Source organism: Humulus lupulus, chromosome 1 (assembly GCF_963169125.1).
Source record: "Humulus lupulus chromosome 1, drHumLupu1.1, whole genome shotgun sequence".
Lineage (NCBI taxonomy): Eukaryota > Viridiplantae > Streptophyta > Magnoliopsida > Rosales > Cannabaceae > Humulus > Humulus lupulus.
Window position 1 is genome coordinate 19,683,060 of NC_084793.1, and position 72,089 is coordinate 19,755,148.

At 33.3% G+C, this 72,089-nt stretch overlaps 2 protein-coding genes, 2 non-coding genes and 1 pseudogene across 4 annotated transcripts; 2 read left to right on the forward strand and 3 right to left on the reverse strand.

Annotated features, from left to right (window-relative positions):
- The window catches only part of LOC133792362 (putative receptor protein kinase ZmPK1), a 2,951-nt pseudogene extending 1,344 nt beyond the window's left edge, over window positions 1-1,607 (forward strand).
- Window positions 1,608-10,362: 8,755 nt separating this feature from the next.
- TRNAE-CUC (transfer RNA glutamic acid (anticodon CUC)) lies at window positions 10,363-10,435 on the reverse strand. The gene has a single exon. It is a non-coding gene; the product is annotated as a tRNA-Glu (tRNA).
- Window positions 10,436-30,141: 19,706 nt separating this feature from the next.
- LOC133788498 (endo-1,4-beta-xylanase 5) lies at window positions 30,142-36,535 on the forward strand. The gene is made up of 8 exons (XM_062225999.1): window positions 30,142-30,529; window positions 30,629-30,663; window positions 30,756-30,906; window positions 34,558-34,730; window positions 34,799-34,900; window positions 35,050-35,196; window positions 35,272-35,910; window positions 36,001-36,535. The coding sequence occupies exons 1-8, from the start codon at window positions 30,460-30,462 to the stop codon at window positions 36,334-36,336; spliced, it is 1,653 nt and encodes a 550-aa protein (XP_062081983.1). The 5' UTR covers window positions 30,142-30,459; the 3' UTR covers window positions 36,337-36,535.
- Window positions 31,033-31,105, reverse strand: TRNAE-CUC (transfer RNA glutamic acid (anticodon CUC)). Its single transcript has one exon. It is a non-coding gene; the product is annotated as a tRNA-Glu (tRNA).
- A 1,453-nt stretch (window positions 36,536-37,988) lies between the features above and the next one.
- LOC133788504 (thaumatin-like protein 1) lies at window positions 37,989-40,319 on the reverse strand. Its single transcript, XM_062226013.1, has 3 exons — window positions 39,937-40,319; window positions 39,156-39,825; window positions 37,989-38,545 (listed from the first exon to the last, which is right to left on the reverse strand). The coding sequence occupies exons 1-3, from the start codon at window positions 40,004-40,006 to the stop codon at window positions 38,263-38,265; spliced, it is 1,023 nt and encodes a 340-aa protein (XP_062081997.1). The 5' UTR covers window positions 40,007-40,319; the 3' UTR covers window positions 37,989-38,262.
- Window positions 40,320-72,089: the final 31,770 nt, after the last annotated feature.

Consider the following 72,089-nt stretch of genomic DNA (forward strand, 5'->3'; position numbering starts at 1 on the left):
AGTTTAGATACAAGAGAATACCTTATCACTGCAACTGGATTAAGAAGATTTGGAGTGAGTTTGGCTCCTTAATATAAAAAAATGTTTTTTGTTTTTAAAACTTGAAAATTATTTTCTAAAAATAAGTAGTAGTGTTTGGCATTGTTTTCATAAAATAATTTTTAAAAACAAAGTTACAAAAAAACAAAAAAATTTGAGAACAACATAAAGTTTTTTTAGTTGTTCTCAATTTTTTTTTTGTCAATTGTTTTTCTCACATAATATTTTTAATTATTATTATCTCATATCACTTTCTCTCTCATTAACTTATCTTTCCTCACTTTTATTCTCCTTACTTTCTCTAACGTCATTTTCTCTCTCCTTACTTTCTCTCTCATCACTTATTATGTCATTATTTTCTCTCTCATTACTTTTTTTTTTTGCATCAATTTTTCTCTTCTCAATTTTTATTCCTCAAAATTTCTCTTTACTTTCTCTCTCCTTATTTTTCATCACTTTTTCTTTCACATTATTTTATCTTATTATTTATTACAAATTTTTAAAAGATTTTTCTCTTTATTAATTTTTTATTTAAGATTTTTTTAAAAATAAAAAAAAATATTTTTAGAAAACATTAACTAAACACATGTTGTTTTTGAAAACTACAAAAACTACTTTCTGTTCTCATTTCTGAAAATACAATTTTGAAAACAAAAAACAAAAATCAATACCAAACCGGCTCAGTTTTTCGGAGCTTAAAAAGGCAACTCAGATCTTTTCCAAAGAGATTGGAAGAGGTTCAGGTGGAATTGTTTTCAAAGGTGTCCTATCAGATTCTCGAGTGGCAGCCATAAAACAACTTTTAAAGAAGCTTGCCAAGAAGAAGTTGAATTTCTGGCAGAAGTCAATCTTATTGGGAGAGTTAACCTCATGAACTTGATAGAGATGTGGGGCTACTGCATAGAAGGAAAACACAGGCTTCTAGTGTATGAATACTTAGAACATGGTTCCCTCTTACAAAATTTGTCCAGAAATAAAGTTCTTGACTGGAAAGAAAGGTTTGAAATTGCTTTGGGGACAGCCAAAGGCCTTGCTTATTTGCATGATGAGTGCTTAGAGTGGGCTCTACATTGTGAAGTAAAGCCTCATAACATACTATTGGGATATGATTTTACACAAAAGGTTGCAGATTTTGGGCTATCTAAGTTACAAATTAGAGGAGAGCTAAAAAGTCACAACTTCTCAAGAATTAGAGGAATAAGAGGTTGCATGGCTCCAGAGTGGGTTACGAACCAACCTATTACATCCAAAGTGGACGTCTACAACTATGGAGTTGTAGTAGTGTTGGAGATTTTAACTGGAAAGAGTTCAATGATGTTGGTTTGAAGGATACTGATGAGGAGACTAGATCAGGACTAGTTAAGTGAGTGAGAGAAAAGGTTTATGATGAGAGTTCTGAAAGAGCAACATGCCTTGAAAACATCATGGACCCAGTGATGGAAGGTGAGAACGATTCAGAGAAAATGAAAATTCTATTGGAAGTAGCTCTGAAATGCGTGGAGGAAGAGAAAGGTGTAAGACCAATCATGAGCCAAGTAGTTAAGCTGCTTCAAGGTCATGAATCATAAAGGTGAAAAAAATGCTTTTTTTAGTTTTACCCTTGTAGGTTTACTATCATTGTCGTCATTTGATCTAGTTTTTGTGATGGAGTTTAGTTTGGTGTGTGTGTTTTATTTCTGGGATTAGCTAGTTACCTATGACAACCTAAAGTGGTCAAACATATGTATTACAATCAATAAGATATGGACACTTTGTTATGGTACCAATATACATGATCATTTAATTGCTTTTTTGCCCTTTTGAGACAAAAATAAACTATAAGCCGAATGCTCTATAAGAACTTTGGCTAATAAAGAAGGTATTTTTTGTTCTTTCTCAGGTATCAAAATTCAAAGAATAAATAGTATTCCTCGAACTATAACCATTATCAAATCATGTCCCTAAATGATTCGTGATATTAAAAATTATTCTTAAATTATGCATGTTACATGAGACTTCTATTAGATTCCGTCCAATATGGTTAACAAAATTATGATGTGACACTTTAAACGTTGATGTGGTATTTTCACGTCATTGTCAACTATGTAATTCAAAATAAAAAATTAATTTAAAATTTGAAAAATCTATTTTGTATTTAAAAGATAAAAAATAAGTAAATTCAAAATTTTAAAAATAAAAAAATTAATTTAAAAATAATAAAATCTATTTTTCTTTTCTTTTCTTTATGTTCGCGACTTCTCTTCTTCAATCCTTTCGTCTTCAATTCTTCTCTCCATTTTCTTCGACTCCTTCTCTTTTCTGGGTTAAGCGAAAGTTGGGATCTCAAATCCTCAATGTGCGAGGGACACTGCATTTGGGTCAGGTTCGTCGTCATGGGCTTCGAAAAACACCAGATCTGAAGCGAGGTTCGTTGTAGTCCAAGGGTTGTTGAAACAGCGATCTCGTCATTGTCGAGGCTAGCGTCGTCTTCATCAAATCTACGCGGGGAACAACACCAGCTGGGCGTGAGACGGCGACTGGACTAATGAGTGCCCAGGAGGTCAATGGCTTGCATGCATGGTTTTTCGACGATTCAATGCAAAGTCATCAATAACTTGCAAGTGTGGGTTTCCAAAGGTTGAGCGTGGGTTGCAGTAAATCTGAGCTTTACTTTATATATACAAGTTTTGTTCACACTTTGTAACAAATCTGAGTTTTGTTGCATAAAATAATTGAGATTTACTTGTAAATTTGTTAAATTTTTTGAAAATATGAGTTTTGTTCACACTTAGAAACATATTTAAGTTTTGTATTCTATGTATTATTGGTGTGTGATGATGTAAATTTGAAAAAAAAAATTATTGAAGATCTCGAAAACTGAAATTTTAGTATTTTATTAATTTGATATTTTTAGTCTTAGCAGCAAGAGAATAATTAATTTGGAGTTGAGCAACTTCCGGAGAATAACAAGATGAAAAAAGTAAAAAAAAAAATTAGTCATCATTATTATAAATATTATATATGTGGATGTCTATAATAATGAAGAATCACTAGGTTACTCAAAATAAAATATTAGCATTAATTATTGATTGTATTCAGAATAGTTATCCGATTTCTTTAGAATATATTTATCTATATAAATAGGGTTCATTTCCCCATTGAAACGAGACACAAGATTTCACTCTTCTTTTGCATTACTATTTATTTATCTCTTTTTCTGCTTTTATATTAGTTTATTCTCAATAGTTTCATAACATGCTATTAGCACGAGTCTCTAACCAAGTTTTCTTCATGGAAAATCTCACAAAACTCGACTTTGTGCCACTTGATATTTCTAGAAGAAATTACTTATCATGGATTCTTGATGCTGAAATCCACTTGGATGCCAAGGGTCTTGGAGACACCATCAAAGATAAAAACGAAGTATCAAGTCAAAATAAGGCCAATGCTATGATTTTTCTTCGCCACCATCTCCATGAGGGGTTAAAATCTGAATATCTCACAATAAGAGATCATCTTTGTAATGCTCCAAATTTCCTAATAAGGTTTAGGACCTTGATTAGGAGGCCGGGAGGGCCATAATTGCTTTATTATGTTATTAAATGATAATATGCATGTTTAGGTCACTACTACAAAAACATCTTTTTAGGACACTTTTTTAGGACACTCACATATATGCGAGTCCTAAAAACAACTTCTGGACTTTTTAGGACTCGCGTTGCGAGTCCTAAAAAGTTTGATTTTGGTTTTAAAAAAAACACCTCCTGGACTTTTTAGGACTCGTGTTGCGAGTCCTAAAAAAGTTTGATTTTGGGTTTTAAAAAAACACCTCCTGGACTTTTTAGGACTTGCATTGCGAGTCCTTAAAGAATCTTTTTAGGACTCGCAACGAACTTATATGTCTCCTAAAAATTTGAATTTTAAAAAATCACAAATTCCATCCAATCTCCTGGACTTTTTAGGACTCGCGTTGAGAGTCCTTAAAGAATATCTTTGCGAGCCCTAAAAACTAATGCGTGTCCTAAAAAAATTAAAGTTTTATAAATAACTAAATTAAAAAAAAAAACCCACACTTATCAGCCCCATCTTCTTTCTCTCTCCTCTCTCTCTCTCCTTCCCTCTCTCTCGCCTGAAAGTTTGCCGAGCCCGACCGCCGCCTTCCCCGCCGCCACCTGCAACACGCGCCGGCCAGGGAGCTTCGGAGGCCACTGAAGCTTCGACCCTCGCGAGTTCGAGCCCTCACACGCCTCCTAAGATGGACAACAGAGAAGATCTCGGTGTTGGGTTTTCCCAAAGTTTCCGACGAGATTCCGACCACCTTGGGTCGTTGTGAGTCGAGCCACCACCACCATTGTACTCAACACTTTCATGCGAGCAAAACCCAACCAAGGATCGGGTTAGAAGTCGCCGGATTTCATTTTTGGTGTTCGTCGGAATCTATGGAGTCCGAAACTTTTTACCTCAAATCCGACCACCACATTCCATTCCACGAAGAACCACCACCACCACGACGTTCCCCGAGCCTTAGGCTTCGAAAGCCAATCATTGTTTTCACGAACCACCGTCGCCGGTGGTGGCGCCGCCGCTGTTGCCGGAGCTTCGGCGGGAGTTTTGGCCACCTATTCATTTTTTAAAAATTAATAATAAAACTTTTTAGGACTCGTAACGCGAGTCCTATAAAACCCCAGTTTTTAAGGGCTTTCAAATAGAGGATTCGCGCCCCGCGAGTCATAAAAACTTTTTTAGGACTCGCAATGCTAGTCTTAAAAACCCTTTTTTGTAGTAGTGGGTGTATTAAATATGCATGTGAACCCATTTCTGAGTAATTTGGTGATTTTCATATTTTGGCCATTTCGAGCATATTTGGAATATATGTGATATGTGTGTAACGCCCCAAACTCCAGGGACCGTTACGGTGTGCCTTATAAACAGTGTTAAACTCACTAATCGAGTTATTTGGCCAAATCGTGTATCTAAGTATGATTAGCGGTTTAGGGATTAAATTTTTTGGTTAAGATATAACGTTTCACTAGAACATTTACTGTATACATTGGGATCCCAAAAATATAATTTAAAGGTCTATTACAAGAAAATATTTACAACCAACCGATCTAAGCAGCAAAACAGGGTTTAACCCTAGTTCCTCTTCAAACCCTCGGCCGTGGCGGTCGAGCAGCTGCATATGTACACATCGTCACATAAGTTCTCCAACTCAAGGATGGTCTAGCTTTCTTTTGCCTTTACCTGCACCACGTAGCACCCGTGAGCCGACGCCCAGCAAGAAAACTCAATATGCTCATGATCAATTATAACATGTCATCAAATCATAAGGCACACGCCTAGCAGGTATAGCCCTAGTCAAGCAGGCAAATGAATTCACGTATTGTTGAGTATAACACATCAACCAATGATCATAATAATCATCTAGGGCTTTTAGCCCTAAATAGAAGAGTGACAGTTGTAATAGTCACTAAGGTGAGTTTATTCTCAATAGCCATGTTACGATAGGGTCACCGGGGCTTTATAGATAAGTGAACCTTTCACTAGCTTAAGCAGGATAGGTGCATGATGACTAGTCACCAACATAACCTTCCTCATGACTCTAGAGTCATAACTATGGAACTCTGTTCCCTAGCCATGTGACAAGCAGTCACCTAGGCCTTAGGCCCTGGCTCTGAGTAACTAGCTTAGACTAGTCAAGCGCTTATAAGATTCATTGACCTTAGGGTCGGTCCAGCATTAATGCCTTAGAGTCATTCAATGCTGATATCGATTAGATCTAATCTTTTAATCGACTCTGCGTTCATGACGCTATGCCGTTCTCAGCTGATAGGTCTGTGATACTCGACCAGTGTCGACCCTGACTAGTCAGTGCCATACACAAGTAAGCAATGCCACCAAACATATATCATATGTCAAATATCTGAATACAGGTCATTCAGCATGCTTACTCAATAATTACTAACACAATTAGGATCATGCATAAACACAGAGGCTCAAGCTCTAAACAATCTCATATTCAATATACATAACATGTCCTAATCACATGTTTCTCGTGCATTACATTTAAACATCAAACATGCATCAAGAATAACCATGCATGTCACATATACACAGGGTGCAATTTTCTTACCTCAGGCTCGAGCAAGAACTAGTAAAAGAACGACCCTTAAGAACGATCAATCATTTGATCCTTTAGCGGTCACCTAGTCATAACCAAATATGGAATCCCATCAATAAAATAAATCATAAAAAAGTTTATAATGTAAAACCACACTCCTGGGATCCATCCCACACTCTCGGGACTCTTAATCTACCCAAACGGGGTAAAGGAACCAACCCCCGAGCCTTAAAGTCACCCCGAGCCCTAAAATAGGTTTGCTGGAAAATTCACTAGCGCTGGGGCACTACCTAGTGGCGCTGGGGCGCTGCCCCAAAGTCAGAGAAGCCCAGAATCTACCCTGCCTAGCGCTGGGGCGCCATCAGCAAACCAGATAAAAATTCTGGTCTTCTCCCCTGCGATTTCCCTTGAAAACCAAACCTCCAAACCAATCCCAAACATCACCCAAACATCCAATTCAATCCCTAAACTTCATCTACAACACACCTTCATCAAAACCCAAGCAATCTTACACAAAAAATTCCATTAATTCCTAACTAACACATCAAAATCCTCAACTGAAACTTATTAGAAAAACAAGGTATAAACCAAAGATTTTCATGGCTGAATTCCTTACCTCAAGCTTGACTTAGATCCCCTTCAATGATTGAACCAAGGTCCTAAGCCCTCAAGCCTTGCTCTCCTAGCTTGAACCCTCAAATTGGCTCTCAAAAATCAAAAGCAAGAAGGAGAGAAGAACATGTACGGGAGAGAAAGAGATGAGGATGATGATGCTCTGTTTTTTTTTTACAATTCCACATCCTTCTAAATGATACATAGCATTTGCCAAATGACCATATTGCCCCTAGGTCAATTAAAGGCTTCTAAAGACTCACAAGGGTAAAATCGTCATTTCCCGCCAATCTCGTTAATTATAATTAACACCCTCCAATTCCCGCTATTATAATTAACACCCTCCAAGTTGGAGATCTTAGGTAGCGATGTGTACATATGCGGCTAATTGACTGCCACGGCCGAGGGTTGAAAGAGGAACTAGGGTTAAACCCTGTTTTGCCGCTTAGATCGACTGGTTGTAAATATTTTCTTGTAATAGACCTTTAAATTAAAATTTTGGGATCCCAACGTATATAATAAACGTTATAATGAAACGTTATATCTTAACCAAAAAAATTAATCCCTAACTGCTAATCATACTTAGTTACACGATTTTGGCCAAATGACTCGATTAGAGTTTAGTACTGTTTATAAGGCACACTGTAACGGTCCCTGGAGTTTAGGGCGTTACACTCTTACTCTCTAACAAAATTTGAAATAAGGATATGACCACCAAAAAACTGTCATTCTGCCAAATGCTCAATATGAATGATTGCACTTGAGGTTGCAAGATTTTAAATCAGCAAGTGAGTATAACTCTGCAATGTTTAAAATTACTTCTAAATTAAAATTGTGCGGAGTAAATAATCAGTATGGTCCTAATGAAGAGGTTGATAATTTCGAGGGAGATATTGACATAAACAATCACAAATCTCTTTAAGAGATTCAGGTACATGCAAATATTAAAAATAATGAGATCTCAATTAACTATGTCAATACAGGAAAAGAATGGGACCGACTTGAAGTAGTTGTCGACAATATTTTTGCTTATAATGTAGTGCTAGAAATTGTAAATGAAAATGAGGATTTTGAACCTAATTATGTTAAAAAGTGTCAAAATAGAAAAGATTAGCCAAATTGGAAAGAAAAAATTCAATTAAAATTGAATTCACTTGCTAAACGCAAAGTATTTGGACCTGTAGTCCAAACACCTGAAAGTGTAAAACCTGTTGGATACAAATGGGTGTTTGTGCGAAAAAGAAATGAGAAAAATGAAGTCGTAAGATACAAAGCACGACTTGTAGCACAAGACTTTTCTCAAAGACCAGGTATTGATTATGAATACATATTCTCATGTGATGGATGCAATTACATTGAGATATTTGATTAGCCTGACTATTCATGAAAATCTTGATATGCATTTAATGGATGTAGTCACAACCTATTTGTATGGATCACTAGATAGTGATATTTACATGAGAGTTCCTGAAGGATTCAAGATGCCTGATGCATATAATTCAAGTCATTGTGAAATGTACTCAATTAAACTACAAAGATCATTGTATGGACTAAAACAATCTGGGCGCATTTGGTACAATCGACTTAGTGAATATTTGTTAGAAGAAGGTTACCAAAATGATCCTATTTGCCCCTGTGTTTTCATAAAAAGATCATATTCTAAGTTTGTTATCATAGTTGTATATGTTGATGACTTAAATATTATTGGAACTCTTGAAAAACTTTCAGAAGCTGTAAAATATCTAAAGAAAGAGTTCGAGATGAAAGATCTTGGAAAAACAAAATTTTGTATTGGTTTACAAATAGAGAATTTAAAGGGTGGAATTTTTATTCATCAATCAACATATGTCGGAAAAATTTTGAAACAATTTTATATGGACAAATCACACCCATTGAGTAGTTCAATGGTGGTTAGATCACTTGATGTGAAAAAGGATCCCTTCCGACCCAAAGAGGAACATGAAGAGCTCCTTGGTCCTGAAGTGTCATATCTTAGTGCAATAGGAGCCTTAATGTATTTTGCTAACTGCACAATACCTGATATAGCATTTTATGTAAATTTGTTAGCAAGATATAGCTCTGCTCCAACGTATAGACATTGGAAAGGGATTAAGCATGTACTACGCTATCTTCAGGGTACTATTGATAAAGGGTTATTCTATTCAAATAAATGTGGGTCACAACTAGTTGGTTATGCAGACGCAGGATATTTATTTGATCCACATAAAGCTAGATCTCAAACATGTTATTTGTTCACATGTGGTGACACTGCAATATCTTGGCGTTCAACAAAGCAAACTCTAGCAGCTACTTCTTCAAATCATGCTGAAATACTTGTAATTTATGAGGCAAGTCGAGAATGTGTATGGTTAAGATCAATAACACAACATATCCGGGGAACATGTGGGTTAACACCCAATAAAGAAGTACCAACAGTTCTCTATGAAAATAATGTTGCATGTATCGCTCAACTAAAAAGAGTGTACATTAAAGGAGATAGAACCAAACACATTTCACCGAAATTCTTTTTCACACATGACCTTCAAAAGAGTGGCGATATTGATGTTCATCAAATGCGATCAAGTGACAATCTTGCTGACTTATTTACAAAGTCATTACCAACATCAACGTTTGAAAAGGTGGTACATAAGATCAAAATGCGTTGATTAAAGGATCTTCAAGAGCGTCAAAATGAGGGGGAGTAAATACACACTGCACTTTTTTTCCCTTGGCCGAGTTTTTGTCCCACTGGTTTTTTCTAGCAAGGTTTTTAATGAGGCAGTTTTCATGGACATCCAAATGGGAGTGTTATAAATATTATATATATAGATGTCTATAATAATGAAGAATCAGTAGGTTACTCAAAGTAAAATATATGCATTAATTTTTAATTGTATTTAGAATAATTATCCGATTTTCTTAAGGCATATTTATCTATATAAATATGTGTCATTCCCCATTGAAATGAGAAACAAAATTTCACTCTTCTTTTGCATTATTGTTTATTTACCTCTTTCTTCGTTTTTATATTAGTTTATTGTCAATAGTTTCATAATAATCATATTTTTTTATAAACTTTATCTTTTTAATATTTGATATTTTGTTTGATTTTAAAATTAAAGAACTTTTCTTTTAATCTTTTCTTTGTTGACCAATGATTTTTTTAATTTTTAAATTAATTTCTTTTCCAAAAAAAATTATTTGTGTAAAAATTGATTTTTCATTTTTTAAAATTTTGAATTACATAGTTGAGAATGACGTAGCAATGACAGACTAACACTTACATAGTTTTGAGTGAATTTTTAATATTACAAATCATTTAGAGACAGAATTTGAATTAGGTGTACTTGGGAGGCAAAAATATTTTGTATTCAAATTCAAATTATCAAATGATTTATAGCTTAATGCAAGATTGCTTTAATCAAGGGTTCCAAGTAGGAAAAAAAAAAAAGAAGAGAATCCCTCAATTGAGGCCACCTTTTATCTGAACAGAGAATGCACTGAAAAAATTTATTGATATATTCTGTTATCAGCAAACAATAATGATACATACATGGAACATACTAACAAACTGTAAAATTGTATTCCTAAAAAATAAATCATTTTAATCATTCCGTTGCCGGGACTTGAACCCGGGTCTCTCGGGTGAGAGCCGAGTATCCTGACCAACTAGACTACAACGGATTTTTGTTTATTGTGTTAGATATTTTAATATACATAATTTATTAATCGTAGACAATGCGTTATTGGTACTTATTATTCTCTTGTAATTGATGCCTATAAATAGAAGTCTTCATAGGATATTATCTAGATTCACACTAAACTTTACTTTCTCTTTCTCCTTCTCCTTCTCCATAATGTGTCTTTCATTTAAAAGCAATGAAATGACTCCACGTCACATGCAAATTCAGAAGCCTTCCAGAAAGTATATAATGATCCAAACTGTAAGACTGTTCTCATCACCATAACAAAGGAAGAGTCTTGCTCTTTTAAGCAAGTACACAAATTAATCTCAAGTTTAACTTAAACATTAACTACATCATCCTGCTTAGGGATTTCCACCTGAATAAATTTTCTATCACACACACGTACAACCATAGGATATCCCTGAGGCTAAGCCTAGCTATTTTAAGCTCAACTCAATCGATCTCATGTACGGATTTAAGTGGTGGTGTGGCATTTACTCTATATTTGGTAGAGAAGAAATAAAGTGAAGGAGAAGGAAAAAAAATTAGATGTTGGTGGGAAAGAAAAGTAGGGAGAAGAATGAGTGGGACCATAAAAAATCTCTCTCCAAAATGAAGGAAAAAGTTTTGTAAAAACACACCTGTGAGAAATTACAAAAACAAAATTATAAAATAGTTTATACATTAATAATGTAATGATAATGTAATGAATTTAATAAATCAATTTTCTTTCTTTCCAAAACATCTATGAAAGAAATATGTTTTCTCTTATTTCTTTCTAATTTTCTATTTCTCCTATATTTTCTTTCCTTCACACCAAATATACGGTTGATGTAAACTATTTTCTGGCTTCATACGAGGTTCATCTATAATATGCTTTGATGTACCAAACACCAATATTTGTCTTTAACTCCCATTCAACCTATACATATATACTAGTACTAGTACTAGTACGAGTACTCCTTACAAAACTCTTTTCTTTCTTTGAAAGGTGTAATCTTTACAAAGCTAAATTAAGCAAAATTAGGTGGCCATTCCAAATTTCCAATTAGTTTTAAATATCATAATGAATAAAATAAAGGAAATGGAAACCACAACAGCTAAAACTTTAATAAACTACAAAACTAATAAGCTATCATATCATTTATATAAGACATGGTGTAATGGCCTTCCTCTTATCTCTAGATCCAGAATTTCCTTTCTAGCCTCCCTTCTCGCAGCATTTTCCTTCCAAATTTGTTCCTATATGCATACCAATGTCTCTGCATATGTGGTAACTCTCATAGTAGTTAATTTGACGACTCTAGCAATCATTGCCTTCAACCCTCTCATGAATCGTTGAATCATGAGGGTCTCAGTAGGCACCATATCATTTGCAAACTTTGTCAGTCGATCAAATTTCATTGTATATTCAGTCACTGTGGAGTTTCCCTGAGTTAAAGCTACGAACCCATCCACCTTTGCTTCCAAAATTGTGGCGATGTAGTATTTCTTATTGAAAAATTCTATGAATTCGGCCCAGGTCATGGCAGTCACATCTCTAGTTTGCTTTACAATATCCCACCAGATTCGCGCATCTTTCTTCAGCAAATGTGACGCGCATGACACCTTGTCCTCAGCATTCAGATGCATGTGCTCCAAAGTGGACTCTACCGTCCTGAGCCACTCCTCTACTTCAATAGGGTTGGCATTCCCTTCAAAGTTGGGCGGATGTTGCTTCCTAAATCTTTCGTATACTGGCTCAAATTCTGGTATGAAGGGTCCCACCAAGTGTCTTCCCTGCCCAATAGGCACTTGCTGCGGTGGTACTTGTACCAGAGGTTGTCCTCTTCCACCTCGAGCTACTTCCTACTTCCTCATCTCTTAGCCTTAGTTGTTCCCGCATCCTAGCTATCTCTATTGAGATTAGTTAAATACAATGGTTAAGATGTTTACACGTTGAGGTGCAAAATATTTAACGGTTTTCACTTAAGGAGAAGTGAAAACATGAGATTGTGTAGAAGGCATCTAAAAGTGACTTTTATGGGACTAAAGTGATACAATGAGGTATCCAAACATTCCCAAAAATTTGGTAGCATTTGGAGAAATTTTAGGACCATTGGAGGGGTCCAAAGTCAAAGGGGGTGGCGATGCGTCGCCCCCTAAGTGGCGTAGTATCACCAAAATGCGAAGGGCTTCAAAAGCCCTAGCAGGCGATGCAAGCGACGCATCGCCTGGGCAGTCTTTTAGGGTCATACAGTTATGTAAAATGCTCCAAATGATGTGTTTTAAATGTTCTAATCTTATTGGTTAGACTAATGACTTTGCCTACACTATAAATATGAGTTATTAGAGTTGTAAAACCTTGATCACACTTTCCAACTCTCTCTCTCTCTCTAGCTCTCAAAGACCAAAGTTTTCTCCAAGAAACTCATCACACACTACTATAATTTGGACATCAGTCATCGGACATGAGAGGTCGGTTCTCCTTAAACCGACTTAACACATGTTCATAAGTCGGTTTACACAGAACCGACCTATCATGTATGTCCAAGGTAAGCATGGGAGGTCGGTTCTGTGTGCACCGACCTCCCATGCCTATAGATGACATAATAGGTCGGTTCATGCAAAACTGACCTACCATGTTGTCATGGTAGGTCAGTTCTGTGTGGACCGACCTACCATGTCCTACCTTGCTGACATGGTAGGTCGCGACTATGTGAACCGACTTATCATGTCTCATTATAAGAATTTTAAAATATATTAATTTATTTAAACTATAAATATATATCTATATGTAATAAGCTATAAATATATATATCTATATATAAAAAAATATACTTATTAATATTACATGCATAGATTATAATTTTTGAAATATAAATAAATTAATAAATTATTTGTCATTAAAACAAATTAATTTAATTTTTTATAAACACGAAAATATTTTAATTTAATAGTATTTATAATTTAAAATATAAAAGCTTTATAAAATAATTTAGAGTATCTATTTAATAATGTTTTAGATGACATGGTAGGTCGGTTGTGTGGGAAATGACTTATCATGTGACATGGTAGGTCGGTTGTGTAGAATCGACCTACCATGAAATTATACAATTACATTATTAAAGATACTCTAATTTGTTTTAAATTATTGAAATTTTAAAATATATTAATTTATTTAAACAATACATATATATAATTTATTTGGGTATGAAATAAGTATAAAAAATATATACTATTAATATTACATATATTATAATTTTTAAAAGATAAATAAATTAATAAATTATCTATAATTAAAAAAAATTATATTTCATTATTATAAACAAGAAAATATTTTAATTTAATAGTACTTATAATTTAAAATACAAAAGCTTTATAAAATAATTTAGAGTATCTCTTTTATAATTTTTTAGATAACATGGTAGGTCAGTTGTGTGGGAAATGACTTCTCCTGTGACATGGTAGGTCGGTTGTGTAGAACCGACCTACCATGTAATTATAAAAATACATTATTAAAGATACTCTAATTTATTTTATATTATTGAAATTTTAAAATATATTAATTTATTTAAATAATACATATATATATATAATTTATTTGGGTATGAAATAAATATAAAAAACATATATACTATTAATATTACAAATATTATAATTTTTGAAAGATAATTCAATTAATAAATTATGAGTAATTAAAAAAATTTATTTCATTTTTATAAACAAGAAAATATTTTAATTTAATAATATTTATAATTTAAATTAAAAAAAATTATAAAATAATTTAGAGTATCTCCTTAATAATTTTTTAGATGACATGGTAGGTCGGTTGTGTGGGAAATGACTTATCATGTGACATGGTAGGTCAGTTGTGTAGAACCGACCTACTATGAAATTATAAAATTACATTATTAAAGATACTCTAATTTATTTTATATTATTGAAATTTTAAAATATATTAATTTATTTAAACAATACATAAATATAATTTATTTGGGTATGAAATAAATATAAAAATATATATACTATTAATATTACAAATATTATAAATTTTGAAAGATAATTCAATTAATAAATTATCAGTAATTAAAAAAAATTATTTCATTTTTATAAACAAGAAAATATTTTAATTTAATAATATTTATAATTTAAATTAAAAAAATTTAGAGTATCTCTTTAATAATTTTTTAGATGACATGGTAGGTCGGTTGTGTGGGAAATGACTTCTCATGTGACATGGTAGGTCGGTTGTGTAGAACCGACCTACCATGAAATTATAAAATTACATTATTAAAGATACTCTAATTTGTTTTATATTATTGAAATTTTAAAATATATTAATTTATTTAAACAATACATATACATAATTTATCTGGGTAAAAAATCAGTATTAAAAAAATATACTTATTAATATTATATATATTATAATTTTTGAAATATAAATAAATAAATTATTATTAATTATAAATTTTAATTTAATTTTTATAAATAAGAAAATATTTTTATTTAATAGTATTTGTAATTTAAAATAAAAAACTTATAAAACAATTGAGAATATCTTTTTAATAATTTTTTTAAATGACATGGTAAGTCGGTTGTGAGGTAAGAAAAATAGGGAAGAGTGAATTGATATTTGAGTGAAAAATATTGGGAGTAAATGATTTTTGGCATTTTGGTGGCTATTTGGCAGCTTGGTTCAGCTGCCAAGGCGTGGTGGGCCTTCGGTTGGTGCATGCAGGATGCCAGGCGTGGGCGTTGATGGCTGGGAGACTGGGCTTTGTGGGCTGAAGCTGGCGGCAAGAGATGAATGGCTGCTTTGTTGATGTGCAAATGGGCTTGGAGCAATTTGCTTGAAGGAAGAAAGTGCATGAAGAGACTTGGGACAGCTGGCTGAAGGAAGAGCTTGGAGGATAGATAGTTGGTTCTTGGCGCATGGACACTTGCTGGAGAGACGTGGAGGAGCTGTTGGGCTTGGGCCCAAATGAGGCTTTTTATAAATGCCAATTCTTTGTCTTGCTTTCTTGAAAATATCATATTGTCCTTCATTTTTCTTTCTTTTTAAGAGCATACATTCCCTACAAAATAAATATAAAATAAATCATAATACAATATTTTCAACTATAAAATAAATCAATTTAATTCTTTGAAAATATTAATTATAACTTAAATTATATTTTACATTTAAGTTCAATAATACAACATTTTTTACCACTAACTTAACAATAATAATTCAAATAATTAACTACAACATTTTACAACAAAATACTTATAAAAACACACAAAAGTATATAAAATCATGATAAGACTACTAAATTCAAAATTACTTAAAAACTTAATAAATCAATTAAAAACTCAAGAATTAAGCAACAATTAGCACATAAGAAGTGGTAAAATAACTCTATTTTGTAGAGTTATCACTAGACTAGAGATGTGTCATGCTAGACCAGAGATGTGTCATGTTAGACCAGAGATGTGTCATGCTAGACCAGCTAAGTGCATGTCCTACCAGCCAAGTGCATAGCTGCCCAGTAGAGGTATGGCCAACCAGAAGGTGATATTCATAAACCAGGTAGAACAGACTACGTCAAGATTCCCAGAAACGGCTTCAACAAGAATCGGTCTTGGCATACGCGGGAATCTCTCATTCTTCCCACAAATTTGGTGTTCCGTTACATTTTGAATATTTTTGTAATTTAAATGTAATAAATATAATAAAATATCCCGATTATGGGGGGATATCATCTGTACGATCCTAAGCCTATAAATACAAGGCTTATGGCATCATAAAAGGGGGCTCTTCTTTTTTTTGAACTTTTGATCTGATTTTTCTAGAGAGAGAAAGTATTTGCATTTGAGAGAATTCTTGTATTTTTGTAATCTGCACTGAAGAAACTCAGTTGACTCAGCTTCATCTAATCTTGAGTGCAGATCTATAATCACAACTCTAAGTGGATTAGGCTATTACCAACATATTGGGGCTGAACCACTATAAAAATTGCGTGTGTTATTTACTTTCTTTTCAAAATCGTCTGTGTCGTTTATTTTCTCTTGAAGGCTTTATCGTTTTTGTCGTTCTCACGTCGTTGGCCAAAAACACGGTCAACAGTTTCTAAGTTCATCTTATCATTATTTAATCACTTAGTTTCTTATAACCAAGTTAGTCATTTATACTATGAACATGTTTATTTGATTATCAAGATTTTCATTCGTACTTTGAATAAGGTTCTTCTTTAACATTAGGGTTTCAAATATTTAATTATTCTCATTTTTAATTGTTGATTTGCAAAGTGTATAACCATATATTCCCAACAATCAAAATCTTTAATTCTAATTACTTTATTTTTGCGTTTTGCATAATCAACAATGAGGGAAATGTATTCTTCTTCTACAACTCTCAAATCATTGTTTCAAGATTTGGTTTGTGTTGAACACATAACCATGAAAGAACAAAGAAAGTTATATTTGGAAATGCTCTACATGAATGTGGATATGGATTCAACGTCTTCATCAACAAAGGATGAGATAACTTTATGGTATTACATGCTTAAGGAGATTGCTATCATCAAATTCCCTGTTTCTAAATATGTAGATTTCAAGAATTTGAATGAAATGATTTTGTTGCCATATTTTTGTGAGTTTGATTTTATTGCTAATATTAAGAGTACAATAGCGAAATTTAATGAACAATGCAATGGTGATTGTTATACTTGTTTTGTTTGTAAAGTTATTGATTATCATGTGAGATATGATAATCGTAAAATTAACCATATTGATTTTAGAGTTAAGACAATTGATGTTGAGATCATTGCATTTCTAAATAAATTTAATTTGGTCACTTTAATTGATGATGATATATTTGTAACTTTGATTAAATTTAATGCATTTAGTGAGGAATGCATTGTAGCCCTAATTGAGAATAATGCATTTGATGAGGAATGTATAATAACCCTAAAGAGAATCGACATAGTTCATGCATGTAGTGATGAGACTAATGCAACCTTAAGAGAATGTGAATATGTCAATGAAATTGAAGATGGGATCATTACAAAAGAAAGTGAAGATACTAAGGTCAATGCATTTGATGTTGAGGTCATTACAACCTTGAGTGATGTTAATGCAACCCAAAGAAAGGTGCAAGGATGGTGGTATGATACTTGTATCACCACTCATGCAACCTATGATAAAACTATATTTTCAAAACCTTTGAAAGTGCAAATGTGGGACTTGAAGTCCAAATGAGAAATGAAAAGAGATCCAAAGTACTTAGAATGGGCTGCATTGATGTGTTCTTCACTAATAGAAAGAAAGTGACCCTAACTAATGTTTTCTATGTTCCTGATATGACTAGAAACATTATGAGTGGAAATCTATTGAGTAAATATGGTATCAAAATGGAGTTTGAATTCGTTAAACTCACTTTGACTAAATTGAGCACTTTTGTGGGAGAGGGTTATACATATGATGGAATGATCAAACTTTGTGCTCTTGATAGTGACAATAATGAAATGGCATCTAAATCTTGCAATGTGGTTAATTCTAATTCTATTACCTTATGGCATAATAGAATTTCTCATATAGGTTGACTTTCATAATTTGACGAAAGAGCCTTATCAGTTGGCAACTATCACTCAGGTTTTCCTCTATCTTTTGAATGCCTCTGATCTCCTTAAGTATGACTTCTCTAGGAGTTTCCATTCTAGATCAAACTGCACATATCAACAAATATATTACAAAGAATCATACAATAAAACAGCTTACAAACAAAATGATGAGTTAGGTTCCTTCTGATCTTGTGTATGTATTATGTGAGAGTTCCGAGTTTTTGATGAGCGACCTGTCTCTGGAACCAACTTGTAACACCCTAATTTAGCTAGGACATTTTTTTTTTTGGGTAAATCAGAAGCTTCATTAAAACCAAACAACATTACATCTTAACAGCACCTGTGTATGGCCTGAATATGCTCCTTTAATCTATACAAGCTTTGAGTAAGTCTATTATAAAGATTCAAACCAATTCAAGTCAATGTTACTGACTTTTTTCGGCATGACACTCCTAACTCTATTTTTTACATCACTAACAATATTATGCACAATTATCTCTATCCTTTTCACCTGAAGTAACCAAACAACTTCATTCCGTGCTTTCCAAATATGGTAGACCACCGCAGCCACAACAGCCGCATACACCATTTTCCGAAACTGACTCAAGTGAGCTCGAGAAATCCATCTCATGAGGCTGATTAGTGTTTCAGTTTGAACAGCCCAGTGCATCTTCTCTTTCACCTGTTGCAAACATCTCTTACTAAGATGACAATAAAAAAAAAGGTGAGCTATACTTTCTTCATGAATATCACATAACAGACATACTGAGTTGTTCACCATCTGAAATCTCATTAATCTTTGCTTAGTTTTTAATCTGTCAAGCATGGCCATCCACAAAATGATACTATGTTTCGGTATGTTGAGTCTACTCCATACTTCTGAGCACCATTGGGCACGTTTTGAGGCTGCACAGAGTAAATGATAACCGTTTTTGATAGTATAGTCTTCCTGAATGTTAGCTAGGACATATTCTTTGAACAAATATTTCAAATGCAAAAAAAGTAGTCTTGTGAAGACAGGTATTTTTGGTAACAAAATACTGTAAGAGTTATACCTATATGGACCTAGGGGTAGTGCCGCCTCTCATGAGAATTGAGAGTATTCTCAAGAACGTCCATGAATGGAAAGTGCACATGGCCACTAACGGTGCAAAGCGAGACATAGAGGTCTCAAGTGAACATGGCAAATGTGTGTGTATTATCTCCGATTTGTTATCATGGAAAGATGGTTCAATGCCTAGTGCAACCAAATTTTCAACAAATTTTGTGATAATTACACTATAGTAAAGTTCAAGTTGAAAAACATTTTACTTTATGCACCAATGCAATGGCTTCTATAAGAGGGAGTTATTATTTAATCAAGTGGGGAACATGTTATATTTTTAAATATAATGTTGATTGATTAAATAAGTGTTACAATAGATAACTATTTAATCTAGTTGGGGAATGTTATATTATTTTATAATATAATGTTGTAGATTAAATAAATGTGACAAAGAGTGTCACATATTTTAACATATAAAAGAGAGTTACAATATTTGGATATATGTGAATATTCAAATAAGTAACATATTTGGTGTTACAAATTCAGTTACAAATTTTTAACTCCCAAATATTACCCAATAATGTGTAGATTTAATGTTACACACTTTGATTTGAATTTCTCAAAGCCATAAGAGAAATGACTATTAAAGATGTGATTTTAACCCCCAATAATGTGTTTGGGGGTTACAAAATCAATTGGGAGTGATTTGGAACTGTTTGGAAAAAACAACACAAAGTTGTGTGCTAAAAAGGGCTAGTGGTCGCGGCCTAGGTGACAGAGAGTCACGGCCGCAACCAGCAATGTTCGTGGCCGTGACCAGGAGGGCTGCCTACCAAATTTCAGTTTTATCCAACTTTCTTGAACGGCTCTAACAACACAAATAACTCTCAAATCTTATTTTTAATTTCATAAACATTCAATTAATCATTAGTAATAGTCATGGGGGTTGGTGGAATTTGAAATTCAAATGGTGTCTCTAAACTCTATAAATAGGAGCCTATTGCTCACTTGTAAGACACAATTTTTCTATCCATTAGAGCACTTGGCTAGAAAACTCCTAGAGGCTTGATAATTCCATAAAGTTATTTCCAAAATTGTGAGAGTTCCCTTAATGCTTGAGTTAGGGGGAAATAAGCTTTTGGACAAAGGTTTCAAACTTTGTTCAAGTTGGTGATCCCCAAAACTATTCACTTTGGTTGTGTGAGTGAGAGTTCTTTGTTCTTTGTTCTTTGTTCTTTGTTCATTGTTCTTGTTATTTTCTTTTTTACTATTGCTTTCATCTTATTTTCATATTCTCTTTTTACTCTTTTACTTATATCTTTTGCTTTATAGTTGTAATCTCATCTATATTTTTCATTCTACTACTCCTAGTTTACTTGTATCATTTTGTCATAGAGTTGTATTTTCATTACTATCTTTTTCTATCATTTTCCATATTTACATGTATTTTTTGTTATAGAGTTGTAACTTTATTTAATCAATCCTTGTTCATTTTGTATATTTTGCTTAGAGTTGTAAATGTCTTTTTACCATTTCCATTGAGGCAATTTATATTTTCCTAACACAAATATTTTGGATACCATTTTGTAGTTGTCCATTGTTATTCTACTTTTCTTTTAATGTTTCAGCTAAATCTAATACAAGCATAACAGGCTTTACACAACTTTGATATTATTTTCAATTAAATATAATGAAAATCTTCATTATTTGAATATTATATAGATTACACACTTGGATTATTATTTGTGTCGTTTGATACTAAATAGTAATTCTTTTAGAGTAAATACTATTTTGAACTCTGTGTTTTGTAAAAGTTACTGATCGGCTCATGTTTTTGTTAAATGACAATTCGGACCCTGCATTTTGGAAAATGGAACAAAAGAGTAACTTATACCTAATTTTGGTCAAAAAAAATTCAATTATAAGATCAATTCTCGGGTCGTTAGTGATATGATGAGTTCATAAAAGCAAGGGAAATGGTCGACGAGCTAAGAATGAAAGATTATATTTTAAATTATTTTGACCAAAATCGAATATAAGGTACTATTTTGTAAAACACATGGTCCAAACTGTCATTTAACAAAACAAATGATTTGATCGGTAACTTTTGCAAAACACAAGGTCCAAAATGGTATTTATCCTTCTTTTGAATGTGTTGGATACCAAATAGTAGTTATTTTGTATGAGCATGTTTGTACCTTGTTTGTAAGTAGAATACCAAATGGTTTTTTATTTTTTTATGTAGTATAAGAGTGAGTATAAAATTATATAAATAGATACCACTAAGTATATAATTACATGCATGAAAGTTTACTAAGATATTAAATATTCAAACATTCACTTTCACTTTATGGATACACATATATCTAAAAGTTATTTAGTGTTAAAAAATGTGTGAGATACCATTTAGTAGATATATATATATATATATGTAGAATATCATGTTGTATGAAAATGTGTAGATAGAATACCATTTACTTGGTAAATATGTAGAATAGTATGTAGTTTAAATTATGTAGATTTTTTTTATGAAACTGTATAGTACCATTTAGTATTAAACTATATAAATATTTTAAAATAATGTAAGATTATATACAATACCAAACCTCCAAAAATTAGGGATTGAACATTCTCTTTCAATATACCAAATCACTCGTGAAAGGCAAAGAAAATAAGGGAAAAACTTATTTAATTTTATAAAGCAAATCAATTAAATAAGGAAATAGTCTATGTTAAAAAATAAGTAAGTATAATAAAGAAGTAAATAAAATTTGAATGTGGGTTATTTAGATTAATAAATATTATAATATGGATATATTAAAATGTCAATTTCAAATTAGTAATTATTTATATTATAAGGTGTGTGAGTGTAAATCTAGGGTTGCACACTAGTCGAATTTTCGGGTTTCGGATGCATCGGGTTCGAGTTTTGCGGGTTTCAGGTGGAGAAAAGTGGTACCGAATTCGGTCCAATTTTTTTCGAGTTTTTGTTCAAGTTCGGGTTGGGTTGGGCTGGGCCAATTGGGCTTTGGGCCGAAAATGGACCTTGGTACAAAATTTTCAAAAATACCATTTTTTTCTTTTCACATGTTTTTTTTAATTTTTAAAGTTTGTTGTTAGTTTGGTTCAATCAATTTTTTTACAAATTGGGCATTGGTAAATTTTTTTAATAAAACATAATCATGAAACATAAGTTTATAGAAAATTAGAAATTAGAAAAGAAATGTGATTTTAATGCATTTCAAGAAACAAACTACAAAAGTACTAGGAGGGAAGGTAGTCTCGGGTTTGTCTTTTTAGTTTTAGGGTTTAGTAATTAGTTTAGGTTTTTCATAATAAAAATTATATTTTTTAAGAAAAAAAAATTAGGTTCAGGTCCCGTGTGTGTAGTATTTTGAAATCTGATACCAACCGAAATCAAGTCGGATTCAGATCGGATTTCACCCAAATCTGACAGGTTTTGCAAAAATCTGGATTTCCTGTTATAATTAATACAAAATGAGCACTAAATAAACAATAAACAATAATCAATATCAAATCATGCTCATGAATTTTCATGATCAAACATTTTATTTAGGGCATTAATATAATAATATACGTACCTCCAATTATCGCATTGATCTCTAATAATCACGTTGATTACACTTCTTTGATCTACACATATAGAGAAAAGGAGAGCTTGGGAGTAATGAACACTACTCTATCATTCTCTCTACACCATAGCCACACTCATTCCACCTTAATCATCAATCAAGAGCACAACCCTTTATATAAGGAATTATGGGCCAATTGGGCTTACATGCCCAATGTGAGAGAATTAGTTGTCTTAGCCCAATGGGCTGACCAAAGACGTTTTAGAGCGTGTCCATGGGCCCCGAGCATGTTAGTACGTTATGTCCATCCCATTATGGCCCGATGGTAATATCATGCATTACCGATTTTATAGTTATCATTACATGCTAATACCGACACTGTGTGAGCAACACTTAATTATGTTAGTCCATATAAAATATTATAACATTCTCCCACTTGGACTACATAATTACACCAATATGTGCTCACTAAGCAGCAATATCAATACACAGAAATCTCAAGAAACAATAATGTCTATAAACTAATTATGCACCATATTGTATCGATAGGACACAAATATAATACATAATGAGACATCTGAGATTCATAAAACATGATGATAACTATTGATCTGGATCCACTTGAACATAGCACCGAGACTAAGCCACTGGCTTGCATCAACAAGTGTGTACACACAACATCAAAGAGTTATCCAGAATATGCATATATTCAACAACCAATAGCAATCCTTAACATGTCGATCATACATGAAAAACAATGACTCCTACTGATCAAATACATCTTTGGCTCCCAACAATCCAAACAAGAAATGACTTCTTAGTACATACGTTCAGGTAACTCGTGTCAGTGTAGTCATTAGCATGTTGTTTGTAAGTGCGTATTATGATACTAATAGAGGACTCCACAACTTTCTCACTAATGGAGCAATATTACTCCCCAAGTTCTGAGAGATAGATATCATTGCGATATTTATCACATAAGTTCAGTAAGTTCACAATAGAGTCAACTACTCTTAACACTGAAACGGAATATCGCAATTGTAATGTACAATCAATATCCTCGTAACACGCCACACACTCTACCTTCACATACGAGGATGTTGTCAATGTCCATGCAACACCTAATCACATATAACTTCCCTTACCATTATACTCACTTTGTATGAGATAGGAAGTTGTAGGTGTTCATATGACATTTAATTACAAAATAGCTCCTCCTAGAATCATGAATGCTTATAAGTGGATTTAATCATCCATGCATCCTTTCCAATCGATATCACTAAAACCAACTACTATATGTCACAATGTTGGTTTGTCAATTGCTAACACATCCTTGGTACCATAAGGATGACAACTCAAGTACCAATCCAGCATGCTTGTAACAGATATCACGATAGGAATGTGTATACTTGAGTAAGCCCTAGGCTGCCTTCAATAAGCATATATGTGAGATAATCTCAAACTTGATCTCTCGTCATTACTAATATCATGGACTTTAGGCCGTTCATAACACATCACAGTTTAGAATATTTAAAGATTCTCAATGAAATCGAAACATTAATCACTACAATAGTTAGTCAATGCAAACTATGAGACAATTCAATCTCCCGTTGATCTCATCACGAAGAATCTAAATTTTTAGACCATACAAGGTTTATCAAGAATTCTTCATCTGACAGATATTATCAAATAACGGCTTAATTTGTCTCCAAAATAGATCAAAATCATAAGATATGAGCAATGTACTATATCAAGTGACAATATAAACATATCATTGCTCCCACTGATCTCTCATATAGTGTTGACTAACGATAATGTTTCGAATTGACTATTTTGAGAATTACAGTAATCACTATCTTGATGTCCCGCCTCAAAATGGATTTAATGCATTGAACTCGGGTGTCCTTTAAACAAGAATTTAGTTCTTGCATCCTTATATATTGATTTCCAAATAGTCACCACTTTACAACTCAATAATAGTAATGAACAAAATCATTGTTATAGTGGAGACTAGCTATAGGCTTTAATTCACCTTACTTTAACCATCAAACAACTTATTCTTAAAATGAACCACCATCAAGAAAATCTCCCAATTATTATGGGATTAAGCCTAAACTTTCACGTTTGATCATAGCTTGGAAATCATGAAATAACCATATCAATTCTCCAAATAAGGATTAAGAACTACCAATGACTATCGATTAGAAATTTAGAGGTATATGTAATTAAACTTATCTCGTGTATGGAATCACAGGTTTATCAAATTGTCTCGATCCTTTATCTTTATTTGTCCGCATATGGAGTTTTTTACAATAATCTGGCCAATTGTAGGTCATCAATAATAACAGCGGAAGCAACAAAATGAAGGATAAATCCAATTATTCCCTAAATAAAATTTTAACCCTTGTCTAATGCGAGCTTAAAACTCCAACATAGATAACTTTATATACTTATAAAAAATAATAGCTAGAAGAGCCATACATATTAAACTTGATATTCTCAATAAAACACTTAAATGTTCATCTTCTCTCATATGATTAAAATCTAAGATTGTCAAATGCAATGTCCTATATTGCCTCATAATATTAGAACTTCTGAAATAGCCTTAGATGTAAATTCTTATTCAATCACAACATTCATGAGGCTATTCAGAATAAAACGATATGATCCATTGAGTCTTAGTATCTTGAGTGTTGCTGCGAAAGACTTATCTCACATTGTCTCTTTCGAAAAACAACTAACATGGTTGTGAATATGGAATTATGTTTGTGATTATATTAGTCCATACAAGATTCAAATATCTCTCCCACTTGGACCAATATAATCAACAAACACCATATTAATCTCCAGCATGCAATAGGCAATCAAATAAATTATGTATGATATCATATCGATAGGATATGTATACTACACATAATTTTGCCTAAGAGACATTCAAATATAATAACAACCATCAAACCAAGATGCATGGAGTACAACAATTAAGAATATCTACCAGTCTTGTTGTGTCCTTGTCACTTCGAGAAACAATACACATAAAAAAGTGACTGCATATCATTATGCATCCATGGTTTAATCCCTTAGGTGTTTTCCACTATAAAGCTTTCTAAAACATAAAAGCTTTCAAACTTTGATGAGTCAAAACTTTGAGAAGACTGTGCTCAAGATAATAATGCATGAGAGATCTTAACAAAAGAGTGATAAATACTCGATATCTCTCAAAATTTGTATGCATTATAGATTAATCATTATGGACAATTGGGTTGTCAAACTATTATCAATAATTATGATAGTCATTAGCGATGAATATGTGTACTGAGATTGAATAAGTCAAAAAAACTTATATCCTCTATTCTTTCCATTTCTCATCCAAAATTGTAACTAAGTTATCAAAGTCACTATACTGAAAACTTTGTTCAGACTTAAATCAATCCAAAATTGTTGCCTAAATATAGCTTAGCTATCCTCAATTTTACTAGCAACAACGATATGATATCGAGTACATATGCATTAACCCATTATCTTGAATTCACTATATTTACAGACATTCACAATTAACACAATCATCTCTTCGGAATAGACAATGACAATCATACATCCATTGTAATATTGATCCAAAACTTGTCAACTTATGATCTATGCCTTATCTTGATCCTTAAGCATAAAAGTATTGTAATAATTGATTCATTAGTTTGAGGCCTAGTCCCACTGAGCATGCAGTAACTTGGCATCTTTGAATTCAAATGATTTTAAGATTTAACAATTTCGAGGCCTAGTCCAATTTTCTAATGAGAGATCGATATGACAAGACATATTATAGTCCCATCCGATAACTAAGCGGAAGGGGTTTTAGGGTTGCTTAATACTAAAAAAAAATATCTTAGAGCAATGCCACTATGTGAAAACAAGGATTATGCAATCTGCTCGTTTTCTTAGCTTTCTCAATGATCTATCAACGGAAACGATCATGTCATGTTAGAGTCGTTCAAACAAAACATATGACTCTTACGCAGGTAAGGACAACTACTTTAAATATCATAACTAAATTTAGCTAATCCACTACCGATAGGGTAGAAAAGATTGTGTGGTTCATGACATCTAATGTGTTTCCTTCACCATCTAAGCATCCTACTTTACAGTAAAATCATCGACAGGATGACTAAATTGCATGTATGGATCTTAGTTTTTAATTGTGATTGATACGGGAGAAAAGTATTTAACATGAATCACAATTTTTGACAATGACATGTAAAACTTACGACAGGTAAGCACAACACATTCAATGAAAAAATTTAATATCATAATTATCTAATAAGGCCGATTGCGCATTTTTGTATTTCTAGCAAATTTTATTACCAAAAATATTAATTAAATATTGAAAATAATTTTTATAATAAATGCACAAACCATGACCAATATCTTATTACACATTTTCCATAGTATATGCCCCGAAAGAATTCATAATAATAACAACAATGAAATTCACAAAAAATTATCAAAATCACGAAAGGCATATATATAACAAAATTATGGAATGATAAACAAATAAAAAATGGCCTTGTATGAGATTAAATTAATTAACGATAAATTTATCACAATTCTCACAATTTTATGAATAACAAAATTGACATGCTTAGACTCACGATAGGTGAGTACATAAGCACTCAATTAATTATTCATTAATATAATTATATTATAAAAAATTTCAATCATCTATCAAATAATTTTTATGGCATGAATATAATTATGTCTTCATCCAATGAAATAAATAAAAAATAAAATTGTGAGAGAAAAAAAAAATTTAATTCAAATTAATTATGTGATCATGCGTCAATTAACAATTTAAATTGACCAAACCCAAAATATAATCACACAATCAAATGAGAAAAATTAAAATGAGCAAAATGGTGAAAATTTGATCCAAAATGGAATCTTCACGCACCCCCACGGCCCAAAAAAGTTTTTTTTTTTTTTTTTTTGCTGAAAAATGCCCAAAAACGACATGTAATTTTTCAGCAAACTACAACATGTAGTTTGTAAGAAAACGACATAAATCATAAAAAACGATAGCACTTCGGAAAATGACAAAAAAACCAAAAAAACGACACTAAATCAGAAAAACGACGTCGTCGTTTTGAGGTTGTCTTCAACCTCCAGCAGATCTGTTCGACCCGTTTCGAACCCAAATTCTGACCCCGTTGGATTTTAGCCACCAGAGCTCCGATTTTGATGTCGTTTGAGGGGTTTTTCTCCATTTTTCATGCTCTTTCTATTTCCAGTACCCATTCAAACTTATAAACATCCGAAATCCGTAGATCTAATAGCCATTTTCGGCCATTAACAAGCTTTGAAAAAGCTTGGAGTTTTGGGTGTTTTCAATGTAAACGAAACGGAAAATACAATCTAAAATATTGATAAATTCAATACTCATCCTCCAATCTGATTTTATCTACCAATAATATATAATATCGATTTTTTTTTTTTATGTAAATCAGATTTGAAAAAAAAATTATTCTAATAAGCCCTAAAATCAAATGACCTGTCTCTGATACCAATTGTTATAATTAATACAAAATGAGCACTAAATAAACAATAAACAATAATCAATATCAAATCATGCTCATGAATTTCCATGATCAAATATTTTATTTAGGGCATTAATATAATAATATACGTACCTCAAATTATCGCTTTGATCTCTAATAATCATGTTGATTACACTTCTTTGATCTACACATATAGAGAAAATGAGAGCTTGGGAGTAATGAACACTACTCTATCATTCTCTCTACACCATAGCCACACTCATTCCACCTTAATCATCAATCAAGAGCACAACCCTTTATATAAGGAATTATGGGTCAATTGGGCTTACATGCCCAATGTGAGAGAATTAGTTGTCTTGGCCCAATGGGCTGACCAAAGACGTTTTAGAGCGTGTCCATGGGCCCCGAGCATGTTAGTACGTTATGTCCATCCTATTATGGCCCGATGATAATATCATGCATTACCGATTATATAGTTATCATTACATGCTAATACCGACACTGTGTGAGCAACACTTAATTATGTTATTCCATATAAAATATTCTAACATTTCCAGGTTGTAGGTCGGACAAGTTTGTGGGTTTTACGGGTCAAATGTTCACTAATATGTAAATCTTCCAAATTCAAATGGGGTCAAGTTTCTTGGGTGCAGGCCGGGGGGGCTAATCAAATTGGGTCGAGTTATAGTGGAGGCTTACTCCACGTTTCAACTTAGGCCACACATGTGGATCCAAAACTAAAGACAGTTCTGATTATAACCAAGCAAAAGTCTTCCTTTTTTTTTCTGTCTAGAAAGTCTTCGCTCATTTAAGTACGTGAAAATGTTATAAATTGTCCAACACAAAAAGTGACATTGTATGTACCATTGAATTTTAAATCAAATCAAAACTTATTCATTATAATTTAATAAGTTAGCTTAGATACTTCAAACTAAACATTAAAATATTAGATCATGTAAAAATTATTAGCCCTTATATTAACACTACTCTTAACTTAAACATTAACTACATCATCTTGCTAAGAGATTCCACGTGAATAAATTTTCTGTCACATACACACGTACGACGATATATAGAATATCACGGAGGCTAAGCTAAGCTCAACTCAATTGATCTCTGTACGAATTATTAAGTGGTGGTGTGGCATTTAATGTCAACTATTTTCTGGCTTGATGAGGTCCAGCTATATATGCTTTTAATTTACCAAACACCAATATTTGTCTTAAATCTCATTCTACGTACCAATATATATACTAGTACTAGCTAGTACTCCTTTATTGTTTAAATTAACTCAAACTTAATTTAATTCAAAGCTTAATTAAGGATAATTATGAATGAAATAAAGGAAGTGGGAATTACCCACAACCTAAGCTTTCATACCATACATAAGACATAGTGTAATGGGCATAAATGAAATCTTGGAACTAGCGTCTGTCACAATAGTATATTAAACTTATTTAATCTGATTATGAAATTGGTCTTCACCAAAATAATTTCATTTCCCACTTTTTTTTCAATGTTTTTTATTATTTTTTTTTGGGTGTGGTTGTGTGCAAGGCAATAATACCCATGACTGTGAGCATGTTGATTCATATGGTCCCAAATAGCACCATGCGCGAGTGCAAAAGTTCTAAGTCTCTGAACCATGAAAATCTTTCTGGATAGTACCTGGCTTGCCGTGTAAACTAGCCTTTGTAAAACGACGCCGTAACTTCTCATTACTTTGTATCGAACATAAATTTTTAGAGTAAATGTCAATGAACAACCAATACGCCTTCTAAGTTAAATGAATGGCACGTAATTTTACATTAAAGCATCCAATAATGACTGAAGTTTAGGCAAACATCGATACGGCCAAATCAAGGAACACAAACCTTAACTTGACTGGTATATAAAAACAAGGATTAGACTTAAAAAAGCACCAAACAAGGGGTAGTACTACTCCTAGCTAGGCCAACGGTTAGGATGTTCCTCTATAAATTTTGTATGGTCACATGTGAAAGCACTCTCATAACAAAGACACAAAACAAAAACATATTAAGGCATGTGAACTACACACGGATATAGACATATAATAGTTGAGTACAGAAGCCTGGCTACTGGCTTTACTGCTCTGTTCCCCTTGTGACCATAACATTATTATTATTATTGTTCTCACTTCTCAGCCTCAACTCAGGCCTCAGCTATTTACATCTTATTTCACTCTTACTGATCAATCGTCAGAGCAATAGTATTTTGGTACTCTTTACTCTCCTATGAAGATGGGATCGATCTTTGTTCTCTTTCTATTCGCAACTTGGCCCTTTTTTGCTGTTGCTTCATTGGGTACTGATTTCTCATCGCTCTATTTGTTTCGATTATATTAACACTTTTTTAGTTAACTGGTTTGAATGATTGTGTGGTTCATTATATTTGGTAATGCAGATGGGCCTTTGTATGATTATACGGCTTACACTGAGGTATTATTATTATTATTATTATTATTAGTTATGTATTAATTAATACGTGATTTTCTATTAGATATATAATATTATATATGGTTTGGTTGCAGTGTAAAGTGAAGCCTGAGAGGCCACTCTACAATGGAGGAATTCTTAATAAAGAGAAGCCTACCGCTGTTGGGGAATATGGAAGTGATGGTTTCTATTCACCTGCGTTCATACTTCGCAACCTTACTCAATCCACCATTTACTGCTTCTCCAGTTGAGTTTACTATCTTCTTTTTCCACTTACTTTTTTTTCCAGTACTGTTATGTTTTTTTTTTCTTCCCACTTTTCAATTCCAAAAAAAATATATTATGGGAAAATCAAAATAAAATAAAAAAGATTTCCGTTGCCGGGACTTGAACCCGGGTCTCTCGGGTGAGAGCCGAGTATCCTGACCAACTAGACTACAACGGATTGTTGAGTAGATATACAGTTTATAATTATTTATCTATACGAATTTTGGGCAAATAAATGATTAAGTGATTATTAAAAATGACATCATATAATTTATTGTGTACTAAAGGTTGACAATTAGTACTACTTAATGCACGTTCGGGCATTGATAAGAAGGGAGAAATTTTTGGTTGGACATTATTTGTAAATTCAATATATATATTTAAAAAAAAAAAGTATATATCAAAATTTTGAGGGATTATTTGTTAAGTTTTTTAAAATGTGTATTAGTTAAAGAAAATATAAAATTTATAAGAAACTTGAGAGATCTTTTGTTTAAAAAATCAAAAGGGCAAATACTTTTAAGCCAATGACACTTGTAATTAGGGTTGGCCCTAAACATTGGCAGATCAGGTATCCCCAATTAAAAATGGCTTGAAATTTAAAAAAAAAATATTGTTGTATATCTATACAAAAGGTTCGTAGTTTTACAAATACTATTTTATATATACATGTTATAAAAATATCAATATTTGCATTACTTACAGGTTGGCCTTCCTTGTAATGCATAAGGGACATATATACGAAGAAAATACTAAATAACACAGGTGATGTTGGGCACTGTGCTAAAATAATTGTGGTTTAAATCACACTAAAAAATATATTTTCTTAAAAATAGAATATTCTCTTCATTTTATTAATTAAATTCTAACAAATATTTAGAGTTTTACCAATTAATTAACTATATGTTTTATTAGTTAATTTATAATAATATAAATAAAAATACTTAAATCGTGGCTAATAATTAATTTTAGTTTATTATGTAAAAAAAATATTTAAAACAACATTGTCTAAAAATATATCAATTAACGATGTATCATATATATTTAGCGCTAAAGATTTTCCATCTTACCCAAATATAGTGAATAGTGTCTTTTCGAAGATGGCCAGTACACCCTCAGAACACTCACGTAGAAGATCAAAATCTCAAAATCACACCTCCATCAAATGATGTAAAATACAAAATATTTAGTTCAAAGTAATATTCATGTTGTAGATTTGTATAACACTATTCATGTAGTATATATTATTTTATTTTTATTTTTACTTTACTTTCTTCTTTCATATATATATATTGGAAAAAAAAAAATTATATGGGCTTCACTTTAAGCTTTACCGGTGGGGCTCTCAGTATTTCTCGACCCCTGAAAAATTTTTGGCGTCATTTTTTTTATGAGCGTGTATATTGTAGCTATTTAGAACATCCTACAAATTTTCAGAAAATTCCAAATTGTTTACAGTACCGAAAACCAGGTTCAAACATATTGTTTTTCACGTGCATTAAAAAAAATTAGTCACGCGTGCAATAACATGTTTGAACTTAGTTTTCGGTACTGTAAATTATTCGGAATTTTTTAAAAATTTGTAGGATGCTCTAAATAGCTATAATATACACAGTCATAAAAAATCGCGTTGAAAACTGTTCACGAGTTGAAAACACTGACAGCCCCACCGGTAAGGCTTAAAGTGAAGCCCCTATAAAATAATTCTCATATATATATAAATATATTTATAGAAGAAAAAATATAAGAATAATTTACATTTTATATGAGATTTTTAATAGAAAGTGCAAAAATATGATTTTTTTTCAACAAAAAAAAAAAGTTAATTTATGAAATTTTTTAAGAATTTTTACTTTTATAAATTTATTTTCACTTAAAGTGAAGTCTTCCCCTTTACATATATACATATATCTAATATATATATATATATATTCTCTTTAAAAATACATATAACAATATATAAATATTTTCTCAATCTCTATATTCTCCATAATATTATTTTACCTTTTTTAAAAAATTATTTAATCTAACTTGTTTACATCTTTTTTCTTCAATATCATATATATAAATATATATTTTTTAATATTATATTATTTTAAGTATTTTTATATTATTTTTTATGACTTATTAATTTATTGTTTTGCTATTTAGGTATTTATCAAATTACAATATTTTTTTTTGTTATTACAATGAATATTATTATTATTATATTTTTTAATTAATTTATATTTTAGTTTATTTTATAACTTTGGATTAATTTAAAATAGAGTATAATTATTTTTTTTAATGTAGAATATAATCATTTTTTTTAAAACATAGATAATTTATATGGAAATCACAAAAAGCATAATAAAAATAATTAATAAATTTTCTAAATAAAACTAAAAAAATAAACATTGCATGTTGCTTGCACCTAGTATATATATTTTTATATAGTTTGTGTTATGATTTGTAATATACATACATATATAATAATATAATATTTTACATATTGATATTATATTATTTAGATATTTAATTATTATTCTTTATGATTTATTATTTAGTTGTTTTGTTATTTAGGTATCTGTTAAATTTTATAATATATGTATTATTTTTTATATTCTGTTTTGTTATTACAATATTTAGAATGAGTATTTTTATATTTTTGAATTAATTTATACTTTAGTTTATTTTATAAATTTTGGCTAATTTAAAATGAAGTATAATTATTATTTTTTAATTGTAAAGTATAATTATTGTTTTTTAATTGTAAAATATAATTATATTTGAAAATATATAGATAAACATTACAAATTTTAAAATGTATAGAGATATTATTGAAAGTGGGAGAGAATATTTAAAATTAATAAAAAATATTAAAGTTGAGTTTTGGTGATGTAAAATAAAAAACCTGGTGTATGGTACTGTGAGGTAAAATAGAAAGAATGAAGTTTTGGTGATGTAAAATAAGACAAAATTGTAGTACACTTGTTGTGAGTGCTCTTCAAAAAAAATTCCCCTCTCTTTCCACTTATTTCTAAATAAATTCCTCATAAATTTTAAAATTTATTCACACTTTCTAAAAAACTTAGCATAAAATTTCCCCATTAGTTAATAAAGATAAATTCTACATCTATAAATATACATTATATTTAAAAAATGATACTCTCAATTTAAAATAATAATAATTTTTCAAGAATAAATAATCTAATCACAATTTTTAATTTTATTTTTAACTTTAAATAAGAACAAATATAAATACAAATAAGTAAAAATTATCTTATTAGAATCAAAATTATTTTTTAAATTACAATTTAAATTTTTATATTTGTAATAACTATACTATTCTAACAATTATTTCTAAAAAAATTGTTTTCATTCTTATTTATTTCAATTTACCAAAAATAATATATTTGATAATAATTAAATAATAGAGAAAGGTAATAAAAGGAAAAATAAAGGTATAAATAGTCTCACCCATTATTATATTTTACTCAACACCACATATGCTCTCACAATAATGCTCTTCACATAGTGTCAACAAATATTTGCACCATCAGTCTTTGACTAACATTTATTTTTTAATCTAAGATCATTTTGTATAGCATATAGAAGGTGACAAAAACATAACTTGGTTAATGGACACAGGTTGGGTTAAGATAGAAGGTGAGGGTTCAGCTCTCATAAGGGTAAGTTTGAAGACAGAAGATGAGACCTATAACTGTGTAGGCACTGTTTTGGCTAAGCGTGGATGCTGGTCTTTTCTTAAGGGTGGATTTGTTCTTGACACACCCTCCAATTTATCAATATTATATTTTCAGGTAACCAAACTTTTCATTTTTGGCTTTTTAAAAATAAAATATTTCTCAACTGATTCTTGGTTTTACAGAATTCAGATGATAGTGATGTTGGTATAAACATTGCAAGCTCTTCTCTGCAATCATTTACCAATGAACAATGGAGAATAAATCAGCAATATATAATCAATTATGTAAGTATATATACTCACTTGCTTAGATAAATGCACTTGTTTAACTCATAGAAACTAAGTTGAGTTGTAAGATCTTCAAGATCAAATGCCATGTTGTTTGTGTTCAATAAAAGCTTTCAGATTTTGAGTACACATTTTTGTTGTTGTAGAAAAGGAAACGTGCTGTGACAGTTCATGTCTCTAATGAAAATGGAGAAAGGTTACAAGGAGCCACGGTTTCTATAGAGCAAGTGGCCAAGGATTTCCCATTTGGGTCTGCCATAGCAAAGACCATCATAGGAAATTTGCCATATCAGGTGACTAGTTTACCAACTGTCTGATGAATTAATTCATATCTTAGATCTTGTTTATTTATTGAAGTTTCATTTCAGAAATGGTTTGCAAAACGATTCAATGCTGCGGTTTTCGAAAATGAACTCAAATGGTATGCAACAGAACCTAAACAAGGCCAAATTAATTATACCTTAGCAGATCAAATGTTGGAGTTCATTCGAGCTAATCAAATTATAGCAAGAGGGCATAACATATTTTGGGAAGACCCCGTGTACACACCACCATGGGTTAGAAATCTCACCAGCTTTGACCTTAAATCAGCTGTGGACTCTAGAATCCAAAGCCTAATGAGCAAATACAAAGATGAATTCATTCATTGGGATGTTAGCAATGAAATGCTTCACTTTGATTTCTATGAAAAACGGCTTGGCCCTGATGCCACACTGAGTTTCTATGAATCTGCACACAAATATGATCCGTTGGCAACCTTATTCATGAATGAATTCAACGTAGTTGAGACATGCAGTGATGTGAACTCAACCGTTGATACCTATATTTCAAGGTTGATAGAACTCAAAAAAGGTGGAGTTTTTATGGATGGAATTGGTCTAGAGGGGCATTTTACAGTACCTAATCCTCCACTAATGAGAGCTATACTAGATAAGTTGGCCACATTAGGAATTCCCATTTGGCTGACAGAAGTAGACATCAGTAAAACCCTTGACAAAACATCTCAGGTAAGCAACAAAGCAACTATTAAATGTGTCTTTGAACTTGTTTAATAGTAGTATTATTAATAATAGCTTGGAAATTATGTTCTTTTGCAGGCTATCTACTTAGAACAAGTTTTAAGAGAAGGCTTTTCACATCCATCTGTTAATGGTATAATGCTTTGGACTGCTCTCCATCCTAATGGATGCTACCAAATGTGCCTGACAGACAACAATCTCCAAAACCTCCCAGCTGGTGATGTAGTTGACAAGCTTTTGAAAGAATGGCAAACTGGGGAATTAGAGGGTGTGAGTGATAATCATGGATCATATAGTTTCTATGGATTTCTAGGTGAGTACAAGGTCAATGTCAAGTATCAAAACAGAGCTGCAAATTCCACATTCTCACTCTCTCAAGGTGAAGAAACTAAACACTTCAGCATTCAGCTCTGACTCACTCTCTTACCAATTCACATATTTTCAAAATACCCTTTAGAAAAACTTGGAGAATTTACACTAAAAATCAGCTTAAGTGCATAGCCAATAATGATTCAAAGTTGGCCTTATCTTCTTTAGAAGTTAGGTGTAGTATTTTTACAGAGTTATTGTTATGAATAACTAGAAAGAAAAAGCACTGCAGAACATTGGCCCACATTTTGGCATACCTTTCCTCTTATGCCATGATATCATTCTTCTTCCATGGTCCTGGTATTATTTTATGAGCTCGTTTAACACTCGTCTGATCGTGCAAACTTCAATTGTTAAAAATTATTGAAGTTATTATTAGTATTTACTGGGGTTCAATAAAAAGTGCAACTACCATATAGTCTGAGATTGAATTATTCAGCCTATTGAGGGTATGATATGAGGCCCCACATGAAAAGGTCTTGTTCTGTTCGAGGACCTAGGAGAAATTATCTAAGTTATAATGCATATATGATATCACATTAATATGCCACTGACATGCAACGGCTACCCTTGATTGACGCATTTACAAGCCCATATCAGAAATTGTTCGATCTGTAATAAATTAGTTGGTAAACTAAAAAATAAATTTCAATGCATAGGCTTTAGATTTTATTTGTTTAATTTACTTTAATCGGTCAATCTAATCACAGTTCGAACAATTGGTAACCAAATATAATTCATCACTAAGCGGAGCGAAATCTGGACACCATATTACTAAATTGAGTATCCAAAATCACTCTAAACCCAACACATGTTTAGAGCTAATCACAAAACATTGTATTTTTGCCATGTAGAGTTATGAACTTATCTAGAATGAAACAAAGTAGATTCCAGTTCACTTAACTGGTTAAGAGCATCTTAACTATTGACTTACGTCAAATGACTTCATTGCAGCACAATAACTTTGACAATTTGGTCAAGAAATTTGATAGATGTCTATACTTATCATCCAAAAGAAACCCTTTTTGGCTTTCGGCTCAAATTCAATTCAAACAAACTTTCACATTTCATATTCATAACTAGTTTTGGAAGAATTAAAAAAATGAAAAAGCCAAAGCCTAGTATATATATATATCAACAATTAAAATTTAGCCGCAAGTATCACCGAATTACAAAAAGAAGGCACTTTATCTTTTTAAGATCCATATTCCTTTGTTATTTATTCCAAAGATTTGTTATAGGGCATCATCATCGGTGCCTCAGTACCCAAACTTATGATTAAGTTATTAACATATTCTCCTATGAAAATCTCACCAATGGTATTAAATCATTTCACATCCTAGTGAACCAAATGATGATTATACGTTTTTCTTTTATTAAATTCCTTTCCCATTGCAGACAAATGAAATTATAATAATAAAAAGGAAAATAAAATTTTGTAAAATCCTTAAAAGGTATCCTAACCATAGTGAAGACAAAGCCAACAATGAAACCCCACTCACATTAAAAGGACTTAATGTAACCTAACCATAGGCAAAAAAAAATATAACTAATGAACCAATCACTCGCATCATAATTTGTTAACCAAGACAAAAACAAACAAAATCATAACCCCGGAATAATAAAAGTGGATTCGAACCCTAATTTGTTTTCTTCAACAAAAAAAAATAATGGAGAAACTCAAAAAGAAGCTCAAGTGGGAAAGAAAAGGGCCTAAATATTCTCAATAAACCAAAAGGCAATGAAGACCCTTTTTTTGAAATTAAAAAAAAAAACGTGTATGTTACAGGAATAGTTTGGGAGAATCTTGAAGGAGTAGTGGTTTACAATCTGGATGAATCTGTCAGCTTTCCTAGAAAATACAAAACTCTACTAAATTACTAATAACACTGCTACTGCAAACTGCGAGAAATTTCACATTGGAGAAAACTAAAAAAAACCAAAAACCAAAACCAAACTCATGAATCTAGGTTACAACTTTCTGAATAAGATGGCATAAAAAGCTCCAAGGGCTATGAATGCAGCATGTAGAGTTGAGGGTGATGAGACTGTTCTTGGTGAGTCTCCCATTGCCAAACCAGCCAACCATGACCCATCTGCCAAAATGGTTCCTCCAGATCCGGATCCAGAACCCGACCCTGTTCCAGATTCCGGGTATGTTACCTCGGGTTGTTGTTGTTGTTGTCCTGGATCCGAATATGTTACCCCGGATTGTGACCCTGCTGCTGGTGTAGTATCTCTTGAGGATTTCTGACTGAACAGTTCACACCCACATGACCAGAAAATTAGATGAGTAATCAATGAAAAGTAATGATTCAATCAAGCAAAGCAAGGACTTAATGAAGCTATTATTATTATTCATCAGATTCTTTGTCCAGATTCTCTATTCTGACACAAATATATGGGCAATGAATGACAGAAAGGCTAACCCACTAACCTCAATTAAAACACATATTCTAAGCATGTATTATAGGGAGATTAATTAGCCATTAAAAGGGAATATTTGGCACCATCTAATTACTATTTTCTCACCAACACATCACATATATCAAATTAGAAGAATGATTAAACATAAAGGAATGGATAGATCTTTTATCTCAAAAGAAGAATAAATAGATAGATTCAGATTTTAGTGGAGCATTTTCTAACACCACTAACACTAATATTAACCCAAAATAGCTTCAAAGTTTAGATATTAAAACAAAGGAACTAAACAAAATCCCATCAAAGCATTTAGAAGACTTACTTTCACAAAGAATAAAAAAAAATTATTCCAAGACCAAACTATCAATAAAAAACTTATAGCTTGAGTAACAAACACTAAAGCTTAAAAATCATAGCTTTTTTTTTCTTTTGAGTATTACCTTGGAGAAGATGGACAAAACGTCACCGTATAATCGGCTCCCGTACACGTAAACGTACTAGTAGCGTCGTCATACGCGTAGCTATACGATCTTGGACAAGCAGACTTGAACATCTCCGAGTAAACCGACGGCCTGCAAGTGGAGGGTGAACCATACGCGCCGCTGCAACAGTATTCCGGGCTCCCGAACGCCTCGCACGCACTCTTACACGCGTCACCGTTTCCGACCCTCAACTCCGACGGGCATTGCTGGTTCAAGTCCGTGGAGCAGCCCGTAGAGGCGCATAGACCTGACCCGCCCGTTCCTTCAACGACCATGGGCAAGTTATAACCGTCGACGAGGCTAACGTCGTAGAAGTCCTGCCCGCCGGTTCCTAGAGTGAACTCGGCGAGAGTCGCTGGCGGAGCAGCTCCGGCGCCGTTGCACTCGATCAGGCCAGAACCACAGTCTCCAGTGAGACAAGACCCTGAACCTGATTCGTCAAAAGCACAACCCGTCCGGCCCCAAAAACGGCCCGACCAACCCGTCGGAGCCAGGAAAGATCGAGAGGTGTCCTTTGGGAGCTCAAATCCTGTGCTGTCGAGTCTTGGGCTTCCGGCATTAGCTAGAATACCCGGCCAAACAGTGTAGTCACATCGATTCACGAAGTTAAAGGTGGCAGCAGAGACACCTGAAAAAAAAAAAAAAACCATTTTTGGTTATTTTTCTTACTTAAAAAAGAAAAGAATCTCAATAGAAACACCCTAAAAGAAAACAACAGTGAAATGAGTGAGTAGTTTACCTCTGGAAGTGAGAAGTAGGACGACGAAGCTAAGAATGAGAGAGAAGGAGAACTTGGAATAAGGATCCATGAAAATGGGGTTTCTCAGTCTCAGTCTCAGTACTGGTGATGGTGTTGAGTTGATGGGTTTAGATAGCGAGAGGTAGAAGATAATGAAGGTGCATTTGGGGTTAAGATAGTGAAGGTTACGACCCCAGGAGGGAGACAGTGAGGACTGTGAGAAATGACAAATGGGTTCTACTTCTGGAGACCTGGGGTTCAATACTCCATTAAAGCTGATTTTCCTCACTCACTCACTCACTCTCTCTCTTCCACAGTCAAAGTAGGTGCTTTTATTTTTGCTTTTTTCTTTTTGCAACTATAAATAACTGAGAGAGTACTGTCCATTAAAAAAATCCCAGAAATGAAAGAATTCATAAGACTTTATTTATAATTTTATATGCAGGACACTAGAACGCTCCACAAATTATTATGTGAAAAATTATATTTATATATTAAAAAAAATTCTTTATGAAATATTATTAGAACGGTCCACATGCTTTAAATAATTTATTTTTTCTATAAAATGTTGGTGGAGGAATTTACATTCCAAAAAGAAAAAAGTGCATGTACAATATTTATTAATTGTATAAATATATTATTTGAAACATTTCATCGGCGAAAATTAATTTAAAAGATTTTATATTTAAACTTTTAATTTTACAAACTACTTTTAAAACAGCTACTTCGCATTAGCCATGTTGGAGAATGATTTTTTTCGTACGTTAATAGTAATAACCTTTGTTAAAAATAGTTAAAATGCATGATTTTTTAAAGAATAGATTGAAGATTGTTTGTGCTAGTCTTGACAATTTGTCTCTTCATGATGGCGTTAAGGGAAAAAAAATTGCGTGATTAAATAAGTATAGATATAGGAAATAATTCGAATAATATACAGTTATAAATGTTTAAATGAAATAATATGTTTAGATATAGTATGAGGGCATAACTAAAAAAAAATATAGTGTACATTTCAAAAATATATATATTATTTAACATTATGACACAATTTTTTTATGGTGATTTCTATGAGAAATTTGTGGAAATGGTCTATAATTTTAGTTTTAATTTTGTTTATAGATAATAAGATTTGTTATGATTTAAAATTACATTTTTTATATTAATATTTCTAACCATGGAATTTTTAATAATAACATTAGTGAGAATTTTATGGTGATATTTAGCCTATTATTTAAATACTAAATAATTATTTGAAATTATAACCATTATACATTAATTAAGTAAAAAAATATGTTTATGTCATATTGATATAAAACACAATTGTCAAGTCAAAGGTGCTGTCATATATTTTCAAATTAAATAGTTTGATTCAAAATTCACATATTTATGCATGCCATGTATATTTTATTATTTTCAAGCCAAGTCAAAATTTATATAAAAATCAAATGCCTTTGTTTTGTTATTTTCAAGTCATGTGTATTTTTGTTTATTTTACCGTGTACAGATTTTTTTTTTTCTTACTTTAGAGAATAAAGATTGTGGAAGTAGGCATTAGTGTAATAGCTACCAAAAGTCATTTGATGCTGGAGTTCTAGATGAAGTCTATTGACACTTTGAAGAGAATATATCATAATAGATAAGGTTTTGCCATTTATGGGGGTCTTACTTAATATGTACTAAAAACAATTATATGGTGTGTTTGTGGTCCTAATAATATAAGGTTAAGCTACATATTGGTTGAAATTACCATTTCCTAATGAAAAATAAACAATCTAAATTAAATGCAAAAATAAATATTGGTAAAAAAAATTCCACTTATTAGTAATTTATTATACCAAGTCATCATTTGCAATGCCATTATGATTCTTGGTAATAATTTATGGGTAATATCCATTAAAAAATTGTTTATACATATATATAATTTGTAGTTGAGTAGCTAATTGTCATATATTATTTGGGAGATTTAGGATTCGTTTGGCGTTGTTTTTTGTTTTATATTTTTGAAGTTGTGTATTTAAATTTGATATTTGTTGTAAAAGTACTCAATATATGGGGTTTGTAATCAGCATATACCCAATCTTTTTTTAGGTAAGGTATCCAAAGTCAGTAAAAGTAATTTTATTAAGCTCTGTATGTTAAGCTCCGTTAGTTCATAAATATTTTTATAAATTAACTTTAATTGATTTTAAAATTTAAAATTCATAAAAAAAATTAACTATCATAAAAATAAAACAAAAGACTAAAAAACCAATTTGGGATTAGGGCTTCACATATGCTTTCTTCAACCTCTCTCCCTCTGATCATCGTCTTTGTCCTCTTTCTCTACAACTGTGCACGATGGTGGCTCTTGGGCGACGAGCTCCCAGCTTCGACGATGGTCCTCCACTTCGAGGGGTTGTTGTGGGTCAACAAGGACAGGCGGGGTTGTCATGGTTTGATGAGGACAAGTAGAACTGTATTTTTTTTTCTTTCCAGATCTAACTAAGTAACTAATTACAATTCAATTGGTATTTTAATAGTGGTACATTACTAAAAAAATTATTTTTATAGTTGTAACTAGTTATCACCACATCGCTTAAAAAATGATAGTGGTAACCGGTTACCACAAATCACTAAAAAAAATTGACAGTGGCATACGATTACCACCACATAAAAAAAATCAAAATTGTTTTAATAGTGATAACCAGTTACTGTGAAGAAAATGTTGAAGAACGTAAAAAATGGAAGAAAAGAAGAAGAAGAAGAAATGAGAATAAAAATAATGGTGAAGAATGTCTCGGTTTTATTTTCTATAAAAAGAATAATGTAAAAAAACATTTTATAAAACATGAATGATAACAAACATTACAAATAAATTAAAATTATAAAAATATCCTTAAAACATATTAAAGCTAGCTAGTAAAATTGTATAAAAAAAATAAAATATGGTATACAAATAAAATATTACAAGTGCATGGAAAAAAAAAATCTCATAAAAATGTAAACGGAAAAATATGCCATAAGTAACTTAAGAAAAAAGTTTATATTTTTCAAAGTTTTTTAAAAAATATCATATTTTGTGTCATTTCCTATTTTATTTTTTGACACAATTATTAAATAGATCGATTTTGAATTAAATGAGTCTCAACATGACATCAACATCAATTATCACCCCTAGTGTCAATAATCTTGATCAAGTTTAGTGATCTCCCCCTATCCTACCAATCCCAAAATTACTATAATGATTTTTGAGTTACTATCTCCATCTTGGAGGTTCTACCAATATTAGACTTAGGCTATATTTGGGCAAGAATGAAGGAGAGTTGGAATGGTGAATAGTTTAAAAAGGACGAGGAATGTGATGGATGGGGAATATAATAAAGCTCGTCCATGTTGTTTGGTGAGAAAATTGGTAAAGATGGATCTAAAGTTTAAATAGAAAGTTACTAAATCATCAATTATTAAATAAATATATATTTTTTTAAAGAATATTTATGTAATTTTTTTATGTCTTAATTCTCTCATTATTTAATTTTATGTGGGATTTATTTTGGAAAATTAGGTTCATCTCACTTTATCTCTCGCCAAATAAATAATTTTGGCTCTTCTGTCGCCCTTCTTTTACTTTATGTATGGTAGGAATAAGGGAAGTAAGATGGACGGAGAATATGATTAAGAATTGTGCTACACAATACTACACATTACAATTGAATATTTTTTTTTATAGGATCTATTTGTCTATGTTTGGTAGGAGGGAGATATGGGCGGATGGAGAGAGAAGGAGAGAGAGAGAGAGAGAGAGAGGTGGTAGGAGAGGTGAAATCCATTTGTTTGGCAAAGAGGATTGTAAGAGGGAGAGGAGAGGTGGAAGGATTAAAAATCTAACTCATCGTTTATAATTGGAAGGATTTTGACTCTCCTTCCTTGTAATGCCCTGAATTTCCTAATAAGGGTTAGGACCTTGATTAGGAGGCCGGGAGGGCCATAATTGAATTATGATACTATTTAATGATCATATGCATGTTCATGTGAATTATATTATTATATGATGGTGAATGCATGCATATGGGAGTATTTTTAATTATAAGGGTAATTTGGTAATTTGGCCGATGTGGGCGTAATTGTGTATTTTGGGTGCATGGTTGTGATTAATTAATATAGCCACATCATAAGGTGGATTGGTTTGAGCTATTCGGCATGAGACGATCATGAAATGTAAGTGTTCGGTCTAGTCATAACGGGTTTAAGTTCAAGGCTCGGGGTGAGTCTTAGGGTCACTTTGATGATTAGAGCATTACCGGGAATTAAAGGGTAATGGGATATGATTTATTGGTATTTGAGAATATTGAGAATAGCGGGAGTTGGAGAGCGTTAATTATAATTAACGAGATAGGTGGAAAGTACCAATTTTACCCTTGGGAAGGCTTTAGAAACTTTTAAAGACCTAGGGGTATTTAGGTCATTTGGTTTGGATGTATATGACCTTTAGATGGCTGTAGAAAAACAGAGCAAAACAGGGTTTTCCTTCTCCTTCCCGTGCATCATCTCTTCCATTTCCTCTTTGGAGTTTTTGAGCTTGAATTGGGGAGTTAAGCTAGGAAATCAAGGAGCTGGGTTTGTAGACTTGGTTCAGCCATTGGAGGGGGTTTGATCTCGAATTTGAGGTGAGTTTCAGCCATAAGTTTCTGGTTTTACTCTGTTTTAGCTTTGAGGTTTTAGTTTGTAACTCTCTTGATGGATAGTTGAATTGATGGAAGTTTAATTGATGTTTAACTTGGGTTTTGATGAGGGTTTGATATAGGTGATTTTTAGGGGTTGGATTGAGTGTTTGGAAGAGGTTTGGAACTGGTTTGAAGGTTTGGTTCCGAGGGAAAACGCAGGGGAAAGCAAGCTGGTGCTTGCTGATTTTGGTAAAGGGTCGCGGCATGGCTATGGTGAGCCGCGATCTACGGTTGTTTTTGTGAGGGAAATGGCCTTGTCAGATGGGTGAGCCACGGCCCATCAGGGAATTTTTGGCCAGAAATGTGTTTTTAGCTTGGGGATGCTACCCATAGGCCTCGGGGTTGATCCTACTACCCAGTTAAGTATGGATTGATGTCCCGGAGGCTAGATTTTGGTTTGGGAACCTATGTTGATCATTTTTATTGATGATATCCTATATTTGGTTATGACTAGCTGACCGCTAAATGACTAAAAGTTGATCATTCTCAAGGGTCGTTCTTTTAATCATTATAGCTCGAATCTGAGGCAAGAAAACTGCACCCTGCGTAAATGTGACATGCATGGCTATTATTGATGCATGTTGGTTGATTATTAAATGTGACATGCATGGCTATTATTGGTGCATGTTGGATTGTTAAATATAATGCATGTGATGCACAAAAAACATGTGATTAGGACATGCTTTGAGTACTGAGTATGATACTGTTCAGAGCTTGTGCCTCTGGGTTTGTGCATGGTCCTAATTGTACTAGTACCTGTTAAGTAAGCATGTTGAATACCTTGTTTATGGATATTGGACATGTGATATATGTGTTTGGTGGCATGGCTTACTTGTGTATGGCACTGACTTATTAGTCAGAATTGGCAATGGTGTCGGATCTGTCTGTGAGGCTGTGACTTATTAGTTAAGCTCACAACGGGTTGAGCACTGGTCATGTTTCACTGACCTGAGGGTCAGAAACGGCATAAGCGTCGAGGACGCAGGGCCGAATGAAGATTATATCTAATCGATATCAGCATTGAATGGCTCTATGGCATTAATGCTGGACCGACCCTAAAGTCGATGATCATATAAGCGCTTGACTAGTCTAAGACTAGCACTCAGAGCCAGGGCATAGGGCCCCGGTGACTGTCTGTTACATGGCTAGGGAACGCTGTTCTATAGTTACGACTCTAGAGTCGGGAGGAAAGGTTATGTTGGTGACTAATCACCATGCACCTATCATGTTGAAGCTAATGAGATGCTCACTCACTTGTTAAGCCATAGTGACCCTATCGTCACATGGCTAAAGGGTGCTGTCCCTACATTTGTGACTTTTGTGATAGTCACCTATTTGCTTGGACTGTTGGTCCTGAACAATTAATACAATTACTGTTGATATTATATCATGCTGTATTGTTTTTTCTTGCTGGGCTTCGACTCACGAGTGCTTTGTGGTGCAGGTAAAGGCAAGAGAAAGTTGGACCATCCTTGAGTTGGAGAGCTTAGGTGATGACGTGTACATATGCACCTGCTCGTCCGCCACGCCCGACGTTTAAAGTGGAACTAGGGTTAAACCCTGTTTTGCCGCATAAAACGGTCTGTTGTAAATATTTTCTTGTAGTAGACTCTAGAATTATACTTTTGGGATCCCAGTATATATGTTAAACGTTCTAATGAAACGTTACATCTTATCCAAAGTTTTTAATCCCTAAACCGTTAATCACACTTAGTTACACGTTTTTGGCCAAATGACTCGATTGGCGAGTTTAGCACTGTTTACAAGGCACACCGTAACGGTCCTTGGAGTTGGGGCGTTACATTCCTATTTGATTAAAATTACCAATATAGCCTTATAAAAAATTACTAAAAAATAATTATAAGAATAATAATATAATTTTAAAATTAAGTAATAATTTATCATTCTAACTCTCCATGATCCTCACCAACACAATTGGAAGGAATTACTACAACCCTCTCCCTCCTTCATACTCTCCATCACGCTTCAACTCTTCATTCTTCCTATTTTCCATCGATCTTATCAAACATAGTGTTAAAGTTATTGGCCATTAAAAATTTTAAAAGTAAAAGAATATTATAATGAAGATTGTAATAACTTTTCAAATCCAATCACTTTATGCCTAATAAGGTAGTCTCTCATTTTATGGCCAAATAAGTAATTCTTCATTTCCCTTTCATTTATCTCAATTTTTTTAGGGTGTTTGTCAAACCAATCATACTGTATAAATTGCTCACACCGCACTACACCGTACAAAAATATGTAATTTAAAATTGCGCAGTACAATGCAGCTCAAACGCACCACTCTAAATAAACATCAATTTTTTTAATATAGTTTTTAATTTTGTTAGTTTGTTGTGTTTTTATTACTTTGCTAAAAGTTTTATTAGTTTGTTATATTATATTATTGTTTTGTTGAAACTATCTTACTTTGTTATTATTTTTATTATTTTGTTGAATACTCTTTCATCATAAATTTTGTGTATGAGTTTTATTATAAAACTTTATTATAGATGACATTGCATTTTTGTGGTGTGATTTAGAAAATTTTAAGGCCTATGCAGTATGAGAATAATTTAGAAAATTGCTTAAACCGGAGTGTAATCCAATAAATTAATATAATAGTATAGAATATATTTTGGTATAGATTTGGTGTTGATTTAACCTCAAAATGAAATGGGTGTGATGGTTGGAGAAGAAATAAGACTATTGGCTTGCCTTGATGTCCTAGAAATAGGACACATGAGCGCAATCAGGGAAAGACTCTGAGACTGTTGAACTACGTGAATCCCCATATACATCATAACACCATGGACAAGAGTACGTCTCTTTCTTTTTCTTTTATTCAAACTCTGAAAAAGTCAAAAAAAAGAAATTAGCCTTTGCTTATAATGGGACCCTAAAGTCCAATCCAATCACCACTCCACTCTGTTGACAAAAGATTCTCATTCTTGTCCACCTCAGACAGATGACAAATATGGGGCCAACTCATCAAAGGGTCAAAAACAGTGCCATGTCAGAAAAACTGACGGTCGATTCACGCCACGTAGGACTGTGGGGTCATGGTGCCCTCTACTGGCAATGCCAGAGTGTCCAAATTATGACGAAAGGCATTGGATTCCCTGCATCTCTCTCCTCTTTTTATGTTTCGGAATAGCTGGAAAATTTTGACTTTAAAATAGTTTGCTATTGAATAATGGGACTTGGATTGGATTAAATCTACTTCTTTTCAGCCGTTGGATCAGTGGACCCACATAGATTGACGTTATTAAACGTGGATTAGCAAGTATGATGATGCAGGACTCAAATAATTGATATCACTAAGAATTAAAAAATATTGCTTTCTGATTTTGTTTAGGTAAAACTATTTGGGCAATTCTGTGCTGCAACTCACAACTCAGAAAAAGAGGTCCTCTGTGTTTGCCCGTGATCAGTTTTTAAAATGAATTTTTTGATAACGGTATATATTATAATTATTAAGAGGATTCTAAAAGTAAATTTTCAAAATATTTAAATAATTTATACTGTGTAAAATAGATTTTAAATAGGTTGTTGAACGTGTGATTATTTTTTTTACGTGTGTAGAAAACAATATGTTTAAATTTTATTTTTGACACTGTAAATTATTTATAATTTTTTAAAAATTTACAGACTGTTTTAAATAAATATAATATACATTGTCATAAAAAAAAATTTATACTGAAAACTGTTGACAGAGTACAAACACAAAAAACGTGCACCTCTTTTTGTGAGATGCACCATAAAAATTCCCTAAAACTATTAGTGAAAATGAAGAGGAATAGTAATTGAGATCGAATGTTTATTGACTCTATCTAACGGGTTTGATAAAAATAACACAAATGTGATTTAAGACTAAGATATTTGGTATATAAATATGTACCTCTTAGAAGTTCTTAAAATTATTTATTTGTATGGACCACAAGTATAATACGATTAAGTTTTGAAAAATATGTTATAAAAGATATTAATGGAAGTTTATACAATTTTAGGTATTTATGTTTTTCTTTAATAACAATTTGGATTAACGAATTTAAATTGGTCTACAAACAATACATTTAGCTCAATAGTTTAGATTATTTCTTCTCATTTTTTTCTCTTTTTTCGTCCACGAACTCTATCAAACTAGCAATGAAAATTCTCACTATTTTTTAATTTATTATTAATTAAAATTGAATATAGAATATATTTTTTACCAATTTATAAAATAGGAGACCATATTTGCAATTATTTGAAGGGTTTATACATTTTTTGACCATGTGTTTTGTCCAATTAATTATATGGATTTATGTTTTGACAAATAACTTTTTAGATCCTGTGTGTTTGTAAAATGATTCAAATAGAACTCTAAATTCGATTTTAGTCAAAGTTTTATGAACTAAAATTATAAATAATTCACCAAACTAATAATTTAAAACAAATATAAAATCATTCTGCCTAATAATTGTGTTCTTATATTTAGTTTTTTCTTCATCAAAATTGAGTTTATGGGTCTTTTTGAACAATTTTACTAAACACATGGTCTAAAAATGAATTTGTCAAAATACATGGTCCAAACATATAATAAGACAAAACATAAGGTCTAAAAAAATATAACTCATTGTTTGAAATTGGCTCGCGAAATTGGTATTGCAAAAGAAACAATGAAATTCAAAATAATATAAATCATTTATAAAAGTATCCCTTAATTAAAATTAATTTTAAGACACAGGCAAATTAATACGAATGTTTAATAAAACGCTTTCCTAATTACTTCTATGCTGTATTGGTTCAGCCACTTAAGAGCTAGCTTATGTGGCACTTACTCAACTCAGTTAGTTACGTTAGTTAGGCCTATATATATGTTCTAGTCAAGCATTCGAGAAAATAATATTTCCTTGTTTTGAGAGTATTCATTTTTTGTACAGAGAGTTTGTGAGGTTTATCATAGCCATTTGTAATAGAGCAAGTCTCCATTGTAAATCTCTGTATTGTACTCTCTTGGTTTAATAAAGAAGCTAGCCTTTGAGGCTGATTAGACCCTTGGATGTAGGTTCATGACAATGATCCGAACCAAGTAATCTTTGTGTTCATTTTAGTTAAATTTCTTTGCTGTTAATTCTCTATTTACTGTTAGTTCTTTTGTTGTTGTTTTCACAACAAGTGGTATCAGGAGCACAGTTCCATTGGAGGATTCAAGAACTACTTGGTGGTCATCTCGGTCGATCAAGAAACAGAGCAAGAATGAGTTCAGCAAAGTTTGAGGTGGACAAGTTCACTGGGGAAAATGATTTCAGCTTATGGAGGATTAAAATGAAGGCATTACTCGTGCATCAAGGTATCTCAGAAGCCATTGATGAAACAACCCTTACAAAGCTTAAAGATGAGAAGATTAAGAAGGATGCAGAAGCAAAAGTGTAATGGCCCGAATTCTCCGATGTGGTTTAATGGCGGGATTAGTAGGTCGGGAGGGCCATACTTGTTTAATTATGTCATTAAATGATAATATGCATGCTTATGTGAATTATATTATAATATGATATTATACGCATGCATGTGGGTTCACATTTGAGTATTATGATATTTTGATAATTTGGTCCGTTAATGGTATATTTGTATATTTGGGTGCATAATGTGATTTGTGAATGAGATCCCATTATTATGGAGATATATTCGAGTTATTCGGCATGAGACAGTCCTATATAATGGATTAGTGGTTTTGTTATAACGGGGTCAATTATTGGGTAATAAGAATGTTAATTTGATGATAAATTGGAGGATGAAATTCTAGAAGTTTTGACTATAATGTTCCCGGGGAGGTTTTTGGGACCCCGAGCACTAGGTTTTATTTGAGGTTACTTAAGCTTGAAGTAGCTTGTCAGATAGAACGTACGTTAGAAAACCTCTCGTTCTCTTTCCGTAGTTCATTTTTACCGTTCGAAGCCATTTTGAAGAAATCTTGAGTTCTAGGAGTCGGAATCAAACGAGGATCGAGGCATAGCGATACTAGGAAAGATTAGAAGCTTCTTGACTGAAGGATTTGACGGAAAACAACCCAATCGAAGGTAATCTAAGTTTAAAGTTTTGAGTTTTTAGAGTTTCTAAGCTTTGAATTGGATTTTGTAAACCGTTGAGTTTTTGGTTTGATTGAACCTTGGGTTTTGATGGTTTTGAACCATTGGGAAGCTTGGGAACTTTGATTTGATGATTTGGTAATGTTTAGGCATGATTTTGGAGGCTTTGGGATGTTGGAGGACGAGTTTGGGCATGTTCTGGGTTGGGCGCCGCGACCCTGTTCTTGGAGAGCCGCAACCCTAGCTCGAAGAAGCAGGTGGGGGAGATTGCTCTTGCTGGGCACCGCGGCCCATGATGTAGGGCGCCGCGGCCCTTGCTTCAGTGGTGGCTGGGGGCTGCGGCCCAAGGTGCCAGGGACATAGTTTTAGGCCTCGGGATTGTAGGGCACCGCAGCCCTTGCTTCAGTGTGTTTTGACCCCAGGAACATAGTTTTAGGCCTCGGGATTGTTCCTACTACTTGGATTAGTTTGGATTGGTGTCCCGGAGGCTAGATTTTGGTTTGGGAATCTATGTTGATCATTTTTATTGATGATGTCTCGTGTTTGGTTATGACTAGGTGACCACTAAAGGACTAAAAGTTGATCGTTCTCAAGGGTCGTTTCTTTATTCATTCTAGCTCGAATCTGAGGTAAGAAAACTGCACCCTGTGAATATATGACATGCGTATTTGTTATTGAGGCATGTTGATTGATAAATGTGGACTTAGATTGCATATTAAATGCTAGCGAATATTGTTTATTTGTATATGGCACTGACTAGTCTGGGACACTGACCTAAGAGTCAGAAACGGCATAAGCGTCCTAAACGCAGGGCCGATTGAAGATTAGATCTAATCGATATCAGCATTGAATGGCTCTAAGACATTAATGCTGGACCGACCCTAAGGTCGATGAAACTTATAAGCGCTTGGCTAGTCTATGACTAGTTACTCAGAGCCGGGGCTTAAGGCCCAGGTGACCGCTTGTCACACGGCTAAGGAACGATGTTCCAGGGTTATGAATCTATGGTCATGAGGAAGGTTATGTTGGTGACCAGTCACCATGCACCTATCCTGTTTAAGCTAATGAAAGGTTCACTTACCTGTCAAGCCTCGGTGACCCTATCGTCACAAGGCTGAAGGGAGCTATTCCCTAATTAGTGACTTTTGCTACTGTCACCTATCTGTTTTGGACTGATAGTCCTGAATGATTATTATGATCATTGTTGATATTATATCATGTTATATTGTGTTTTCTTGCTGGGCCTCGGCTCATGGGTGCTATGTGGTGCAGGTAAAGGGAAAGAAAAACTCACCCGGCCTTGAGTGGAGAGCTTAGGTGGTGATGTGTACATATGCGGCCGCTTGACCACCACGGCCAAGGAATTCTCAGAGGAACTAGAGGGTTTACCCTATTTTTTCGCTTAGGTCGGTGGGTTTGTAAATTTGAAACAGTAGTGACCATTTTGAGTTTTAAATCACTTGTAAATGTTTTGATAAGCTCATGAGCAGTTATATATTTAATAAAAGATACCCTTTCCTTTTTATTGCTTTTCACCTTAACCTGTTAATAACACTTAGAGCACGTTTTTAACCAAAGGACTCGGGTAGCGAGTCAAATTTTTGGTTCACCGTTCACCGCAACTGTTCTGGGGTAACCAGGGTGTTACAAAAAGCCCATAGTGCCATACTATTGAGTCTTGGAGATGAAATCCTAGGAGAGGTGTCGACAGAACAAACTGCTCTTGAGTTATGGAAGAAACTGGCAGCAATTTATATCAAGAAGTATCTTGCAAACAAGCTCTATCTCAAGAAGAAGTTGTATACACTTCGAATGGATGATGCAAAAGAACTAAGGAGGCATCTTGATGACTTTAACAAAATAATATTAGAGTTGAACAACATAGGTGTAAAGGTGGAAGATGAATATCAAGGTATCATTCTTCTCAGCTCTTTACCAAAATCATATGAGCATTTTGCTGATACAATTTTATATGGAAAAGATACACTAACAATGGCAGAAGTAAAAGCTGCTTTGAATTCAAAAGAAATTCAGAAGAAATCTGAAGAAAAAGGAGATTTCAGTGGTGAGGGTCTTGTGGTTAGAGGCAGAAATGACAAAAGAGAATTCAAGAATCACAAATGCTTTGGTGGTCATAGGAGTCACAGCAGTCACAAATCAAAATCTGAATTCAAGCCAGGGAAGATCTGTAATTATTGCCATAAAGAGGGACACTACAAGAATGATTGTTACTTTCTCAGGAACAAGTTGAATCGTGACAAACAGAAAAAAAAAAAAAAAAAAAAAAAGGGAAGCAAGTGTTGTCTCAGATAGTGAAGGTTATGATTCGGCTGATGTGTTAGTAGTGTCCAACATGGATTCTGGTAAATAATGGATCTTGGACTCAATATATTCTTTCCATATGAGTCCAAACAAAAATTTGTTTTGTTGTTTCAAAGAGATTTCATGAGGAACTATGTTACTAGGAGACAACAAAGCTTGCAAGGTTCAAGGAATTGACTCAGTGATCATAAAGATGCATGATTACATTCAAAGGACCATTCAAACTGTTAGATATGTTCCAAATCTTAGAAGAAACTTGTTATCTATTAGGACTTTTGCATTGGGTGGCTGTACAGTAAAGATTGATGAAGTTTCAATGAAAGTTATGAAAGGCACTCTTGTTGTAATTAAAGGAGAATACATAAATTGTCTCTACTTCTTGAATGGAAAAACCATCACTGGTGTAGCTGTAAATGTAACAAGTAAGGGTACTGATATGACAAAGCTATGGCATTATAGATTGGGGCATGTTAGTGATAGGGGTATCTCAGAATTGAAAGGACAAGGTCTGCTCAGTGTCAAAGTTTGTGACAAGTTGGATTTTTGTGAAGAGTGTGTATATGGGAAGACTAGTAGGGTAAAGTTTGACACTAGAACATTTCAAAAGGACCATTAGATTACTTACATTCAGATCTTTGGGGGCCATCAAAGGTACAAAATCTAGGTGGTGCTAACTACTTTATGAGTATAATAGATGATTTATCCAGGAAAGTGTGGGTGATCTTGATAAAATCTAAAGATCAAGCACTGAACAGTTTTAAGAATTGGAAAAGATTGACAGAAAATCAGATTGGCAGGAAAGTGAAGAAGCTTCAAACAGACAATGGATTAGAATATTGCTCAGGTGACTTCAATGAATTATGTAAAAGATAAGGCATAGCTAGACATCATACAGTAAGGAAAACTCCTCAACAAAACGGTTTGGCAGAGAGGATGAACAGAACTCTACTTGAGAGGAGCTGGATTAGAGAAGAGTTTTTGGGGAGAGGCAGTCAAGACTGCAGGCTACTTGATAAATAGATGCCTGTAATGCCCCAAATTTCCTAATAAGGTTTAAGACCTTGATTAGGAGGCCGGGAGGGCCATAATTGATTTATTATAGTATTTAATGATTATATGCATGTTTACGTGAATTATATTATTATATGCTGGTGAATGCATGCATATGAGAGTATTTATTATTATAAGGGTATTTTGGTAATTTGGCCACTGTGGGCGTAATTGTGTATTTTGGGTGCATGGTTGTGATTAATTAATATAGCCACATTATAAGGTGGATTGGTTCAAGCTATTCGACATGAGACGATCATGAGATGTAAGTGTTCGGTCTAGTCATAACGGGTTTAAGTTCGGGGCTCGAGGTGAGTCTCGGGGTCATTTTAATGATTAAGAGCATTACCGGGAATTAAAGGGTAATGGGATATGATTTATTGGTATTTGGGAATATTGAGAATAGTGTGAATTGGAGAGCGTTAATTATAATTAACGAGATAGACGGGAAATGACGGTTTTACCCTCGGAAGCCTTTAGAGGGATTTATTTGGCCTAGGGGCATTATGGTCTTTTGACCTTAAGGATCTATATCAGTTTTGGGGTTTGGAAGGCTGTAGAAACAAAGCAAAACAGAGGCGTTTCTTCCTTCTTCCCGTACACTACTTTTCTCCATTTTCTCCTTTGGGGTTTTGAGTTCCAAGTGGGGTTTCAAGCTAGGGAATTCAAGAGCTAAGGTTGTGGACTTGGTTCAACCATTGAGGAAGGTTCAAAGCTGGTTTTAAGGTGAGTTCTAGCCATGGAATTCAGGTTGTGCTCTGTTTTCCTTTTGGTTTTTAGCTTATGGTTTTTGATGTAGAAAGTGGGAATCAATGGGAGTTTTTGTGTGTGTTTGGTTGGGTTTTGATGGGGGTGAGTGGTAGAGGATGTTTGGTGGTTGAATTGGGTGTTAAGTTGTGATTTGAGACAGGTTTGAGGGGCTGGTTCTAAGGGAAAACGCAGGGAAAAATCTGGGGTGCGTGCTGGCTTTTTGCCTGGTCTGGGCTGAGCGCCGCGGCGCAGCTGTGGTGCACCGTGGCCCTTGGCGTCTGGCAGGGAGGCCCTCTCTATTTGAGGGCGCGCCGCGGCGCAGCTGGGGAGGGTCGTGACCCTTAAGGTCATTTTAGCCCAAAATGGTGTTTTTAGCTTGGGGATTCAAGCCATAGGCCTCGGGGTTGAACCTAGTACCCGGTTAAGTGGGGATTGATGTCCCGGAGGCTAGATATTGATTTGGGAACTTATGTTGATCATTTTTATTAATGATATCTTATATTTGGTTATGACTAGGTGACCGCTAAAGGACTAAAAGTTGATCGTTCTCAAGGGTTGTTCTTTAAATCATTCTAGCTCGAATCTGAGGTAAGAAAAATGCACCCTGTGTATATGTGACATGCATGGCTATTATCGATGCATGTTGGTTGATTATTGAGTATGACATGCATGGTTATTATTGATGCATGTCGGTTGATTATTATGTGTGACATGCATGACTATTCTTGATGCATGTTGGCTGACTATTAAACGTGACATGCATGGTTGTTATTGGTGCATGTTGGATTGTTGGATATATTGCATATGATGCATGAGAAACATGTGATTAGGACATGCTTTGTATACTGGGTATGATATTGTTCAGAGCTTATGCCTCTGTGGTGGTGCGTGGTCCTAATTGTACTAGTATCTGTTTAGTAAGCATGTTGAACACCTTGTTTATGAGTATTGGACATGTGATATATAATTGGTGGCATGACTTACTTGTGTATAGCACTGACTAGTCAGGGACCGACCCTAAAGTCGAGAATCATGCATTGAATAACTCTATGGCATTGATGCTGGACCGAATCTAAAGTCGAGAATCATGCATTGAATAGCTTTATGGTATTAATGTTGGACCGACGCTAAAGTCGAAGAACTTATAAGCGCTTGCCTGGTCTAAGACCAGATGATCATGGCCCTGGTGACCCTATCGTCACATGGCTAGGGGACGCTGTCCACAGTTACCACTCTAGAGTCGAGAGTAAGGTTATGTTGGTGACCATTCACCATGCACCTATCCTGTTCCAGCTTATGAAAGGTTCTCATATCAGTTAAGCCCTGGTGGCCCTATTGTCACATGGCAAGAAAGAGCTGTACCCACTTCTGTGACTTTTGGCTATTGTCACCTATTTGCCTAAGCTGTTGGTCCTGAGTAACCAATACAATTACTGTTGATATTATATCATGTTATCTGTTGATATTATATCATGTTACCTGGCGATATTACATCATGTTGTCTGTTGATATTATATCATGTTATATTGTGTTTTCTTGCTGGGCTTTGGCTCACGGGTGCTACGTGGTGCAGGTAAAGGCAAGAGGAAGCTGGACCATCCTTGAGTTGGAGAGCTTAGGTGATGATGTGTACATATGCAGCTGCTCGTCCGCCACGGCCGAGGTTTAAAGTGGAACTAGGGTTAAACCCTGTTTTGTCGCTTAGAACAGCCTATTGTAAATATTTTCTGTAATAGACTCTGAAATTGTATTTTCGGGATCCCAATGTATATATTAAACGTTCTAGTGAAACGTTACATCTTAACCAAAGTTTTTAATCCCTAAACCGCTAATCATACTTAGTTCACGATTTTGGCCAAATGACTCGGTTAGCGAGTTTAGCACTATTTACAAGGCACACCGTAACGGTCCCTAGAGTTTGGGGCGTTACAATGCCCATCTATTGATCTCAAGTTCAAAACACCACAAGAAATATGGACAAAAAGAAAACATGTATATGATCATTTAAGGGTGTTTGGATGCACAACTTTTGCTCACATTAGACGGGACAAATTACAACCAAGAGTTTTAAAATGTATGTTCATTGGCTATCCAGATGGGGTAAAAGGTTACGAATTGTGGTGTCTTGAACCTAGATTTAAAAGATGCATAATGACTAGGGATGTTGTGTTCATGGAAGAAGAAATGTGTAATGCCCCGGATTCCCTAATGCGGTTTAATGGCTGGATTAGTAGGCCGGGAGGGCCATAACTGTTTAATTATGCCATTAATTGATAATATGCATGTTTGTGTGAATTATATTATAATATGATGTTAAATGCATGCATGTGGGTCCACGTTTCATGACAGGGGTATTTTGGTAATTTGGCTCGTTGAGGGCATAATTGTATATTTGTATGCAAGTCGGTGATATATTGTTGAGGCCACATTATAATGTGGATTTGTTTGAGCTATTCGGCATAAGACGATCTTTGAATATCAAGTAGCGGTTTAGTCATAACGGGATTAAGTTCGAGGCTCGGGGTGAGTCTCTGGATGATTTAATGATTAGAGCGTTGCCGGGTATAAAAGGGTAACGGGATATGAATTATTGGTATTTGAGAATATCGAGAATAGTGGGAATTGGAGGGTGTTAATTATGATTAATGAAATATGTTGGAAATGACGATTTTACCCTTGGGAGACTTTGGAAGCTCTTATTTGACCTAGGGGCATTAAGGTCATTTGGCTTATGATATGTATGACTTAGTAGGTTGTAGAAACATTCAGAACAAAAACAGAGCCCTCACTTCTTCTTCACGTACATCATCTTCCCTCTATCTTCCTTTGGAATTTTCGATCCCAAATTGAAGAATTAAGGAAGGAAATCAAAGCTTGGAGGTTATAGACTTAGTTCATCCATTAAGGAGGATTCAAAACCAGCTTGAGGTAGGATTTCATCCAAGAATTTTAAGCTATACTCTATTTTTCTTTATAGTTTTCAGCTTATAGTTTTGATGTGGATAGTTGGGAATTAAGGGATGTTTTTGTGTAAAGTTGATTGGGTTTTGATGAGGGTGTGATGTAGATGAAGTTTAGGGGTTGAATTGGATGTTTAGGTGATGTTTGGGATTGATTTGGAAGGTTGGTTTCAAGGGAAATCGCAAGGAGGGAAAACCAGAAAGATTATGGTCTGTAATTGGCGCAACAACGCCATTCCAGGCGCAGCAACGCTAGGCAGGGCAGAGAGCTGGGCCTCTCTGACTTGGAAATAGCGCCTCATCGCCATTTAATAGGGCTGCAACGCTGGTCCATTTTCCAGCAAGCCCATTTTAGGGCTCAGAATGACTTTTAAGACTCGGGGTTTGGTTCCTTTGTCCCGTTTGAGTATATTAAGATTCCTGAAAGTGCGGGATTGATCCCGGGAGTGTGGTTTTAGATTGTGAACCATTTATTGGTTTACTTTATTAATTGATTGTGAACCATTTATTGATTTACTTTGCCCCGTTTGAGTATATTAAGATTCCCGAGAGTGCGGGATTGATCCCGGGAGTGTGGTTTTAGATTGTGAACCATTTATTGATTTACTTTATTAATGGATTATAATTGGTTATGATTAGGTGACTGCTAAGGAATCTAAAGGTTGATCGTTCTCAAGGGTCGTTCTTATATTATTTCTCGCTCGAACTTGAGGTAAGAAAACTGCACCCTGTGTATATGACATGCATGGTTGTTGTTGAGGTACGTTGGTTGATAAATGTGGACATTGATTGCATATTAAATGCTAGCGAATATTGGTTACTTGTATATGGTACTGACTAGTCAGGGATACTGACCTAAGAGTCAGAAACGGCATAAGCGTCCTGAACGCAAGGCCGAATGAAGATTAGATCTAATCGATATCAGCGTTGAATGACTCATATGGGGTACTAATGCTGGACCGACCCTAAGGTCGATGAATCTTATAAGCGCTTGGCTAGTCTAAGACTAGTTACTCAGAGCCAGGGCCAAAGGCCTAGGTGACTGCTTGTCACATGGCTAGGGAACAATGTTCCATGGTTATGACTCTAGAGTCATGAGGAAGGTTATGTTGGTGACCAGTCATCATGTACCTATCATGTTTAAGCTAGTGAAAGGTTCACTTATCTGTTAAGCCCCGGTGATCCTATCGTCACATGGCTAAAGGAAGATGTGCCCATCTTAGTGACTTTTGTGACTGTCACTTACCTATTTTGGACTGATAGTCCTCAATGATTATTACGATCATTGTTGATATTATATCATGCTATATTGTGTTTTCTTGCTGGGCCTTGGCTCATGGGTGCTATGTGGTGCAGGTAAAGGGAAAGAAAAGCTCACCTAACCTTGAGTGGAGAGCTTAGGTGGTGTTGTGTACATATGCGGCCGCTTGACCACCACGACCAAGGAGTTCTCAGAGGAACTAGGGGGTTTACCCTATCTTTGCCGCTTAGGTCGGCGGGTTTGTAAATTTGAAACTGTAATGACCATTGTGAGTTGTAAATAACTTGTAAACGTTTTAATGGACCCATGAACAGTTTTATGTTTTAAATAAAATATATCAATTCCTTTTGATTGGTTTTCTACCTTAGCCTATTAATAACACTTAGATGCACGTTTTTAACCAAAGGACTCGGGTAGCGGGTCAAATTTCCGGTTCACCGTTCACCATAACTGTTCTGGGGTAAACATGGCGTTACAAAATGCCTATGAAAAAGGAGAAGGTATCTAATCAGATTCAAGACACTAGTATTGCTAGAATTGAGGTGGAAAACATCAATAAAATTCAATATGAAGAATTTGTTACAAGGCCAGAGGAAGGTGAGAGTTCTACCAGTACTCAGTTTGATCTAAGCAATTATCAGCTAGCCAAGGACAGATAAAGAAGAGATGTTAGAGCACCAGACAAGTTTGGCTATGCAGATTCATAGCATATGCTTTTGCTGCAACTAAAAAGATTGATAACTCAGAACCTACAACTGTTAATGAGGCGACAAACATTAAAAATGGCACAAAATGGAGACTAGCAATAGAGGATGAAATGAAATCACTTATGAAGAACAACACCTGGGATATTGTAGACAAAGTTAATGGACAGAAACTTGTAGATTGTAAATGGATCTTCAAGAAAAAGGAAGGCATACCAGGAATAGAAAAGGAAAGGTTTAAAGCAAGATTAGTTGCAAAAGGCTTTACTCAAAAGGAAGGTTTGGATTTCAATGAAATATTCTCTCCTGTGGTAAAACAAACATCAATTCGAGCTATAATGGCTAAAGCTGCTAAGTATGATCTTGAGGTGGACCAAATGGATGTAAAAACAACTTTCTTACATGAGAAAATATTCATGAAACAACGTGAAGGTTTTGACATTGGAAATACAAACCAGGTATGCTTACTTAAAAGATCTCTTTATGGATTAAAACAGGCTCCTAGACAATGGAATATTAGGTTTGATGAGTTTATTACCAGTATTGATTTTGTTAAAAGCTTATATGATCCATGTAACGCCCTGGCTACCCCAGAACAGTTACGGTGAACAGTGAACCAGAAATTTGACTCGCTACCCGAGTCCTTTGGTTAAAAACGTGATCTAAGTGTAGTTATTAGGTTAAGGTGACAACCAATAAAAAGGAAAGGATATTTTGCATTAGGTATATAAACTGCTCATGAGCCATTAAAAACGTTTACAAGATGTTTGCAATACAAAAAGGTCGCTACTGTTTCAAATTTACAATCCCCACAGACCTAAGCGGCAAAAATAGGGTAAACCCCTAGTTCCTCTGAGAACTCCTTGGCCGTGGTGGTCAAGCGGCCGCATATGTACACAACACCACCTAAGCTCTCCACTCAAGGTTGGGTGAGCTTCTCTTTCCCTTTACCTGGACCACGTAGCACCCATGAGCCAAGGCCCAGCAAGAAAACACAATAAAGCATGATATAATATCAACAATGATCATAATAATCAATCAGGACCAACAGTCCAAAACAGATAGGTGACAATAGCCAAAAGCACAAAAGTGGGTACAACTCCCTCTAGCCATGCGACGATAGGGTCACCAGGGCTTAACTGATAAATGGTTCTTTCATAAGTTTGATTAGGATAGGTGTATGGTGAATGGTCACCAACATAACCTTCCTCCCGACTCTAGAGTTGTAACTATGGACAACGTCCCCTAGCCATGTGACAAACAGTCACCGGGCCCATATGCCTTGGCTATGAACATCTGGTCTTAGACCAGGCAAGCGCTTATAAGTTCTTCGACCTTAGGGTCGGTCCAGCATTAATGCCATAGAGCCATTCAATGCATGTTCCTCGACTTTAGGGTCGGTCCCTGACTAGTCAGTGCCATAAACAGGTAAACAACATTCGCTAGCATTTAATATGCAATCCATGTCCACATATATCAACCAACATGCTTCAATAACGAACCATGCATGTCATATACCTATACAGGGTGCAACTGTATTCATACACTGTTTTCTTACCTCTGGTTCGAGTGAAAGTTATTATAAGAACGACCCCTGAGAACGATCAACCTTTAAATTCCTTGACGGTCACCTGGTCATAACCAAAAATATAGGATTCATCAATAAAAATGATAACAGAGGGTTCCCAAACCAAAACCTAGCCTCCGAGACATCAAACACTACTCAACCGGGTACTAGGTTCATCCCCAAGACCTAAGGCTTGAATCCCCAAGCTAAAAACTCCATTCTGGCCAAAATTTCCCTAAGGGCCATGACCCGCCCTAGCTGCGCCGCGGCGCGCCCCTCAGATAGAGACAACCCTCTCTGCCAGACGCCATGAGCCGCGGCGCACCACAGCCATGCCGCGGCTCAATACCTAGTTTTGCCAAAATGACAACATGCACCAGCAAACTCTCCCCTGTGTTTTCCCTTAGAAACAAGCCTTCAAACCAGCTCCAAACCTCCTCTAAACACTCAATTTAACCTCTAAACATCACCCATAACTCTCCCTCATCAAAACCCAAGCTAAACTTCAATCAAAACCTCCTTAAATCCAAACTATCAACAAGAATTCATAAGCTGAAAAACTAAAGGAAAATAGAGTGCAAACCAGAAACCTATGGCTAAACTCACCTCAAATTCGTGGTTGAACCTCCTTCAATGGTTGAACCAAGTCCACAAACCCAGCCCCTTGATTTCCTAGCTTGAAACCCCACTTTGAGCTTAAAAACTCCAAAGGAGAAATGGTGAAGGATGGTGTACGGGTTGGAGAAGAAAGACCCTGTTTTGGCTTTGTTTATTCTATATGCTTCTACAGCCAACTAAAGGGTTATGTAAATCCATCCAAATGACTAAAATGCCCTTAAGTCACTTAAGGCTTCTAAAACCATTTCAAGGGTAAAATTGGTACTTTCCACTTATCCCGTTAATCATAATTAACGCTTCCCGATTCTCGCTAATCTCAATATTCTCAAACGTCAATAATTCATATCCCGTTGCCCTATAATTCCCGGTAACACTCTAATCACTAAAAACACCCCGAGACTCACCCCGAGCCCCGAGCTTCAACCTGTTATGACCAAACCGATAAATCATAATTAAAGATCGTCTCATGCCGAGATACTCGAACTAATCCACATTATAATGTGACCTCACAATATATCATTGACATGCGAGCAAATATACAATTATGCCCTCAACGGGCCAAATTACCAAAACACCCCTGTAAACAAAATGTGGACCCACATGCATGCATTTAACGTCATATTATAATATAATTCTCATAAACATGCATAAATACATTCAATGACATAATTAAACAGTTATGGCCCTCCCGGCCTACTAATCCAACCATTAAACCATATTAGGGAATCCGGGGCATTACAATCCATGTGTTTATTCTAACAGTCAAGTATTCTTGTTACTATATGTTGATGACATTTTGATTGTTGGGAAAAGTAGAACAGAAATAGATAAGCTCAAGGTAAAGTTAAATAGTGATTTTGAAATGAAAGATCTAGGTCCTGCAAGCAAGATTCTAGAAATTGAAATAATCAGACATAGACCAAAATTGATCAAATTATCTCAGAAATGCTATCTTGAAAAAGTGTTGAATAGATTTGCCTTAAATCATGCAAAGCTAGTGACTACACCTCTTGCAAATCACTTCAAGCTCTCACAATCTCAAGCTCCTAAAACAGAAGAAGAAAGGAAGTATATGTCTAAGGTACCCTACACTAATATTGTTGGGTGTCTTATGTATGCCATGGTTTGTACAAGACCAGATTTAGGCCATGCTATGAGCATTGTGAGCAAATTTATGGCTGCCCCTGAGGAAGAGCATTGGACAACTCTGAAATGGATTCTGAGATACCTAAAGGGTTCATTAAATCAAGGTTTGATCTATGAAAATGTTGATGACTCTCAAGAAACTGTAGTTGGCTATGTTGACTCTTATTATGCAGCCAATGTTGATACAAAAAGATCATTAACAAGATTTGTTTTCAAAGTTCTTGGTTGCTGTGTTAGCTGGAAGTCAAACCTTCAGGAAGTTGTTGCATTATCAACCATTGAAGCTGAGTATATAGTAGCAATCGAGGCATTCAAAGAAACTCTATGGTTAAAAGGTTTGACTCGTGAATTTGGAATAGATTCAGAAAATATTACAGTCTATTGTGATAATCAAAGTGCTCTACACTTGATTAAAAATCCAATGCTCCATGAAAGATCAAAGCACATTGATATTAAGTTTCATTTCATCCGAGATATAGTAGCTTAAAAGAAAGTTAGCACAGAAGACAATCTAGCTGACATATTGACTAAGAGTGTTTCAGTGAACAAGTTAAGGCATTGCCTGAACTTGATTGGTTTTGGAGATTGTTGGTGAGCCATATTTGGCTCTAGTCTAAACAACTTCTATTTTTTCAATACTCTTAAGTGACCAAACCAAGGTGGATTTGTTGTATTGGTTCAGCCACTTAAGAGCTAGCTTATGTGGCACTTACTCAACTCAGTTAGTTATGCTGGTTAGGCCTGTATATATGTTCTAGTCAAGCATTCGAGAAAATAACATTTTCTTGTTTTGAGAGTATTCAATATTTGTACAGAGAGTTTGTGAGGTTTATCATAGCCATTTGTAACAGAGCAAGTCTCCATTGTAAATCTCTGTATTGTACTCTCTTGGTTCAATAAAGAAGCTAGCCTTTGAGGCTGATTAGACCCTTGGATGTAGGTTCATGAAAGTGATTCGAACCAAGTAATCTTTGTGTTCATTTTGGTTAAATTTCTTTACTGCTAATTCTCTGTTTAATATTAGTTCTTTTGTTGTTGTTTTCACAACATTCTATAACTTGTCTAACAAAAATTTCCTCCTTATGGAAATGATTAAATCCAATAGGAATATATTATATGTAGGGTAATTTGTTAGAATACTAGTAAAATGATCTATTCTCAAGAATAAGTTTCTAATGCGCTCTTCTTTGTTAAATTTTAAAATAAAGAGGAAATTACATTTTATATAAGACTTTTAATAGAGTTTGCAAAAATATGGCTTTTTTTCAAAAAAAGTTAATCTGTGGATTTTTTTTTCTTCAGAATTTCCACTTTTATAGGTTTATTTATCATATTTTTGTAAAAGTTGATTTATGTCATAATTTTACTCTTAATAAAGTTTTATTAATTTGGAATGGTATCTTTGTAATTTGATTATTATTTTTTTAGTTTATTTGATTTTTTTATATTAATTTTATGTAACTATTTTTATATTAAATTTTTCTTTGGTTATTTTGCAAATTTTCGTTCTTTTTTTTTTGTAATATGAATTGTGTTTATCATTTTTTTTTTATTTTTATAAACATTTTTTTAGATTGGACGTTTTTTTTTTCAAAGCATGGGTAAGGTAACCAGTTACTTAATTGATTTTTCACAGTTATGTAAAAAAAATCTTAAAGCTAGGTTAAATAACATGTATCAGGAAGGGTAACCAGTTACCATGAGAGGAGTAACATTCTGCCATAAGTGGGGTAACCAGTTACCATACTAGGGGTGACGAGTTACTTATATTAAATATGAAAAGGAACATTAATTTTTAAGAACGTGAAGATAATCAGTTTCTATAAAGAACTCAGAAATATACACACATACTAGAACGTGAAAGTAACTGGTTAACATAAACAACCAAGAAATATTCACATATCAGAACGTTAAGGTAACCAATTACCTACTACAGATATGAAGATAGAAAAAAGAAACCCAAAAATATACACACATACCAGAACGTGAAGGTAACTGGTTACCATAAAGAACACTGAAATATACACATAACAAAGCGTAAAGGTAACCAATTACCCATTGCAGACCTAAAGATAAAAAATAAGAAATACAGACCCAAAGAAAACAAATGAGTTTTGATCTGCAACTCAAGAAGAAGAAGGTGAATCTGTAATAATATGAACAATTGTTTACCTAAACATTAATTTGTTTACAAGTTAGTTCCAAATCTAAAAAAAATTTAGACCTAGAAAAAAAATTTAGATCTGAAAAAAAAAATTAGATTGCAGTAGAACCAATCGGAGGTTGCCAATTGTTGCCTGAGGTTTGTCGATCGGAGTTGGCTAGAGGTTGCAGATTTGTTGTTGGAATTGGTTTGATTGTTGTTCTTGATCGGATCTTAAAGATCTCGCCTGAGTTTTGAAGTTGTTGCCAGAGGTGGAAGGTGTTGTCAGAGTTTGGGTGCCTTGGTTGAAGACTCGATTTTGTGTGGAGATGCTTTTGAACGACTCAAGTTTCAGCAGATGAATTTTTGCTATGTTAATTACCATAGTACCCCTTCTTTTGCTGATGTGTTTTTGTTTAATTTTGAGTGATTAGTTTTCCCATAAACATAGTTTTTATTAATTAAATTTTTCCATACAAATATGGGAAAATTTAATTGCCATATTTTTACACAATAATAGCTAAAAAACCATATTTATGAAAATTTTCCTAAAATAAATTAGGTGTGTGGCCACCTCCAATCATAGATTTTTTTTTGATGAAATCATAGATTTATTTTAATTTTGTATGGTTCTTCTTTCGACTCTCAACTCAAGAGATGATGAGTTGTTTGGAAGACTAGACATTTTACTTTCAAATAAGTTTTATTTTTATACTTATATAATTTTCCAAAAAATTATCTTCACTAGCTAGTTTTGTTTATTACTAAAATTTAATAAAATTAATAGAAAGAACATTCAACTTAATCAGTTTTATTAATCAATATTGTTGACTTTGTGATTGGAGTTTTAATTGGTTTGACTCAAGTACATTTTGTGGTGAAATAAAATATTAAATAAAAATTAAAGTTATATAAGTGCAATTCTAGTAGCTTCTCTACTCTATATTTTAAAATACATCACTAAAATTCTACATTATCAATTTTACATCAAAATTTTACAGTACACAATATATCAGTTTCTCTATATATTTTTTTACATTATTTAAATACTATATCTATTAGAGAATATTACAATAGAGATGATTACAATCAAAATGACATAAAATAATATAATATTAACAAATAATATTACATAAATGAATGAAAAAGATGAGAAGAGATTACATAACTTATGTAAATCAACATAAGAATAGGAGGTAGAAGATGAAGATCTCAAGGCTTAAACAAAGTTCAAATCATTTGTCCTAAAAGCTATTTTCTCCCTCATAAGAACACTTTTGGAATACTATCTAGAAATGCTTCTAAGGATTTATCAAGCCTTCTCTCATACTCATCATAGTGTTCTAAAGATGAGCATGTCATCACAAGTGTTCTAATCTATGTGGTGTGTTTTTTCACATTATCATATTACATCCAAGTGAGAAAAATAGCATCTATATAAAGAGTTCTCATCTACCATTTGATTTTCTAATGCCATCAAACCCCATTGGGAGTTAGAATTATGCACACAACAACTATAAAATATTATAGCTAATGAAAATCAAATTCAAGATGTGTAACTTCTTTTACACATCAATTGGTGAATATTTGTGAGAGTTATAAAACTTATTATTATCATTTCTTAAGAATTGTTACTCCACTCTATATGTTACAAAACTTATTATGATCATCATTTCTTAAAATGAAACTCCACAATATATATTACATTTGGCAAAATAACTTTTGTCACACTCTATTATTTGTCACATAATTCATTTAATCAAAATATTAGATTATTTATGAAATAATATAACATTCATCCACTTGATTAAATGACACTTCTATAGTGACAAATAGTTTGTAACATTTATTTAATCAATCAAACATTGTATTATAGAATAGTATAATATTCTCCCACTTGATTAAATAATTCAACTCTCTATAGAAACCAATGCATTGGTGCATAAAATAAAATGTCTTTCAACTTGGATTTTACCTTAGTGTAATTATCACAAAGTTTGTTGAAATTTCGGTTGCTGAAGCATTGAGCCACTATTCCTTGGTAACAAACTGCTGATAATACACACACTTTTGTTATGCTCACTTGAGAACCTCATGGCTCGCTTTTGCACTGTTAATGGCCATGTGCACAAATCCATTCATGGACTTTTCTTGAGAATGAACTCCCAATTCTCATAAGAGGCGGCACCGCCCCTAAGTCCATATAGGTGTAACTTTTATATTATCTTGTTCCTCTTAAGATACTTATCATCTCAAGGCTAAGTTTCATTAGAAAAACATATCTGTTTTCACCCTCCAATTAGTAACACTTAGTACTTATATCTCATATGGGACAATTTTAAGTACTATACACATTCAGTTAGTTGACTTGTTAATTACCTATTGAACCTAACATTAGTTTGAGTGACTAGTATTAAGTTAGGTTACCATCAACCGTGAACCACTTTAGGGAGCTTTCCTCAAGATGTACTAAATATTTTGTAAAAGATTTAGTTATTTGTCAAGTTTTCTCTTAATTTCTCAAAATTTTGATTTCGTTTTGAATCATTTATGTTTCTCGTGTATGCCTACTTAATGAGTCATCATTCTCTCATTATTTTATTCAAACATTGTGCTAGCTATAGTTTGAATAAAATAGTTACACCTCTTATTAAAATAGTGAGTTTGATCATAGTCAACACTCTCACTATCTTCACACTTTAATACTCAAGATAGACACGTTTTCTTAAATATTGAATAGAGAAACCTCTTTGGTTATATAACTCCATTCATTGTCTAAATGATTCCGTCTTGAATCAAATATCTCACAAACTAACCTTAGACATCAATCACGTCTAGATTACCCATATTATACATAAAACTAAAATAATTTAGAATGTGGAATTCCAAATCACATAACTTGTATGTATACATTTTAATAAGATGACCAAATTAATAATTCATTTCTCAAAATAAATTAACTACTCTTGGAGCATTACCCCCACATTTCTCAAAATGATAAATATTACTTTAAAATAGAAATCTCTTTTTTTCTATTGAACTCTTCATATCATCCTTCAAGATAATGCTAGACTTATAATCCAAATAAACAAAACTTCAATGGTAGTTTGTTTTGACTCATTTACTTGCAAAAGCAAGATACACTCCTTTGAAAGTAATCTTCATTTAGTTTGCTTTATTTTCATATTTCACAAAATAGAATAATAGTTTAACACTTTAATCCATTATTCATATTTTATTAACAACTTAATGTTAATATTTAACACAATGCACAATCTCTTGATATTTAAATTAAAATACCAAGATTAATAAAATCTCTTCATTTTATTATGAGTTTTGTGTTATTCTCAAAATAACTTGCATTCATGATAACAACTAAGTTACCAATTTACTTTAGTTGTTCAAATAATCTCAAAATTATTTAAGCAACTTATGTATATTTCCTAAGAATCTCTTTGGAATCCTATTGAAATTACCATTTTGACACTTACTCATTTTCTCATTAAAATCAATTTTAGAAATGTCAATTTATAAACAATCAAATCAACGAAAGTAAATCCTCGTTGATTTAATTAAACACTTTGATTTCTCATAATTTTAAAATTGGTTTTATAATTAAAAATGTCCTCTCATTGAGATTAAATTGATCATATCACAATTTTATTATCTTTAACCAAAACTATCATCAATTTATTCACTAGTTTTTGTTTTAAGATTCAAAATTGTTTCTCCAATTTTGTAATGTTTCCTCACTGAGACAATAAATATTTAAGAATTATTGTCACTAAATAATTCTCAATTTTTTTACCACACTTTAGACTCCATGTCTGTTGGACAATGTGCTATCTCAAAATTTTGGACCTATAGCAAGATACTTCTACCATAAAATGAGAAAATTAAAATTCTCAAATAATTTTTATTCACTAAATAAATGGTAACTCATTACAACATAATAGGATAAACACATTCACACCATATAACACACCATATTAATATGATAATTCACACACACACATATCATATATAACTTATAAAATTATTATGCAAATAATTTCTCATTACCATAAAATAACACAATTATATAACATGCTACCACATTACCCAGTAATCCACTAGAGAATATTTACACAATATGTTAATCACATGCTAACATATTATATATTTTATAGATCTCACATCACAAAATTACACCATGTATATTCCCAAAATCACAAATCAACATGTAAAACATGTCAACATGTGAATATATCACACTACACTATTATGTAAAATAGTGTATTATAAAATTGAGCCACCATGCTTACCCATGAGTGACTTGGTACACCTACCTTTACACTTACCCATACCATGTATGTCCTCTTCTTTCTTTCTTTCTAGCCATCCTTCAAGATAAATAGTTTTTAGATTGTTAGAGATTTTAAAATGGAGATGATTACAATCAAAATGATACAATATATATATATATATATAATATTAACAAATAATATTACATAAGTGAAGGAAAAAGATGAGGAAGATTACATAACTTATGTAAATCAACATAAGAATAGGAGGTAGAAAATGAAGATCTCAAGACTTAAACAAGGTCAAAACCTTTGTCTTGAAATCTATTTCCTCCCTCATAAGAACACTTTGGGAATATTATCTAGAAATGCTTCTAAGGATTTATCAATCATTCTCTCACACTCATCATAGTGTTCTAATCTATGTAGTGTGTTTTTTCACATTCACACATTACATCCAAGTGAGCAAAATAGTTTCTATATATAGAGTTTTCATCCACCATTTGATTTTCTAATGCCATCAAATCTCATTGGGAGTTAGAAACATGCACACAACAACTATCAAATATTATAGCTAATGTGTTAGAATGTGGAAAGTGGTTTAGAAAATAGAATTGAGTGCATGGTAAGAAGCACTTGGTTCTATCTCAAAACCAATTGATGATTAGTGGATGTACCCACACACATTCCATGTGAGATATTTTCTCTAACATCCCCCTCAAGATGGTGGCTATTTTTGCTCACCAATCTTGGACGGCTCGATCACAAGTGACTATTTGACTCTTTTTTACTCACTATCCCTGAATCACAAGTGACTGTTTTGGCTCTCCTGTTTGGACATCATATATACCCGTTAGAGTTTTCTTCTGGCTCTTGATACCATGTTAGAATGTGGAAAGTGGTTTAGAAAGTAGAATTGGGTGCATATGGTAAGAAGCATGGGGTTCCATCTCAAAACTCAATTGGTGATGAGTGGAGTAACACATGCTCTTATGTAATGTTAAATGTACCCACACAAATTCCATGTGGGGTATTTTCTCTAACATAATGAAAATCAAATCCAAGATGTGTAACTTCTTTTACATATCAATTGGTGAATATTTAAAGAGTTAAGAAACTTATGATCATCATTTCTTAAGAATTGTAACTCCACTTTATATGTTACAAAACTTATTATGATCATCATTTATTAAATTGTAACTCCACAATATATGTTATAACATTTGTCATACTCTATTATTTGTCACATAATTCATTTAATCAAAATATTATATTATTTATGAAATAATATAACAATATCCTTAAACATTTTTATTAATTTAAATAATAAAAAAAATAAAAAACTAATAAATTTGGAAAGTGAAAGGAATAAAAGTGAATAAAAAAATAGAAAAAAAATGTTTAAATGAGCTCTTAAAAATCTATAAATGTATGGAAGAAAATAAAGAAACTCTATTGTAGAAAATTAGTTTAAATGAACTATTGGATGATAATTTTAACAAATTTCTCTATAATTATAGAGAATTCTTAGAGTATCTATTGGGAATGCTTTAATAATAGCCAAGAGTTGTCTTATTAAGTTTTTTATTTTATTTTATTGTTTATGTTATACCAACTACATATTGTTTTTTTTTTTTTGTATTATTTAGCTATAGTAAATTTTTTCTATTTAATTACATCTTTTCCTTCTAATATTAGTGATCATCCTATCGATGTATTGTATTACCCTAGGGATATATCTCTCTTTTTCTAACTAGTTGAACGTGGGCGAAGGCTACCTCTCTTATTTGGACTAACTATAAGTACTAAAATAAAAGTAATTTTATTCAAGTAAAATTTATGCTAATGGATATGAAATTTAGTTAACTATAACTACTCAATTACCCATTTGGATTAACAAATAAAAAACAGATTTAGTTCAAGGATAGAAGCAAAAAAATAAAAACGACACAATAATTTTTACATGGTTTAGTCATGGTTTCTCACAACCTACTCCATGAGACCTAGTCCAGAGGTGAAGCAAATTCACTAAAAATAAGAGTTGTTACAAGTTACAAAATAATAAAACAATTTAAAACTCCCTTTTAATTTGTTTTACAAACAATAAATAACTCCCTATTTTTGTGAAGATCTTCAAGCAACCAGCCTCCCGCTAGTACTGTGTTCTTGCTGGAGTCCCTCCAGAAACTGCTCAAGCTCCCCTTGAGACTTAGCTTAAACTCTCTTCAAGCTTTGCACCCGAATTTTAAAGAAGAATGGTGAAAAATCACCAAAACGCAATGGGCCAATGAACAATGAAGCTTTGAATGCTTCAAACCTTTTTGCAAAGAATGTTTCTTGGAGAAGACACTTCTTGGCTGCTCAAAAAGGTAGGGAAAACTCAGACAGAGAATGTATAAATATTAGGGCATAAAAAAGGAAAGACAACTCATAAAGTCATATGCTAAATTAAAATCACATGTTCAGTGTTTCTGATGTCTCATCATTCAAAAGCATATCTTAACATGAGATTCAGAATACAATACAAAACGGATAAGTTTACCAAATTGAGTTTCCAGTATGTTAACAAGCAAATGCA

Coding starts and splice junctions, on each gene's coding strand:
- LOC133788498 (XM_062225999.1), top strand. CDS start 30,460: ATGAAGATGGGATCGATCTTTGTTCTCTTTCTATTCGCAACTTGGCCC. Junction 30,664..30,755: donor ATTATACGGCTTACACTGAG/GTATTATTATTA, acceptor GTTTGGTTGCAG/TGTAAAGTGAAGCCTGAGAG. Junction 34,731..34,798: donor TATCAATATTATATTTTCAG/GTAACCAAACTT, acceptor TTGGTTTTACAG/AATTCAGATGATAGTGATGT.
- LOC133788504 (XM_062226013.1), bottom strand. CDS start 40,006: ATGGATCCTTATTCCAAGTTCTCCTTCTCTCTCATTCTTAGCTTCGTC. Junction 39,826..39,936: donor CCTACTTCTCACTTCCAGAG/GTAAACTACTCA, acceptor TTTTTTTTTCAG/GTGTCTCTGCTGCCACCTTT. Junction 38,546..39,155: donor TTTTGTCCATCTTCTCCAAG/GTAATACTCAAA, acceptor TGAACTGTTCAG/TCAGAAATCCTCAAGAGATA.